This window comes from Ochlerotatus camptorhynchus, unplaced genomic scaffold, assembly GCF_037179485.1.
Source record: "Ochlerotatus camptorhynchus isolate MF236.1 unplaced genomic scaffold, CSIRO-AGI_Acam_v1.1 ptg000091l, whole genome shotgun sequence".
NCBI lineage: Eukaryota > Metazoa > Arthropoda > Insecta > Diptera > Culicidae > Ochlerotatus > Ochlerotatus camptorhynchus.
In genome coordinates, this window is record NW_027040581.1 from 2,368,571 (window position 1) to 2,422,633 (window position 54,063).

Genomic DNA, 54,063 nt, shown 5'->3' on the forward strand with positions numbered 1-54,063 from the left:
ATTTGTTTTTTTTTTTACACCTAATCTAATCTAATCTAATCTGTTAAAAGCGGTTAGACGGACCACTTTGCTAGGCCCTCGATCCCTGGTCTAGCCAACGGGGATCACTGAGGGTGGTTCTACAACATTCTCTTTTGCGGTGGCTTTAGCTCGAGCATGAAAGAGGGTCCTTCAGGGTCGGCTGTAGGTATATGCAGATTGTTCGATCAAGGAATTGAAAGCACTTCCTTTCTTGTTAATTAGTTTTTTATTTCGACTTGCTGTGTGTGTGTGTGTGTGTGTGTGTGTGTGTGTGTGTGTGTGTGTGTGTGTGTGTGTGTGTGTGTGTGTGTGTGTGTGTGTGTGTGTGTGTGTTTGTGTGCATGTGGGTAATGTCCCACGATGCGGCCGGATGCAAGCTCGAAATGCGGGAATGTCGCCTTTGCCGTAACGCTCGGGGTAATGCCTACGCTGAATCCAAGAGGGACGAATCGTACGCCGGATTGGCGGATCACACTCCTTCAGACGTCGGCGCTAGAAGTCCAATCGTACGCCGGAATGGCGGATAACTTGCTGGACAATTCAGGCGGTTAATAATGGGTCCTGATTCTTATTTCACTTCCAAATTTAATTAGGTAACGGTGATTTCAAATCAACTTCTCTCTTTATCTTCAACTTCATCTCTGCTTTTTATAGAGACTAGCAAACTTAACGCTTCGGAGCTCTCAGCCAGTACGAGAAAGCTTACTTCAAAAATGATTAGGTTAGATGACGCCTAATAATTTTTCTTGTCAATATTGCTGTTGACAGCATACCTGAGATATGATACAAACATCTAAACGGCCTGGCCTACTGCGTTGCCGCAAAGATAATTTTTTGAAATGATTCGCGTTTAAATAAAAACATACAAACAACAAAGCATTTGTTGAATCCTCAGGGGTGGAAGGATGCGTGGACATACCGTACCAAACGCTATATAAATGTAAGCCAATATATAATATGTCATGTAATAAATGGTATATAAAATGATAATAATGGAAAGGTCTCACCATATTAATCCAATGTATCCAAAACCGAACGATCATATCATATCATACACACTTAGAAAAATTGTTGTAAGTTTAGGTGCTCTGAGACTGACATATACGAGCGTCAATTTTGACATTCAATCATAATAGACGTGAAATCCAGCTCAATCAAACGAACTTTTGAACTATTCAGTCTCGGAGCACTTAATTTCACATTTCATTTTTGTTTACGTCTCATTCTTTATGTCAAAGATGGATTCCGTTACGTGTAAGATTAGGTATTTCTAAGTGTGCACACTTAGAAATTACAATTTTTACACGAGACGTAACTCAGCTTTGACGTAAATCATGGAACGTAAACAAACATGGCATGTGAAATTAATTGTCCTGACACTGAAACATATGAAACTCGACGAAAAGTGCGTTTAAATGAATTGATTTTCTCGTCCTTTTCAACTGATTCTTATGTCCAAAGGGCCGCTTGCATGTGTAACGCTTAGCTTTTACTCCAGAACTACGATTTGAGCGTTACATTGTATTAGTCCCTGCCGTTGAAATTTGGTTTAACCTATGTTAGCCTACAAACGACTTAAGCGCCACTCCGATTTGGAGGTCGTTTGAGGAATGTTTGGTTCAAGGATGCCTGACCTGAAACTCTGATTCTCAAGGCGAGCTATTGTTATTACCAAATCGAATTTTACGACGTACGGAAATCTTGCGTCCAGTTCAAATTCAATTCATGGACCTAGTCAAACACGACGTAAATTAAAAAGTTACCCTTAGTGCAAAGTAAAAACAAAACCTTTCATGGTAAAGAAAAGATTTAATACGACCGATGAAGAATTAAGTCCTACACACTTATTTTTTTTCGCCGAGATTCCAACAGCCGAAGTAGTTCTGCAATTTATTTTGCTGAGATTCAGTAAAACAATTGCCGAGACTCAGCTAACAAATATCATTTTGCTGAGATTTCAGCTAACAAACAGATATTTTGCAGATATATCAGCCAAAGTAAATACCGAGGTGATCGGCTGTTGGAGATTTTACCGAGCTAGATTAAGTGTGTAGCGAATTTCAGCTTAAAAGAGTTAGATCTATTTATCTTTTAGTTCATTATCTTTTCAGGGTGACCAATTCTTACCCTAACACCACACACTTAGATTTTTTTGCCGAGATTGGCCCCCCCGAACAGGCTCGGCATTTATTTTTACTGAGATCTCAGCAATCTTTTTGTTTGTTAGCCGAGATCTCGGCAAAATTCCCGTTTGTTAACTAAATCTCGGCAAATTTTTCACTGAGATCCAGCAAAACAGATTGCCGAGCTGCTCGGTGGTGCCCATCTCGGCAAAAAAAATCTAAGTGTGCAGGTGTGCACTAAACTGTGTGGTAACGTTACATTTTTTTTATTGCGACAGTCGAGTACCTGCATGCAGTGCTGTAAATTCTCAAAATCATTTGAACATTTTTGATGAAAATGAGAAAAGTAGCTATTCGCTATCAAAAGGGACCTCCTTCGTAAGGGTGACATCAGTTGCTTAAGCGCTGGTCTGACTGAGCAGTTATAACATGTTATAACGGTTGTCAAATAATTGCAACACATACACCACCATCAAGATATCGTTATAACATGTTATAACTCTGTAGTCTGAACGTACTATAAAGTACGTTCAGACTACAGAGTTATAACAACAATCAATACGAAACTAACGATTTTGAATTGGCTCACTACTTGACTAGCCTATTGGTCCCAAGCAAACGATTAACGTATCCCATTCTAGTCGAAATTCTAGTACTACACAATGTTTGTTTTGATTCGCTATGAAAGTTTGACAGATAAAATGAGGGGTTATTGGTTTTTCCTATGTTTCGAGGGGTGAATCGATTAGCTTGGGACCGAAGATAGTACCAGAGCTGAGCCAAAAAGTTGAGCACGTTTCTTCGGGACCTACTGGTCTTAAACGCTGTCCAGACTGGAGACTTATAACATGTTATAACGGTTGTCAAATAATTGCAACACAGAAACCACCATCAAGATAGCGCTATATCATGTTATAACTCTGTAGTCTGAACGTACTATTAGAGTTACCTCTATGGTTATAACATGTTATAGCGCTATCTTGATGGTGGTTTCTGTGTTGCAATTATTTGACAACCGTTATAATATGTTATAACCAACAATCAATACGAAACTAACGATTTAAAATTGGCTCACCACTTTAGTAGCCTATTGGTCCCAAGCAAACGATTAACGTACCCTATTCTAGTTGAAATTCTATTACTACACTATGTTTGTTTTGATTCGCTATGAAAGTTTGACAGATAACATCAGGGGTGTGTGGATTCATGCAGAACATGCAGGGGTGAGTGAAATAGCTTGGGACTGCTTGGGACCGTTGTTCTGGTACTGAGTGAGCCAAAAATAATAATGATTTTCTTCGGGACCTACTAGTCTTAGAGTTACCTCTATGTTATAACTCTCCAGTCTGGACTAGAAATACTCAGAGGGAGCGGAGAGAACGAAATACAATTCGGCAGCAGGGATTTCTACCTAAATAATCTTGCAACCCTTGCTAGAAGCTAGCATTTCACATGACTTTTACTTTTGATTCGATCTACGTGCAAAATAATAATTGAGTGCATGGTAATATTTTGCACATTTCTTGGTGCTATTAGTTAACCAACTAAGATCAATTAATCAATAAAGTTAGAATATTGGTTTGTATTCAAAAAACTAGTTGAATTTGAGAAGCACACGAAACATAAAGGTGATTGAATTTCTGTTCGATTGTAATACTCTCTAAATTAATCTAGTGAGCATAAGAAATCCTCGGAAAAATTCTAATGGGAATGCTCTTCTTCTTTCCTCTATTTAACGTCGGTCTCTGTTCCGCAATCTAGTGCCAATCATCGACGGACATCGATTGCCATCCATTGACGGCAATCGAATGTGCAGGAAGGCAGCTTCCACACCTGTGTAGGATACCGCACCCACATGGGCCGGGACCAACGACTTTACTTAGAGATTTTTATGCCTCAGAAAAATCGCACCGACCTCGGCTGGGATTGAACCCAGACCCATTGGGGTGTTAGAAAGCAGTCACGCTTACCACTACACCACCGGCGCCGGCTTTTGGGAATGCTCGATTGGCTCAGGTTTCGACAGTTCATTTGGCTCAAAACATTCCTTCCGCTTATCTCTCCCTCTGAGTATTTCTAGTCTGGACAGCGTTTAACCTACACACAAACGGAGCTCTGGTCGACATTCCGGCGAAAAAGCTAAGCCAATCCGACACCAACCTGACTTCTATCAAACCCCAACCCGATGTTGACCCGAAATTGACCCGACATTGACCCGACATAAACCCAAAATTGACCCGACAACAACACGACATTGGGTCGACATCGACCTTAAATTAGCCTTACATTGATCCAACATCGGGTCAACTTGTCTGTTCGGGACCATTTTGCTGGATTTCTTCCATACTCCACAGTCGTATATCAAATGATACTGAGTGACTCAATTGACAGTGACAATGAGCTTCGAATGAGAAAGGGGCTAGCCGGCGCCGGTGGTGTAGTGGTAAGCGTGACTGCTTTCTCACCCCAATGGGTCTGGGTTCAATCCCAGCCGAGGTCGGTGGGATTTTTCTGAGGCATAAAAATCTCTGGTCACGTCTTCCTGCGGAAGGGAAGTAAAGCCGTTGGTCCCGCCCCATGTATGTGTGTTGAATGGGTGCGATATCCTACGCACATTCGATTGCCGTCAATGGATGGCAATCGATGTCCGTCGGTGATTAGCACTAGATTGCGGAACAGAGACCGACGTTAAATTAAGGAAAAAAAAAGAAAGGGGCTCTTCAAATTATGGTCATATGAGAATTCGTTCACACAGAATTGATTGAATGGTTGTATTGGTTCATCTTCAATCGAATTATATGAAAATTTACAGCACTGCCTGCATGTAACGATGTTCCCGTTGTACCGCTTTCCGAGGCTTGAACCTTAAACGTGTTCGAAGCTCGGCAGCGTAACGCTTTAGCGAGGATGGACGGTGGGTGTCTCGACTAGCTTCGAATTTACTCTGCTTAACTGACTAATTTGAGCTATGAATTTTCCGGGGTGGAGTAGAGTTGTCTCCGGTCGAGCGTGGAATGTTCGTGTTTCAGCCACTACCGTGGGTTTCCTATTAACGTTAAAATATGTTGCCTTAACGTACTGACGCTTTTTTTTTACAATGTGCATTCTTATCTGTGCTTTTCACAAGGTTTAGTTTACGGTTTGCCCCTTTCGGCGAGTATTACTAAACTAACTTTAGCGTACTATAAAATTCAAATTAGAATTCAACAGGTTACAATTAACATTAAAAGTGCTAATTTCATGGCATTACATAGTTATTGTGTAGTTATGGCGATCTCATAATTCGAGTTCCAAAAGTTATCGATAAACTATCTACAAAATAATATTTGAACTAATGAACATTTACTCTTTCACAATTTCAATAGATTTTACTTATTCCACACTGCTTTGGCACAAATCTTTTATGGAAGTTTTCACTAGAACTCACTTCTTCTAATATTTTAAATTTTCCGAAAACACGTCTTAATGAACTGAAGATTCCACTAAAAGTGAGGCAAGCCATAGTTCTGTTCACAAAGAACCCTGATTTTTATCAGACGAAAAAATTTGATTATGCCCCTTGAGCTGGCCTTTTGAAATATATTGTGGATTATTAATAAAGAAGTATATCAAATTCCGTGATAATCAGATTGAAACAAATCGAGCAGTAAAGGAAATTAGAAAAACGGGTCAAGCAGAATATTGCTTATCCCGTCTGTAGGCTAATCAAAGGCGCAAACTAATTCAAACTATAAAGTCAATCAGGGTTCTAAATTTATCGTTACACATGTGTCGGTCTCAGGGCACCAAAATTTACATGTCTTTTTAGTAATGTGCATGCTAGGAGACGTGCCCATCAACTCAAGCAGCTGTACCATAGACCACCGTGGAATTAAATGGAAGATAACCTTTTTTGCTGTTTTATAAAAAAAAGAACCTATAACAAAACATAGCTCCAGGTCCATGGGAGCCCCCGTCCAGCGAGGATGTCCCAACGGCTAAAAGAATCGATGGTACTAAATCCTAAAATATAGTTTCGCCGTCTTCAAAAAGCGCAGTACAGCCATAGAGGTAACTCTAAGACCACTGGGTCCCGAAAAAAATCATTATTATTTTTGGCTCACTCAGTACCAGAACAACGGTCCCAAGCAGTCCCAAGCTATTTCACTCACCCCTGCATGTTCTGCATGAATCCACACACCCCTGATGTTATCTGTCAAACTTTCATAGCGAATCAAAACAAACATAGTGTAGTAATAGAATTTCAACTAGAATAGGGTACGTTAATCGTTTGCTTGGGACCAATAAGCTACTAAAGTGGTGAGCCAATTTAAAATCGTTAGTTTCGTATTGATTGTTGGTACAGCCAACTGAGTGAGCCAAAAATAATAATGATTTTCTTCGGGACCCAGTGGTCTTAGAGTTACCTCTATGGCTGTACTGCGCTTTTTGAAGACGGCGAAACTATATTTTAGGATTTAGTACCATCGATTCTTTTAGCCGTTGGGACATCCTCGCTGGACGGGGGCTCCCACGGACCTGGAGCTATGTTTTGTTATAGGTTCTTTTTTTATAAAACAGCAAAAAAGGTTATCTTCCATTTAATTCCACTTAATTAATTTTGGTATCCATGACAGATACGTATTTCGACTACAATGTGCAGTCTTCATCAGTGTCATTCCCACTAAAGAACTTATCAAAATCTAACCCCCTTAAGTACTCATCCCCTAGGTAAAAAAGTCAAGATCATAGGTATAAAAATGAAACTACAATGTGTTGAATCGGAACCTACCTAACTAATAAAAACCAAAGATTTAAGTAAGCTAAAGGAGAAAAATCTTTACAAATCTCTAATAAGGAAAATCCCCAAAGGCTTGGTAGCCATCATAATGAAGTAATGAAATTGGGTTGTTAGCGGAATGCTAAATAAAACAGCAAAAGGGTTTATCTTCCATTTAATTCCACTTAATTAATTTTGGTATCCATGACAGATACGTATTTCGACTACAATGTGCAGGCTTCCCACATTTTACTATATACGATATAGGTATGTAGTAGTTGGATGCTACAGAATTTGCATCGTCCATGGCTGATATAACGGATGTGCTTCTTCTGCTTGGTGATTTTAATCAGCCTGGGCTTAGCTGGTCACCCTCAGGCCAGGGTTATGCGTTTCCAGATCCGATTGCATCTTCAACTACTCCTGCCAGCCGCTTGCTTGTTGACGGCATGGCTTTTCATGGACTGAGCCAGATAAACCTTTTTCCCAATTTGCAGTCTCGTTTTCTTGACTTGGTTTTTGTTAGCGAAAGTGCACTTCTGGACTGTGTCGTCGTTGAAGCGCCTGATGTCATCGTTCCTCTTGACAATTTCCACCCTGCTTTGGATATATCTATCGCGAAGGGATCTCAAATTCGTTTTGATGAAACCATGACTGCCACTCGGCTCAATTTCCGCAAGACCGATTTCCGTTTGCTGAGACGTTCCTTGTCCCGGATCAACTGGAACGTGTTGAATGACCTTGATATCGATACAGCAGCCGCTCGCTATAATAGCCTTTTGCGCGACTGTTTTTGTGCTTCAGTACCGAAGTGCCAACCTCCAAGAAAACCGCCTTGGTCTAACGCTACTCTCCGCAACCTGAAACGAGTGCGATCTAGAGCTCTCCGTGCTCTCACTCATCGACGATGTACCCTTACCAAGCGAAATTTTTCAATTGCCAGCAATGATTATCGCCACTACAACAAGCTTCTTTACAAGAGGTATGTAATTCGTACTCAACATAATCTGCAATGCCACCCCAAGGGATTCTGGTCGTTTGTGAATACTAAGAGGAAGGAAACTGGACTGCCGTCAAAAATGTTTCTCGGCAATGACGTAGCATTGACAACTGAGGACAAATGCAGCCTATTTGCTAGGCACTTCTTAAGCGTCTTCTCGAATGACTCCCCATCCCCCAAGCAGAAATTGAGCGAGCCGTCCGTGATGTGCCAACCGACGTCGTAAACATGCATGTTTTTGCCGTAGATGTACAAATGGTTCTCTCTGTGATGAGTAAAACCAAATCATCATTTTCACCAGGTCCGAGTGTTATTCCATCTGCAGTCCTAAAAAAATGCTCCGATATCTTAGCTGCTCCGTTGTCCTTGCTCTTCAACCTGTCACTTCGTCAACAGAAATTTCCCGCACTATGGAAACGGTCTACTATGTTCCCTGTTTTCAAGAAAGGAGACAAACGCAATGTGGAAAACTACCGTGGGATTACCTCGCTTGGCGTTGAATCTAAGGTGTTTGAGTCGCTGATAAATGAGAGATTGTTTGCTTCCTGCAAGCATTATGTCAACATGGTTTCTTTCCTGGCCGCTCCGTGGAAACTAATCTCGTCAGCTTTACGTCGTTCTGAATGGAAAATGTATGCAAGAAACTTCAAGTGGATGCCATCTACATTGATCTTAAAGCTGCGTTTGATAGAGTTGTGCACGACGTTCTGTTAGCAAAGCTTGAAAAAAATTGGATGTTCTGTTTCCTTCTGCAGCTGGCTTAGATCGTACCTCGTGCAACGTGAAGTTACTGTATGCATTGGAAACTACTCATCGTACTGTTTCTCGAACAGATCAGGAGTTCCACAGGGTAGCACTTTGGGACCAATGCTCTTCTCTTTATTTGTGAACGATGTAACGTTTATTCTACTACGTGGAGGTAAATTGTTTTTTGCCGATGACTTGAAGATTTATCTAGTCGTTCGAGGCTATGCCAACTGTTTAGAACTACAAAACCTTCTTGAAATCTTTAATGATTGGTGTGAACGTAATTTTATGGTCCTGTGCGTCTCAAAGTGCTGCGTAATTAGTTTCCGTCGAACTAGGACTGCCATTTTGTTTGATTATAACGTTGCTGGAACTGCAGTTCAACGTGTCGATCACGTTAAAGACCTCGGTGTCATGTTGGATGAAAAGCTCACATACACTCGCCACTTCTCAACCACGATCGACAAAGCTAATCGACAGCTTGGATTCATGTTCAAAATTTCTATGGAATTTCGTGATCCTCTGTGTTTTAAAGCCCTTTACTGTTCATTGGTACGCTCACTACTGGAATTCGCGTGTGTTGTCTGGAATCCCTACCAAGCTGTATGGAGTGGACGATTCGAAGCTGTTCAACACAAATTCGTCAGATACGCACTGCGCTATCTTCCATGGAGTGACCCGCTGAATTTACCACCGTATGCTGGCCGCTGTCGTTTACTGGGTTTGGATACCCTTGCTAAGCGACGAAACATATCGCAGGTCGTCTTCGTTGCTAAAGTTTTACTCGCAGAATATGATGTTCCTGAGTTACTGGCCAAAATTAATCTGTATGCTCCTGCCCGCTCCACTCCGTCTGAGAACCTTGCTACATGAAGTAGTTACATGCAACCAACTATGCTGCAAACAGTTCCTTTGTCGCCATGATTCTTCAGTTCAACGAAGCCTCTGACCTATTTGACTTTGACATCAATGCCTCGATGTTTCGTCATCGTTTGCTGTTGGCCAATTTTTAATTTTTAATGAGTCACTACATTTAGATTTAAGTGTTTCATTGAGACTATCAAGTCAGATGGACTATAATAATAATAAATAAATATATAGGATATACGATATAGGCATATAGTAGTTTAAAAAAGCAGTATATGGAAATAGGCATTTATGATTGATTTGTAATCAGATAGATCTCACCAATAGTAGTCCCAAAAATCTTCTGCGTTTTTTTTACAAACAACCGAACACAGCGAACCGAATTTTTGCCTAACACCACATTCGCGTTCATCCTCCGCTAGAAGGGCAGCACTGAGAATTAAAAAAAAAAACAGACCCGGTAAAACTCTTCTTGGGAGGAAGGCAAAGCACCAAGAACAATCGAAACAAATTTTCTCGTTAATTACAATATAACTAAAACACTTCTTAATACGTGATTGATCTTAATGTACACTTATCCACACGCGATAGCAATTAAAAATGTGCGGAAAATAGACAGCGACAGCAAAAACAAAAACAAACGTTCGCGGGAAGAGCCTACTGCGTTCTTTTGTTTATTTCTCATTCATTCTGGGCTGGAATTCATATTGATGACTTTAATTGGCTAGAACGATATCATCGCTGAGATACAGCGATTACGTCCGGTTGGTCTAAATCCTCCATAGTCATATATAATTTCTCAAAAGTACGTTTCGCATTTTGAAAAATTGGGGAAGAATTGATCCCCTTTTGATGACACGCATTTTTGGAAGGAAGAGTGCACTCAGGGACGTTTCATATGAATTTTGTTAAATACTCTCGAGCTTCTGACATGATATGTATTGACTGATCCTCCATGGCACCCTCGCCGGCTGTTACACCCAACAAATAAACAATTGAAACGAACTCACCAGTTGGCTTAGCTGCTGTTGATTGGGTGGACGGACGGTATCTCACAAGCAGTAACTGTTGATAATCACAAAGCCCCGATAAGCGATGTGGTTGCGGATCGCTTTCCACCGGACAAGTTGGCGGCTGCCGGGATTCTTCGCCCCGGTTGTGCAGATGATGCACACTACGTTTAGATTTATGATTAACTATAACTAAACAATCAACGAGGAGAAATTAGAATTTTAGTATAAACGTAAAACCACGTTGCTTTAACTCACTTTACAAAACTATACTATCACGCGAACAAACTAAACAATTCTACTGTAATCTACGTTTTGGACGAAAGTGAAGCGAAAGCGTGACCCTCAGGAATGGTATACCGCAAACAACGTCCAACTCGTACCCAAGGACAAAAACCCTCCAAACTTGCTGGAGCTGCGCCTAATCGAAACATTTTCGGCAATTGTTGAGAGAAACCTCAAAGTTGGAAATGAGATTCAGTTCAAAGCAAATTGGCATTCAGCATCAAATAAGGTTGATACAACACCGGTACAAAATCTGATGGATGGTGTGAAACGTAAAGCCCGGCAGTTCGCATTTGAAAAGTCGGAAGCTTAATCAAATTTTTTTTGCCGTAGAACTACGTCTTTGTCGACTATACTTGGGTGCAAATCAAAAAATATGTGTGGTTAAGGAGTGTTAGGTTTTGAACGGTTGTAACTTTGTCATTTATAGATGAAATTTAAATCCAAATACGCCAATCGATAGGATATTACATTACAAACCTGCAGAAATAAATATTTTTCCAATTTTTCTGTAACTAAACTTCTGAAAATGTACAAATGATAATTTTATCACTGTTTTCATGAAATAAGCCTTTTTCCCAAACCCAGTCATCATAAACGAATACCACTTGGTTGCACATCATTTTGCTTGAAACCTGAAAAGATATAAAATAGCACTGCTTTCCTGCCTCTGCTCATTACCGCTTCGGACGGCGTGGCACTAGGTCCTGCAGCAAGGATCACGGCCTGTCCACCACAATGAGGAATGAGACTTGAAAAAACGTGCATGTAAAACCCCCTTAACAACCTCTCCCCCTCCCCCCTTAACATAACCCGAAAAAGACATGGACTTTGACGATCACTTTTTTGCTGGAAATAAATTTTAAACAAACCACAATTATTAGTAGAACAGAAGTTTTTCCCTTAATTTCTTCCCGCACCAAAACTTTCAAATTTGAGAAAAAAAAAATTGCTTGAAAGACATATTCGATGATTTCATGTTGGTGAATTACACATAACTGACTGTAAAACATATCTGGTACCTCTATACATGAATTTATATTAACATCCAAAGTTCATCCTTTTTTTCCATATTCTGCACAAAAGAAACGTTCTGACCCACCCCCTTTCATAGTAAAGGGTGATATGGTCAAAATTTGGTCAAGGGAAAACGCGTGTAAATCGGTGAAATCGTTTATTTAAAAAATCAAATTAAATTTCTTTTTCAAGTTCAATTAGTATAAAATTCAGGAAAAATATTCAGTTAGGCTTCCGCTTTTCCAAATCCGAATTGCCGGGCCTTACGCTTGACCCCTGCCATCAGATTTTGTACAGCCACCTTGTCCACCTTCTTCGCCGCAGAAAGCCAGTTTGCCTTGAACTGCTGCTCGCCCTTAGCAGTTTTTTTGGTCTTCTTTAGGTTCCGCTTGACAATAGCCCAGTATTTCTCAATTGGGCGGAGCTCTGGCGTGTTGGGAGGGTTCTTGTCCTTGGGAACCACCTGCACGTTGTTGGCGGCGTACCACTCCATGGCCTTTTTACCGTAATGGCAAGATGCCAAATCCGGCCAAAACAGTACGGAACAACCGTGTTTCTTCAGGAAAGGCAGCAGACGTTTATTCAAACACTCTTTCACGTAAATTTCTTGGTTGACAGTCCCGGAAGTTATGAAAATTCTGCTTTTCAAGCCACAGGTACAGATGGCTTGCCAAACCAGATATTTCTTTGCGAACTTTGACAGTTTCATGTGCTTGAAAACATCTGCTACCTTTCCCCTTCCTTTTGCCGTATAAAACTCCTGTCCCGGAAGCTGCTTGTAGTCGGCTTTGACGTAGGTTTCGTCGTCCATTACCACGTAGTCAAACTTCGTCAGCATCGTCGTGTACAGCCTCCGGGATCGCGCTTTGGCCGTCGTATTTTGTTTATCATCGCGATTTGGAGTCACTACCTTCTTGTAAGTCGATAGTCCGGCTCGTTTTTTGGCTCGATGCACGGTTGTAGACGATACACCCAGCTTATTTGCGGCATCTCGGAGAGAGAGGTTAGGGTTTCGCTTGAAACTACCGGCAACTCTCTTTGTCGTCTCAGTGGCTTCCGGTTTTCGATTTCCCCCCGATCCAGACTTCCTGGCTGTCGACAAACGTTCCCCAAACACTTTAATTACATTTGTAATGGTTTATTTGGCAACTTTTAGCGAGTTTGCCAACTTTGCGTGCGAGTAGCTCGGATTTTCGCGATGCGCGAGCAAAATTTTGATACGCATCTCTTCTTGCTTGGACGGCATTTTGACAACTGAAGAGTGAATTCCAAAATCAAAATAGGAGCAACATTCTACACACACACACCTTCAAAATGAGGGGTGTTCAGGTTTTTTAAATGCAAAATTGAAAGAAATACGTCAAGTTGATATTGACCAAATTTTGACCGTATCACCCTTTAAAATGGCGAGAAATCCTGTCAGTTTGTTTTGTGCAGAATATGTAAAAAAGGAGGGACTTCGGATGTTAACCTAAATGCATATATCATGCATCATAGATAGAGATAGATAGATAGATAGGTTCTACGTCCCACTGCGGTCGTGTCTAGGACACAACCCTTCAATATTTTTTTTATTTTAGTTAGTTATTTTGGGTCATTCGTGACTTGTTCGGGAGTGAGATTTGAACTCGTGACTTTGGCGTGAGAGGTATGGATGCTAACCTCTACACCGGGGTTGCCCCCGCCTAATCAAATAATTTTCCTGTGTTTTGTAGCCGTTGAACTTCAAAACGAACTAAAGTTTGATCATTTTTGTTTAATAACATAATCAGTGTGCACTTAATTATATTTGACCAGTTTTTGACCGTTCCACTCTTTATGTAGTATATGTGGAATAAACAGATATCAAAAAATCATGCAAGCATTCAATCGTTATGACAATTTTTAAAAGTGCCACTTATTCCGAATCACCCTGTATAGTTTGATTTAGTTTTGGAAGGGAAATATACTCTTCGAAATTAATCAAGAGAAGGCTTTTTTATCTTAAATGAATAAGTTCCGGAGTGAAGCTAATCTTGTTTTTTTCCTTGATTTGTTTTCTGTTATCTTGTTTTCCGTGCTGAGCACCAATGCTACCGACGCACAGTGGTTCAGATCTGTAAAAACCCGGTCAAAAGTGATTATCTCACGAACGATGCATTTTAGACATGTGGTGTCTTCAGGAAAGTCTCTGGATATGAAAAGCCCCTTCTTATGACATATACAGATCAATGATTAATCCCCCTAGAAGTGAGATCGAAAATTTATTTTTGTCAAAGTTTCATATTTTGGATCGGTGTCTTCGGCAAAGTTTTAGAAAATATCATAACAAGAAACTTTGCTGAGGACACTAGGTGTTCATTTCTTTACCCTATTGAAATATGGAACGTTTTTTATAGAAACCCCCTTAATTTAAGTTTTTGCTCTATAACAATGTTCATTCAACTGCTACAGGCTTAAAATGTTCTACAAAATTTTTCAAAACATCAAAACACACAAAATTTTGAACATTATAGGATACTAAATTGCATAATAGGTCAGTTATTATTGATTTTTCCGAAAAAATAATAATTTTTGGCCACTTAATTATGATTTACTACCATTCTCCACGAAATCTGCATAACGTTTTTGGTGCAACGAACATAGCATGCGTTGCTTTTTTGTGTACCCTTCGGTCTTTCAAAATCACATGGTTGTGAGTCCGCACGTGTTTTTCGAGAGATTAAAATTCCAGTATCCAAATCGTGTGCTTGAAGCCGAAATTTAGCAGGTTTGTTTATCCCTTCTTATCATTTGAATAGTGAATTAATTACGTTTTTCATAGAATGAAGCCATTTTCTTCAACGCGACGAAAGCTGCTAGAAATTATCCGTGAGAAATCAGCTTTTAGTAGAGATGAGCAGAAAAACCACGTCACTTCTTATGTGTTGAATTGCGTTTGTTCATTGAATGCAACAAATCCAACGGATCTCATCATGTTCGAAGCATAATTTCATCATTTTGTGGTATGTTTTGATTATTAATACTAACTACCAATAGCTTAAGACCCATTCAATATATCTGAAATAGACAAGCTTTATGAGCGATGGGACAAATGTCACAGAAAATTTTCTGCTTTTGAAGCTAAGTATAGTAAGTGGCTTGATGAGGATGTTTTGTTTTATATCGAGGATACTTCTGTGGAAATGAAGGAAAAGCAGGCGAATAAAGGTCGGCCATCTGTGGCTTTCGAAAATTCGTCAGCTCGCAGTAAGCGACGGAAAACAGAGACACTCAGAGAGCAGCATAGTGGTGCAGAGTTGCTGGATGCAGCTGCCATGCAGTTCAGAACCGTTGGGAATGAGTCTGCAGCAAAGCTGCTTCAATTTGTTGCAGAAAATCCTCAAAAAGCCAGTGATTTTCTTGATGCGTACAAGAATACAGAGATGCATTCATTGCCTGTCAAACTGACTCCTGAGGAAGGTGTTTCATTGATCATTGAAGCTGATCTAAGTAAAAATCAATAGAATTTGCTTAAGGTCTGGTGGAAAAGCGCACCATGCTGACATTTTCCCTGCATATAATGTGGTACTAGAGGCCAAGAAAAAAGCGTACCCCCCAGCAGAAGCTATCACAGTATCTGAAACAAGTGCAGAAGTTAAGCTCCAGGATTTGGTAGACTTGGACGCTAAAAGGATCGCGGAACACTTGGAAAGTGAAGGATTGTTGGAAAATTCAATTGAGATGAGATTGGAGTTGCTGCATAAGTGGGCACTCACAGTATAAACAGTCGATTTCCTCCGAGTGTTCAGATGATAGCTCTGTACTGTTGACAGCTATAGTGCCACTACAGTTGAGAACTATCAATGAATCCGGTCCTCCAATCACCATTTGGACAAATCCTGCGCCCTCGTCAACAAGGTTTTGCAAGCCTATCCGCATACAATTCATAAAAGAAAATAAAATAACCTTGAAGCGTGAAGAACAGTATGTATCTGACCAAATTGCGTCACTGCAGCCATCCATGGTACAACTGAAAAATGGAAATGAGTTGAAAATATATCATCGTCTTAGTATGACCATGATTGACGGAAAAGCTCGAACCATCCTGACGGATACGTCATCGATGGCTACCTGCTATGCCTGTGGAGCAACTCCATCCGCAATGGCTGTGGATCAAGTGTTATTGCGACCAGTAAACGCTTCAACATTTAAATACGGAATTGCAGTTCTTCATGCACGGATTCGCTTTCTGGAGCTAGAGTTGCATGTTTCCTACAAAATGGAGCTTAAAAAATAGAGCGTAAACCAGCAATTGTATAAAGAAAGGAAAGAGATGATCCAGAAACGATTAAAGGAAGAACTGGGATTGCTCGTCGATGTTGTCAAGCCAGGAAGCGGAACTACCAATGATGGCAATACGGCTCGCAAATTTTTTGATAATATTTCCATTGTGGCAGATATCACTGGGTTCGACAGAGAAGTTATGGAGCGATTCTCGGTGATTTTAACTACTCTAGCCTGTGGTCGCGAAATTGATACCGAGAAGTTCAAAATATTCGCACTGGAGACAGCCCGTTTATTTGAGAAAAAGTATCCTTGGTACTACATGCCATCATCAGTGCACTTTATACTAATTCATGGTGCTGATGTAATGAAGTCGATGGAGCTTCCGATGGGTCTTTACTCGGAAGAAGCTCGGAATAAAAATGTAAGGTCATTTCGAGAGCATCGGACGCGAAAGACCTCTCGCCAAGCCACAATGACGGATCTGTTGCAAAGATTAATTTTAACGGGTAAGAAAATTCTTTTAAAAACAGGAAAAATAAGAAATAACATATCTCTTGGTTTATTGCAGGCGATATACTTTTGTCAATGACCAGACCAATGAAATCCAAGTTATCCCAAACATTACCTGATGCTGTGCAAAATTTGTTGAAATTATAATGCATGAATGAAGACTGTTTGAAATTAGCCAAGTTTTTATATAATATTAATATCTGTTACTTAATATGTAAGTTTACCAAACCATGATTGTGCCAAGCTAACAATAAAGTATTAGCAATACTGAAAAAGAAGTTAGGCTTTGAAAAAATAAAGAAAGCTTAATTTTGTTTTGCGGCAGCAAATCGCCATCAAACTGCAAAAAACATATATTTTTCAATAAAAATAAAGAATTACTTCTATTTGAGAATACAGTACGGTGGAATATTTTGAAAATATGTGGCCCTACTTTGAAGCAGTAGAGGTTCAAAGAATATTATATGTACGAAAAACTCAATATTAAGGTGTTTTCCATAGAAAACATCGCATATTACGCATTATGCTACCTCTAACTCATGTTTCTGCATGTTTCTGCATGAAATGTCGAATGTTTTGATAAAAACACACCTAAACGATTATTTTGCAATTGATTTCATCGTGGGATTTCGTGGAGAATGGTAGTAAATCATAATTAAGTGGCCAAAAATTATTATTTTTTTCGGAAAAATCAATAATAACTGACCTATTATGCAATTTAGTATCCTATAATGTTCAAAATTTTGTGTGTTTTGATGTTTTGAAAAATTTTGTAGAACATTTCAAACCAGTAGCAGTTAAATGAACATTGTTATAGAGCAAAAACTTAAATTAAGGGGGTTTCTATAAAAAACGTTCCATATTTCAATAGGGTAAAGAAATGAACACCTAGTGTCCTCAGCAAAGTTTCTTGTTATGATATTTTCTAAAACTTTGCCGAAGACACCGATCCAAAATATGAAACTTTGACAAAAATAAATTTTCGATCTCACTTCTAGGGGGATTAATCATTGATCTATCAATGTCATAAGAAGGGGTTTTTCATATCCAGAAACTTTCCTCAAGACACCACATGTCTAAAATGCATCGTTCGTGAGATAATCACTTTTGACCGGGTTTTTACAGATCTGGACCACTGTGCGACGCTAGAGAGGCCACTCCCACACCTGGACCCTACCTACCCGAGCAAAGTAGAATAACAACTCGATATCATGTAGATAACAAGTCTTGTTATCCCAGATATCATTATGTTTTCAGTTGTTATCGCATAACTTATTTAGTTATCAGTCTTGATCAATTTTGTTATCTGTTGTTATCATGAAAAATTCACTATATATTTATTAACGATGCAAGGTTAGTTCAAAGCTTCAAATATTATTCGCATTGAAACAATAAAAAATAGTGCTTAATCTCTAATCATATTTCAGTTATCAGCGTAAGGCTATGATATCAAAATGATAACATGATTTGAAATTTACGGAATAAATTTGTATGGCATACAGAATTTGTTATCAAGATGTTATCAATGATAACAAAATAAGTTATTTTTGTGATATCCAACGAGCAATTTTTTGTTATCATTTTTGTTATGTTGGCTGTTAATTCAACCATAATGATAACATATTCAGTTATGAAACAGTGATAACCGGGTAATAGAACTTGTTATCAATTTGATATTTTACTTTGCTCTTATTCTACTTTGCTCGGGATTGAACCCAGGCCTGCTGGGGTGAGAGGTAATCACGCTTACGCTACTCTTACTCTTACTCTTGTTGAGATTCTATATTCACATATCGGTTCAATTTAAATGTTGGGGTGGCTCCTTTAGTAGGTAGTGTTTCACAGAGTTTTTTGTTGACGTAGGACTACGTCTGTGATTTCTATATGGGGGTACACTTTGTGAAAACCGAAATCGGAACATGTAACTAAATTACGAAAGATTTTGAACGTTAATAACTCAGTTGCCCCTGAACCAATTTCAATAATTTTATCACCAATCGATCAGAAATATTCCTACGCATAGAAAAATCCACGAATTCCTCATTTTATCTGTCAAACTTTCATAGCGAATCAAAACAAATATAGTGTAGTACTAGAATTTCGACTAGAATGGGGTACGTTAATCGATTTTCTTGGGACCAATAGGTTAGTCAAGTATTGAGCCAACGGCGCCGGTGGTGTAGTGGTAAGCGTGATACCCTCTCACCCCAGCAGGCCTGGGTTCAATCCCAGTCGGCGCCGCCGGGATGTTCTGAGGCATAACATCTCTGATCACGCCTTCCTTCGGATGGGAAGTAAAGCCGTTGGTCCCCGGTTCATGAGTTGATGGGTCGAAAGGTAGGGTCCAGGTGTGGGAGCTGCCTTTCTGGCACGTCGGTAGCATTGGTGCTCAGCACGGAAAACAAGATCGACGGAAAAAACAAACCAAAGGAAAAAAAAAAGTATTGAACCAATTTAAAATCGTTAGTTTTCACCAATTGGTAAAACGATATAGTGGTTCTCAGAATTTCGTCAAAATTGGTAGTTTTGTTCCTTATCGCAAAATATTAGACCCGCATTTAATGTTGTCATTAGGGGGACCATTTCCATGTTAGAGTGGTCTAAAAATCGATTTTTTTTTCAAAAATGACTTTTCAAAAATTCATAACTTTTGAACCACTCAACTGATTCCAAAGATCAAAGTATCAAATGAAAGGAAATTAAAAATACTTTTTATGTTAATAAAAATGGTGTTTAAAAATAGGATTTTTTTTTAATGAAAAACATTGATTGTTTTTTTTTGGTTTTCATGGTTTGAAGACAGAGAGCGCAATATGTCTTTATATTTTTCCTTGAAAATTGATTTGATTTTGTACACAACATTTAAAACAACCAGCACTGTGTTTTTTTTCCGTTTTTGAGTAATTTTTTTTTAAAGTTATAAAGTTTTGGGTTTTTGCTCAAATTAATATAGATCAAATCAAATAGGTATAGATGATGTGACTATTATATGTGCAACAATTTTAACGATTTCATTATTTTTATTTATGGTGTACTTTCGTAAACGAAAAATTGACTTGTGTGTATTCCCTCTAACCCTCACTGGACGGCAGTGTTATTATGGAAGAACTCTCTCTACAATGTCGCATTTATGGTCATTGTAGACAGCTTTAGTCCAGGAGCTAGAAAGTGATAGCTCTGTTGTAGATCCAGCAACCCATTTCAGAATGTCTGAAGAGTCAGGCGCATTCCGAGAATACTTTCACTTACAATAAGCCCCGCATGTATGCATCACCGTTACCAAATGGATATTGGTTTTACATACACGCTTCCAGGATCGAAAATATTCTTTTCAAACCAAGCATGTATTTAGTTTATGTTTTTTTTTTAATTGTAAAATGTATTTGAACTGGTCTTACCATGTTAATTTGATCCTCCAATCCATGGGTTCCTTAATTTTGATTTTCTCTAAGCTTTGCATCTCATTTCGTGATACACCTTTGTCGTAAAACTTCCTTTAACGAACACAAATTTTCTTGCATTGCCATGGTCATCTGGGAGGAGGTTTGCGTCTAGTGCTTTCCCCATGAACAGTTCGCGGTCACTAACTGCCACCCGTCCAGTCTTGGGCGTATCCAGCGAGGCATCTTTCATATTGCTTGCAATCTCCGACACCAGCGAGAGACCAGCAACCGAGCACTTTAGCAAGCGGAAAACTAGCTGATTCACGGCAACGTCGGCCACCGAATCACCACCAAAACTCGCGACGGACACATTATCAACACGTTCCCGGGCTAATTCATCAACCGGACCGATCTCGGTCTGATATTTTGGAGGTTAGATTCAAGGTCAATCGAGCCACAGGCAAAACACGATATATCACTAAATGATAACTTTATGAACACTTGAAACTAAATTTCAGCCCACAAATTAACAAATTAAAAGCCACGCAGCAAAACAAAAACACGTCAGCTTTCAAGCGCGGCCTACTGCGATCATCCTCGTGAACGAAAAATTGACTTGTTCCGAAATTCGCGACTTGAGGTTCACGAATTTCGGAAGGAATTTTTACCCGTGTAGGCTCAATTTAGGGACGTTCTAAAACGGAGCTTTTAGCTACCGATGTGCTTGCATTTTTTCTCAATTATCAAATTAAATTTTCAATTCAGATGTTTAGTCATGTCATCAATATGGTTTCATCAACATAATTTAATATCATTATGATAATATTTTGATGTCCGACTCGGAAAGTTTCCTTTTCTTTTCTTCTTCTTGCCTTTTGACGCATCCAAACTTAAAACTATGATTCAAACAAAAATCTAATACCCACTGTTAGTCTTGAACCAATGACCTTCGGATCCAGAGGCTGACTCAGATCCAATTCACCATCTCTTGTTAAAGACGCAGACTGCAGCCAAACAACTTCGTTTATTGTTAGAAAGAAACGAACAGATCCGTACAGTGACGGCTGCAGTAAAAACATGAATTATGCCATAAGAGCTTTGTGAATCACATTCGATAGGTTGCACATTTCAGATTACTTAACTTTTCCGGAATTTACTGGAAATTACTCATTGCAATTTTCATAGTAAACTTTTCAATTGTATATACCGTGCATTAGGGCATTCATGCTTAACAACTGGATGAATCGCATCAATTTCAGTTCGCTCGCCGTTTCCAAAATATAAAGCTTCATCATATCGATAAATTTAGCCACCGAAAACTTAGTCACACAATGTGCTGCGATAGAAACACAGCCTTCGGCACACGTCCGTGTCGGTATCTAATTTACAACCCACCTTCCGGAGACATGCTAATGATCAAACAAAACAACCTTGTTAGGAAAATAAGCCAAATTCACCACTCGACGGCACCACGCAAACAAACGCTCGCGCCTCGCTCGCGCAAATTCTTTAAGAAATTCCTTGTGCGGTGATCAAATTTTGCCCATTGATCGTCACCTGCTCCCAAGTTCCCATTCGGGCTAGCCTCAGTGACGACAAGCGACGCACCTTCCTCGTGTTATACCCTCGCACTGGTGCCGCTCGACGTCTTAAGAATTGGTGGCTCTCAACAGGTATCTACCTACCAACGATACCTGCCCCCATGCACGCCCTACTCGATCGCGTCCGATCACACTCGCACGTGATGGGTGAGCTTATAACGTCATAGTCGTCTTCACCGTCGTCGTCGTCGTTGTCGTTGTCGTGGTGGTCGTCGTCACTTTTGGGGGAGAAGGAGACGCTTGTCGATTTTGCTCTGCAGCAGCCCCAGCGCCAAAACATGAATCATTCCAAGTTGTTAATTCGACGAGCACTGACACTGGTTCACTGACTAAGCTCAAATCCCTCAATTCATAGTTATTCTCAATTGCACCGCGAAGCAGCGCAGACGAATGAGTGAGTGAAGGTCCCGGTTCAAATTCAAAAGACAGCGATCAGGATGTTGAGTGCATTTTTTGGACTTGTAGTGCTGATGCAGGTCGGCCGAAGGGCGGAAGGGTTCCTGCTGGTGGAGTACCTGATCGGAGGCTGGAAGACCAACGTCGGACAGTATCCTCACATGGCGGCCTTGGGTCGGTCCAGGGCAAACGAATCCGTCGAGTGGTTCTGCGGAGGGACGCTTATTGGGTCGGAATTCGTCCTGACGGCTGCCCACTGTGCAAATTCTCGAATGCAGTAAGTACCTATCTAGGCGAGAGGAGAGCATTTTTCGGATTTGAATACGATGACGCATCTATCGATCAATTGCAGCGAACCACCGACGGTCGTCCGGCTAGGCGAGTACGATCTGAGCATCGATTACGACAGTGACCATGAGGATGTGGAAATTTCCGAAATAGTGCATCACCCGGCCTATAACGGTGTTCAAGCGTACAATGACATCGCGCTGATCCGGCTCAACCGAACAGTCTCCTTCGGGCGATTCATCAAGCCGGCCTGCCTGTGGAAGCACCAAACGCTACCGCCCGGGAAGCTAACCGCCATCGGATGGGGCCAGTTAGGACACAGTAAGTAAGCTTTTAACATTCTTCTTTCTACTTGGGGTTTTTCCGCCCAGTTTTTTTGAATTCCAATCCACGGTGCTATCAGGACGCGCGGAGGCTTGAAATCTGAAACGTAGTACACAGTATCGAGCGAATGGAGGAATTCCCTGTCCCTCCTCATTCTTCGAGTTTGTTGTGCTTCTGAATGACGCGGCGGGATCGGGGAGGACAACTTTGCGAACCAGTTTAAGTCTGCTTTTGTCGCGGCGGCTGAGCATGTTTGATTTGCTCCGGTCGATCTCTGTGAGGGGAGATGTTTGAATATTAAAAGAACAATCAATTCCAAATGTCATATATCTAGTCGGATTCGGGGATGGAGTGGTGAATTTATTTGCGACGGGAATAGAATGATTTCAGTTTCTGCTGTGGAAGGAAGTTTCGTTGCATTCGTTCTTCCCGGGGTGTTATTTTTTTTTTTAATTCACTTGAACTTAGAGCAATATTGTGAAAATTTTTATCTTCTATAGAACTTCATGGAAAGGGTGATTCAGTTGTAGACTCTCTTAAAAATGTCCATTTTAGTGACCTCTCCACTAAGTGAATAATTGTACCCATCATCAACGATCCGGACTTTTTGCAGATGTCATTTTTGTCATCATCCTTTTGTTGAACTAGTTTGTCTCAAGAGGCCCTGATGCGATGGGTGGTCTACCGATCAGTTCTTGTAAGGCCAGTAAGGCCTTGATCAATCTCTAAAATTTGATTCGCGATAGAGGGGGTTTCGGTGAGGTCAACGGCTCCCCCAATGGTGGCACTAAGCAACTTGCCACAATGCCAAGGGCGTGCAGATGAGCAACAACAACCACAGTAGAACTGCAGATGTGAAGCTTATCTGGATCATAAACCATTTCCGAAGTATGACTGATTTAGAGTGGGGGGATATTTGATGCATTGGATATTGGTTTCACAACTATAAGATCGTGAACTTGATTGGCATGAACGTGTAAAATTGGGTGGCGGTAGGAGCAACACGATAGGCTTGGGTGATGTCTTCGATGTCATGTACTTCTAAGTATAGTCGCTATATTCATAGTCTGGCGGATAGACTCTCGGGAACCAATTGAGCTGTCAAATAGCGGAACCAATCGAGCAAATCATGACCAACAACAGAAACGAGCACATCAGCTATTGCGAACAAAACTTCAGAAGCCCTGTTTCTCGTGGTTCAAGGCTCGCCTACGCAAACTAATACCAACTTTGGATGAGGAAAGCTTCCCCTATCTGATGATGCCGGTAATTTGCGTTCGATTGGCCAGGAAAGAATAATCGACGTGGATTTTCGAGAAATAATCGAGAGAAGTCATAGTTTACAAAAGCTGTTACGCACTAATTCCAGCTCTCTCAAGAATTACAAAAGTCATTACTTCAGGGTTGCCAAACTCATTAGATATTGACATTTTGATTGGTACACTTTGGCCTACTTCGGCACATTCCCAGCTAAATATCGTGGCACAGATTTGGGTGTGTAGAGGTGAATACTAGACTGATGCAAAATTTGAAATTTTCGCTCCACAGTGCTCAAACGGTTTCAAATCAGGTCCTGATTGGCCTCCCAAAATTTAAACTCATTTGGTAGAAACTGACTTGGCACAAACTATTCGAAGCTTATATGGAAATTACTATGGGAAAACCAAACTTTTTGTTCATTGTCTTCTACCCATTTTCCATTTTGCTTTTTAGAAAATTTCTATTTTCTAAGCTACAAATTTGCGTTTTTAAGCCAAATTAAATCAAATTAAATTGTTATTAATTGTTTAAGAGATTGATAATCTTATGGCATGATCAAGCAGCTGTACTGTGGGCAACACTGTATTCTGCAGTGTGACATAGTAGCCATGATATTTGTCCTTTATTCTACGCGCCATAAACACCAATGTTGCCTGCTGAACAATTGATTGAGCATAATCGTAAGACATCAGTGACTTGAATCATTAATAATTTTTGTTCCTTACATTTGATCGAAAAGTGGTATTTAACAATGTTGTAGCTGAGAAAATTTTCAAAAAGCTATCATTTTCTAAAGTATAGTGAACTGGTGAATTTTGAGATAGATATGAACCGAAATTATGATTTCTCCATAGTAATTCCCTTATAAACTTCAAATGGTTTGTGCCAAGTCAGTTTCTCACTAAATGAGTTCAAATTTTGGGAGGCTAATCAGGGCCCAGTTTGAAACCGTTTGAGCACTGTGGAGCGAAAATTTCTAATTTTGCATCAGTCTAGTGAATACCCCTAGGGAATATCGGTATTTCAGTTTTGAATGTGTTGATGTCTTCGGCATTTTTAATATCTAAACAAAAAGTTTCATATCATGTTTATGCTGATGATATGATACTTTTTTGGGCAACTTAAAACTTTAAGAAAACAAATAGAATGAATAGAAGAGGTCCTAAATGAGAGCCTTGTGGGACTCCCGATGTGACATGAATAGGGGTTGATTCGTTTCCTTTGAATAATACTTTTTGATCGTGATTGGTCAGATATGATTCCAGCCATTTGAGGAGTTTGGACTGAAATCCCATCTTTTGCAATTTAAAAAGAAGCATGATTATTTCGACGGGATCAAATGCTTTGCTGAAGTCTGAGTACAAAACATCTACATGGTTTCCGTTATCCATTGCTGCCAGAGAATAATAAATGAATTAATGGATGTTCCGGATATTCTGGAGGACCATTCAATGGACCTCGGGATTATTTTACAATCACAACTCCGAATTCATATTTATAACACGTCTATGAAAGTTTTCGAAAAAAAACACGGAGTTCTAGGATCAGTTTCACAAATTGACCACTTTTACTGATGTATCGGATCGTTTGGAAGACCATCCACTGGTCTCTAGGGTCCATGCTCTGGTCATAACTCCAAATGCATGCTGATAAGACGCCAATTAGTGGTTTTGAAAAAACGCACCTCTAGGCTCAGTTTCAAGAACTGAACACTTATGAATGTTCCAGATCTTCCTGATCGACCAACTCCCATTTTATTGTGATCAGGGTTGCTTCCACTCACTTGCTATAAAAAAGTATTTTTCGGAATTATGCAATCATTAGATGTTATAATGATATGTTGTACTAGTAAGTAACAAGAAGAGGGTGTAAAGTATGTGTTTGACTCATAAAACCTGTCAATTTCGCTTTCAGAGCGTCACAATCAGCGATCTTATGATTCGTGAGCGTTCACTCAGAGTGAGCGCTCACGAGTCGTAAAATCACTGATTGTGACGCACTAAAAGCAATATTGACAGATTTTATGTTTCAAACATATACTTCATGACCTCTTCTTGTAGTTTACAAGTACTAATTAGCATTATACTATTTAATGATTCCATAATTCCGAAAAACATTCTTTATAGCAAGTGAGTGGAAGTAACCCTGATTGTGATGAGTCATCATGAGTAATTTCGAAAAATCGGAAGAGCTCTATGATCAGTTTCATGAATTTACCTCTTTTAGGGATGATTTGGATCCTCTGGAGGGCCCTTCCGTATTACTATTAATACAAGGGTCAATTTTCCTAACACAACTCCGAATTCATATTGATAAGACGTCAATCAGTTGTTTTGAAAAAAAAGTGGAGTTCTAGGATCAGTTTCAAGAATTCACCACTTTAACAAACGTTCCGGATCATCCGGTGAACCATTCCGTGGTTCTCAAGATAAACCGGTCACAACTCGGAGTTCATTCGAATATGGCGTCTTTAAATGAATTAAAAAAAAACACGGATATCTAGGATCAGTTTCATTTATTGACCACTTCTACGGATATTTCGGATGTTTTATTGGACCACCTCGTGGTTTACAGTGACCGAATTCCGGTCGTAACTTCATATTAATTTTGATAAGACGCTATGAGTAGTTTCGAAAAATACGAGGAGCTTTGGGATCAGTTTCATGCATTGACTACTTTTACGGATGTTCCGGATCTTCTAGTGGACCATTCCGTAGCCCCCAGTGTCCATATAACAACTCCGAATTCATTCTGATAAGGTATTTAGAGGCTGTTCATAAACTCGATTGTCTGCGTGGGGGAAGGGGGGTCTAAAACTTCTAAAAATCGGTGTACGTAGTTTATGAAAAGCCCCTTATCAGAGGTTACGAAAACACTTGTAGCACGCGGATCAGTTTAATGAACCACTTTTATGGATGTTCCGAATCTTCTAGATGACGACCCGGGTAACAGTTTGATGCTTAACAAGTGTTTTTTGAACGTTTTTAGTTCAGCCTTATACCCCGTTCACATTACAGCCTTATACCCCGTTCACATCACGTAATATAGGCTTCTTGCAATGAGCACTCGTATATAGGATTTCCAGTAAAAACTAGATGTATGAGTGCTCATTGCAAGACAGCGTATATCAAGTGATATACGCTGTAATGTAAACGGAGTATTAGTTTGAATAATTGTTGACCTTTTTTCAGCTTTTAAACATCTAAATCTGGTGATTTTAATCCGCTGAAAGCTTAATAGTAATATCAATTTTAAGCTTTTATATATTATAATTGTTCTAGGATTGCTTTACTTTGTTGCTGACAAATTGGACTTTGCATGTCGGTATTCAAACCGACAGTCACTGGTTTACAGGCTACAACCAACAATCAATACGAAACTAACGATTTTAAATTGGCTCACCACTTTAGTAGCCTATTGGTCCCAAGCAAACGATTAACGTACCCTATTCTAGTTGAAATTCTATTACTACACTATGTTTGTTTTGATTCGCTATGAAAGTTTGACAGATAACATCAGGGGTGTGTGGATTCATGCAGAACATGCAGGGGTGAGTGAAATAGCTTGGGACTGCTTGGGACCGTTGTTCTGGTACTGAGTGAGCCAAAAATAATAATGATTTTCTTCGGGACCCAGTGGTCTTAGAGTTACCTCTATGCTACAACCATACCTACTGGATCACTGAAGCATTTGTGTAGCAACCGGAAGAGTATTATGCAGAATTGTAAACAACAAATGGTGACAGTAAGAGATTTTTCTCATTTTCAAATGCAGTTAACACAATGTGGACACAAGTGCGCGATTTATTTCGATGATCATTTGAATGCTATTTTAGTGCCTTAATTAGGTTATATTTTTCGGAATGCAGTCCGAAAATGCAGTGGTGCAATATAAAGTGGTGAACAGTCAATACACAGGAATACAAATGTTAATACTTCCGACGTCGTCGTAGTCCACTTCTACCTGGAGCTATTCCCAAAAACAGGGCTGTCATCTGATCACTCAATGCACGCAATGTTACTGATTTTCTGAAATAAGGCCTGTACTCGAAAAAACTGCACCAGACAAAAGTGTTTGTCAAAAATTTATGTTAAGTTACGTTATTCAATTTCCTTTCCATCGCTGAAAGCCCGCACCTTTCCCTTAAGACCCTTCATTACATTTTGTGCAATGGTGGAGCCGACCTTTTTGGTCACTTTCATCTCGTTCTTAAACACCTTGGACGATTTTCGAACTTTGGCCTTCATTATGGCCCAAAATCTTTCCACCGGACGAATCTCTGGTGAATTTGGGGGGTTGGCGGTTTTTGGTACAAAAACAACGTTATTGTCTCTGTACCAATCCAACGTCGATCGCGCGTAATGGCATGATGCCAGGTCCGGCCAAAATAATGTCTCGCCTCCGTGGGACCGCAGGAAGGGCATTAGACGCTTCTGGCGGCACTCGGTGCGGTAAATTTCGCTGTTGATGGTACCCATTGTGCAGTACGGTTTACTCAGTTTACCGCATTGGCATATGGCCTGCCAGAGCAAGTATTTTTGGCGAATTTGTCCACTTTCTTCTTCCTTATGTCTTCCGGAACATCAAACCGTGATTTGGCAACGTAGAACTCCAGCCCCGGTATCTGCTTTGCGTCTGCCTTGATGTAGGTTTCGTCATCCATAATCACACACATCGATTTCGTTAACCACTCTCGATACAGCTTCCTTGCGCGGGATTTGGCTGCCGTGTTTTGTTGATCACGCCGGTTCGGTACCTTCCGGACCTTGAATACACAAAGCCCAACTCGTTTTATCGTTTGCTGAACGAACCAGGTGGAACACTTTGCCTTCAGAGCCGCGTCGCGAACGAAAGGTTCGGATTACGCTTGAAATAATCCAACACCTTCCGGGCCTTCACAGGGTCAGCTGTCTTCGATTTTCTTCCACTTCCAGCCCACCGCTCGGTCGTCTGGGACTCCTTAAACGATTTACCACCTGAGACACAGTTGAATGGGTGATTCCCAGTTGTCTTCCGATCCATCTCATGGTCGCAGTCGGATTTTCCATGACGGCGCGCAAAATTCTCCGGTTCTTGTTTCGATGACATCTTAATAACCACTGAACCGATTGTTATGAAACTTTGCACATGTAAACAATTCACTCCAAACTAGTTGTACCCAGATTTTCATCAATTTTTACCCACGGATAAAAATGGTGCATTTTTTTTCGAGCAAACACAAAGTTGGCTTGTTTTTCACCCTGCGCAAGTGTAAAGCAGCGGAGAAGAGAAGACAGACACTCACCCAGAAATAACGAAAGCTCAATGTGTAGCCATCGACGGCTCCGACGCAAAGAGTGCCACTCAGTGTAGGGTTGCAAATAGGAAACACAGCAAAAAGACAAAATTCTTCTTTGTTATTCCCTTCTTCATCTCCTACGCATGCAGTCGTGGTAAGCAAAGTCTGCAAAGAATTCAAAGAATGCATTAGCGCTCTTTGTTTTACATTCGGTCCCTGCACCGCACGGAGTGTACCGCTCATTGTGTGGATTGCTTTCTCATAGTTGGAAAAGAGTGTGCGAAGTAAATGGGAGAACCACACACTCTTTATGCAGTGTTGTGAGATACATGCACAAAGTTGCTTTTGACGGCAAGTCCAGGTTCTATACAGTGGAATGCCACACGGGAATTCGGAATTACGGAGAAATAACGCACACGCGAAATACTAGAAAAAACAAGTTTACTTTATTAAGCGATTAAAATAATACACGCGGTTGTTACGCTTTTCTATTGGAGATGAACTTTACTCGCAGCTGTCACGTACCGAACCAAGGTTGCGCGTATGGTAGGTGAACTCCATGAGGTGAGGACGGGAATCAACGATGTGTACAGAAGAGGTATGCAATGTCCCGTTCAACACTCCCCCTCAATGGATATCTCTTCAGTTCTCCTTTAGCCCGAGCAGTTCAGAAAACTCCCGGTGCTTCTGCGGTCCTAGCGGCTTGGTCATGATGTCTGCAAGCATCCGATCAGTCGGACAATACTCTAGTCGTATTTGCTGTTTCACACACAACTCCTGAACAAAACGCTCTCTTGTGTCTATGTGCTTGCTGCGTCTGCTTTTTCTCTCGGAACGCACGAATGCCAAACACCCTTGATTGTCCTCCATTACGAGGGTGGGTTGATTCTGGGTTTCACCGAAATCATTGAGGAGCTGTCTGAGCCATATCGTTTCTTGACATGTTTCACTGAGGGCTAGGTACTCAGCCTCCATCGACGAAAGAGTAACACTTGATTGGCGTCGGCTAGCCCATGTAACAACTCCGCCTCCAAACTTGAATACCATTCCGGACGTTGATCTTCTACTCTTGACGTCACCCGCTCAGTCGGCGTCCGAAAACCCGATTAGGTGCTGATCCTTCTCGCCTCCTAGCTGCAGCTGATGACATTTCGCTGCTTTCAGAAAACGAAGAACACGCTTCGCTGCGGTCCAGTCGCTCTCACGAGGTTCACTAAAGTTTCGTCCCAGAATCGCTGCGGTTGCTGCTATGTCTGGTCTTGCCACGACAGCCAGGTACAGAAGACCTCTAACGAGACCACGGTACTTCGTCGGATCCTCGAATGCTTCGCCAGTATCCACCATTTTCAAATATCCGGGATCCATCGGCGACTTTGCTGTCTTGCACTGCTCCATCCCAAACTCATTAATTAACTTGTCGATGTAATTCCGCAGACTTAGCTTGAACACTCCATCAACACGTTTGACTTCTACACCGAGAAAGTGCCTTGCTTCCCCGAGACAGGTTAGCTCGAATTCCATTCACAATCCTCGGCAAATCTTCGCTATTTTCGTTTCATCCGTTGATCCAACAAGAAGGTCATCTACGTACACCATCAGGAACACTTTCGCCTTACCGCCTTCCTTCACATACAAACACGGGTCGGCTGCAGCTGCTCTGAACCCGTTCTTTACCAAGACTTCATCCAACCGTTTATTCCAGCAACGAGCTGACTGGCGTAATCCATAAATGCTTCGTTGAAGCTTACATACTAGTTGTTCCTTGCCAAGTACCTCGAAACCAGGTGGCTGACGCATGAATACGTCTTCTTCAAGAGATCCATACAGGTAGGCTGTCTTAATATCCAAATGGCGTACAAACATATCGTGCTTTGACGCCACCGTGAGAAAGCTTCGAAACGTTGCCTGACGTGTGACTGGAGCAAACACATCATCCACGTCAACACCCGTTCTCTGCGTGTAGCCTTGAGCAACCAGCCGGGCTTTACACTTCACGATCTGGTTGTCTTCGTTGCACTTCACCTTGTAGATCCACTTCGAACCGATTACCTTTTGATGTTTCGGCCGTGGAACTAGATTCCAAGTCACGTTTTTCTGATGAGCTTCGAGTTCTTCCTTCATCGCCTCGCACCACACAGGATTCTTCAAAGCTTCTTGATGGTTGACTGGGCCTTCCACTGCACAGGCTGCAATTCCAACGGCGAACTCGAGATCAAAATCTTCCAAGTACCGCGGTCGTTTACCTTGATTAGACCGCTTCGATTGACGAAGATCCGAACTCGGTGCACCTTCATCCTCATCTTCACTGTTGTCTTCAGATGCCGATGTGTAACTGTCATTAGTCTCTTCACTATCTGGCTCTTCCTTCTCTTCTTTGAACGGAATCAGCTGTATGTCTTCATCCGGAGTCTTCTTCGATTCAGCAACTGGAAATTCCACCGACGACGATCCTTTTCCAAGCTCAATGAACCGAGCGTCGCGGCTAACGGTGATCAAATCCGTTTCGAGATCCACAAATCGATACCCTTTTTGCTCAATCGCGTAGCCGATGAACGTAAGCTTTCTTGCCTTGCTGTCCATCTTCTTTCGCTTGGTATCCGACACGTGTACAAACGCTACACTGCCGAACACACGGAGATGACTGAGATCAGGTTTTCTCCCCCACCAAAGCTCATAGGGAGTCTTCCGGATGGATCTGGAGGGAAGCCTATTTTGAAGGTAGGTTGCTGTGAGAATTGCCTCACCCCAGAAGCGCTTCTCCAATCCTGCATCGACTAACATGCACGTGGCCATTTCCCCTAGCGAACGATTCTTTCGTTCAGCAAGTCCGTTTTGCTGAGGCGGTGGTGAACTGCTGTTGAATTCCTTCATCTTTATAGAACCCACGCAGCTCCTTATTGATGAACTCTCCCCCTCCATCCGATCGCACCACGCGCGGTTTTCGACCAAACAGGTTTTCGACCCATCTGACGTAGTCCTTAATATTTTGTGCTGCCTCTGACTTGTTCCGTAGGAGGTACGTTACGGTAAAACGACTGTAATCATCCGTGATGGTCATCACGTATCGGTTTCCACTAGGAGTGATACAGTCCATCGGTCCACACAAGTCCGTATGAACGATGTCCAGTACTTGCAATGCTTTCCGATCAACAACCGGAGGAAATGGAAGCCTGGCCGACTTGCCTTCCATGCAGCACTCACACACCAATCGCAACCCGCAGTCACTCACCTTCATGCCCGTAGCTAACTCTTCTTTGACGGTTCTCTCGGCAGCAGCCCACTCGCGGTGGCCCAGCCGTCTATGCCACTGATGTTGGCAATCCACTTTATGCTGACCTTCCGATGCAGCCATCGATGCCTCTGCAACGCGCAGGTAGTATAGCCCACCATGACGACCTCCCGTTGCGACAACGGTACCATCTGTATCAACAACATTGCACCCGTCAGTATCAAAAACCACTTTAAACCTCTTTTGGGTCAACTTAGACCGGGTACGAATTTCACGTCATTTACATCTATCTTGGTCACCTTACCTGCTCCGTCGATGCCGTACACGATGCCAGATCCTTCGCCTTGAATTTGTGTTTGCTTACCGTCTGCCAGTGTGATAAAACCACAAGCAAACTCGTTTAACGACTTGAAGAACGACTTGTCGTTTGTCATGTGGGCGCTCGCACCACTGTCGATCACCCAGCTGCTGTGGTTTTCTTCTGCAACCGTAAACGCAACACTCCTCGCATCGCTGTGAGCAGCTTTTGCCTTCACGTTACCTTCCGCCTTCGAGGAACTCCCATCCTTTTTCTGCTGCGACACCAGGAACTTCCGGCAGTTTCGCTTGAGGTGGCCAACATTCTTGCAGTAGTGGCAGGTACGAGTTTCGTTGCTCGATCTACCCTCCGCGGATCGCATCGCCTTCTCTACCTTCACTGGAACACCTTTCCTTTCGATATGCCGATTGAACTCATCAACCAGCTTTGACTTCACAACGTCCAGTGAAATGTCGTCATCCGATCGGCTGTCTAATGCTGTCACTAGACCATCGTACGAGGGAGGAAGGCTCCTAAGCAGCATGCATACCTTGGTGTCCTTGTCCAAGTTCATCCCAGCTGCATCCAGGCGATCGAAAAGATCATCGAAAACGCGCAAGTGCTTTTCGACATCGCAATTCTCCGCAAGATTCATGGAACACAGCCTCTTAAGCAATGACACACGAACAGAACGTGTCGTTTTCTGATGGTAATTCTTCAGCGCATTGTAGGTATCCCAAGCGAGAGCACAGTCCTTCACCAGCGACAGCTGGCTATCATCCAACAGCAGGATCAACGTCGTTTTCGCTTTTCTGTCGTCTGCTTGCCAAACAACCGTCCTGTTCGCTACTATCGGAGGATCATCACTAATCACGTGCCACAGGTTCTCACGGGACAGCAACATTTCGACCCGGATCCTCCAAGTTTGCCAATTCGTCCCATTAAGCAGGGGAATGGAAAACTTTGCATCAGCAATCGCACTGGTAAACACTTTTCCTCTTCTTTTTCGTGCTACTTTCGTGCTACCGAATCTTTTCGCACCAGAGTCTTTGACCCTTAGGGCAGGTAACTGGGCCCATAACCTGACGGCAAGTCCAGGTTCTATACAGTGGAATGCCACACGGGAATTCGGAATTACGGAGAAATAACGCACACGCGAAATACTAGAAAAAAACAAGTTTACTTTATTAAGCGATTAAAAGAATACACGCGGTTGTTACGCTTTTCTATTGGAGATGAACTTTACTCGCAGCTGTCACGTACCGAACCAAGGTTGCGCGTATGGTAGGTGAACTCCATGAGGTGAGGACGGGAATCAACGATGTGTACAGAAGAGGTATGCATTCTCCCGTTCAACAGCTTTGCTAACGCTCTGAGGTGCTTTCCATCCCTGCCCAAAAAGCTCCTCTTCCTTGTTTCTTCTGCTACTTGGCTACTTGAGTTTAGAAAGGTAGGCAGTGAAATTAGAAGAACTAAAATGCCGGAAATGCAACATTGCAGATTTCTTTCCTTCTATCAGGCTGTCAAAATATTTGTAGAGCAGTGCTGATTTGTGGAGTAGTGTTAAGCGAGGGGGGCGACTCTATCTAAGATGCAGGAATTGTTTTGCTTTGCTGTTATGAGATGCACTCGCGCTTAATAGATAGAAACACCACGATTAATTATGATTTTGAAGATTTCCTGCAAAAAGGTGGAGAGCGATCCGAGTAGATGGGCTTAGATGCAAGAGATGAAAAAAGATTTTTCGTAGATTGATTCGCTAGTGTGAGATTTTTCAACCATTTAAAATCGAGATTTAGATGTGTTGTACCCCTCGGTGTTAAGCTTAAATGAGTCTTGTTCAATCTTTAGATCAGCTTACTTATTGAGGCTCAATTATGGGGGTACAATTAGATTCATGCACTACGAATTAACTATAAATTCAGCCTGCTGTTAATAAGCTTTGTACAACTTAAATCAACCAATAATCAGTCTTACTGTTCAGCTTAAATTGTTACTTGGAGAGAACCATCCCGTAGTCCACAGCGTCCATATTCCGATCACAACCTCGGATCCATTCTGGTAATCCGCTTATGAGTTTCAAGAATTGATTTTTTTCACGGATGTTTCGGTGAACCATCCCGTGATACCCAGGGTTCATAATCTGGTCACAATTCCAAATTAATTCCTTTTACGGATGTTCCGGATCTTTCAGTCGACCATTATGTGGTCCCCAGGGTTCAGATTCCGATCACAACCCCGAATTCATTCTGGTAAAACGTTAATGAGTAATTCTGAAAAAAAAAACACGGAGCTCTAGTATCAGTTTCATGAATTGACCACCTTTAGAGATGTTCCGAGTCTTCCGGAGGACCAGACTTGGGACCTTCCGGGTGCTATTTTTTCAAAAGGAGGTCATCTATCTTGTTAATAGCTTTTCTAAAGGCACCAGGAAGTTATCTCTTCAAATTACCCTACAATAAGTGTTTGTCCCCAAGTAGATCTAATATCATATGCTATGCGTATTCGTTAAAAGCATTCTGAACCAGGGCCCCACAAAGTCACATTCAATCGAAAATCGTCAAGCGACGATGAAGCTGTCAACCATCACTTTCAATTGAAAGTCATTATGTCTTCTCTTCGTGCAGATCCCCCGTCAACATCAACAGAATCACTTTCGATCAGTTTTAATGCTGTTTGTTTTGGCTTGAGTCGTGTTCATTTCTTCTTTTATTGTCAAATGAACTTACTTTTGCATTGAAGCAAAGCCATTCGATCCAAATCCGTGCAGTTGTTATGACTTTTGTTGCTCGTTTACTCGGTTCATTTAAGCGTATGCGCATAGATCTGTGCACGTGGATGTCAAATTTATCATTGTCGGGTGGTTTGTTTACCCATCAATATGGGTATTTTTTTAATCGGGGTGACGTCTAGAGATCGAAAATTGATATGCGACGCTATTTTGAAATCCAGTATGGCGGCTTCCAGTTTAAGAAAAGTGGGAAATACTGTCCAATACTTATCAATAAATGTATTTTTGGAATCGGGATGATGTCTAGAGGATGAAAATCAATATCCGACGCCATTTTGAAATCGAAGATGGCGGCTTCCGATACACGAAAAAGTGGAAATACAGTCAAATACACATCAATATTGGTTTTTTTTTTGTATTCGGTATGAAGTCTACAGATCGAAAATTGATATGCGACGAAATTTCGAAATCCATGATGGCGGCTTCCGATTTCAGATTAAGTAAATACTGTCAAATACCCATCAGTATAGATATTTTTGGAATCGGGATGACATCTAGAGGCCAGAAATCGATATCCGACGCCATTTTGAAATCCAATATGACGGCTTCCTATTGAAGAAAAAAAAAATTGTGGGTATTTTTGGAATCGGGGTGACGTCTGGAGATTGGAAATCAATATTCGATGCCATTTTGAAATCCATGATGGTGGCTTCCGGTTTGTGAAAAAGTTGTAAATTCTATCAAATACCCATACAAACGGTTTTTTTTTAATGTGAGTGACGTCTAGAAGCCGGAAATCGATATCCGATGCCATTTTGTAATCCAAAACGGCAGCTTCCGATTTGTGGAAAAGTGTCAAATATCCTAAAATATGGTTATTTTCAGAATGGAGATGAGACGTCGATGCCGAAAATTGATGTCACGCCGTCTAAGATGGCGGTTTTGATTCAGAAAAACTGTAAAATACTGTCCAATACCGTTCAATATGGATTTTTTGGAATATTCAAATTCAAGATGGTGGCTTCCGATTTCAGAAGAAGTGTCAAATAGCTTACAATGGCATCGAATATCGATTTTCAGCACCTACGCGTCGTCTCCAGTCGAATGAGCCCCGAATTGAAGTGAAAGTGGCAAAAAACGAAGGAAGCAGTTTTTGAGTCATTCATTGCGTCAATTGAAACAAGTCTTTGCTTCAAATGAAATGAACTGAAGCACTTGACGAACGAAACAAATGATAGTCCAGTCATGTTTGAAAAGAGAAATGTGTATGTGACTCGATAACAAGAAACACGATGACTGACACAAAAATGATATTGCTCGAAATGAAGCGATTCTCGGAGAGTTCATTTTCTTTTCTTTTTTTCGAAAATGCAGAACCCTGTTCTGAACAATGAAACGGTGTGAAATCTGTTAAATTTGTTAAACTTCTATCGCCTGCGCCAGTTTTGACTTCAATATATTGACGTTAAGCAACTCAAACTATGTTAATTGTTAGCTTCACGCATGAAGTAATACAAAAACAAATTTAAATTTTTGCAAGGCATCTGCAGTTGTGGAAAAACACAAAGTTTGACTCACTGGAGCGACTATGACTGGACAACTGTGCAGGGAGGAATGTCGCCAGAAGAGAATTTTGGCATTCATTAAGCTACACGAAGGTCCCGTAAAGTTCTGGCCTGACTTAGCCAGCTGCCATGTAAGTGTCAGCCACCTCAGTCAGGAGCACTTTCGAGACTCCCTGACTCCAATGGCCTCAGGGTCGGCACGCTTACCGATTGCAATTACGCGGGCAGGGAATGATCGCACGTGACACACAGAAAAAAATTCCACAAGCACTTCACTACTCAAGAATAGACATTTATTGCACTTTCCTGAACTTTTATTCTCCCTCTTTACTACCTTATTCTCCCACTTTCTTACAATCTATCTGACCTGGTTTCTTCGTCGGGGCCCCTCGCAATACCTCCTTTATGTGTCTTCGATTGTCGACCGCTTGTCCTCGGTCGACGTCCGCTTCCTCTCCACTTTCTCGTCGTGTATCTCGTTCGCGCGCTTGCTGTACGGGGTGGCGATGACGAGCACCAGGTTACACTTCCTGGGCCTATGAGTTGGTGACGAACTCGGCCGGCAGGCAATGACGGTGTAACCTTCCGGTACGTCTACCGGAACTTCACTGCGTACAGGTGATCTGTACTAAATACAGCGGGGTCCTGCTGTCCTTGACTCTCTCCTCACACTTTTTCACTGTTTCCACTCTTACTTGCGTCAATTTAGCTGGCTTGCTTTCTTGATAAACCGTTTTCGCTGGTGGTCTTACGATCAGTGATTATTAATTTCAGAGTTGAGTGAGTCATTGGGTCACTGCTCCAGGCTGTCGGCCAGTGACCCGGGCCATTCGTCGTTCATCGCCAGTTTGTCGTGCCCGTTATCGTCCATTCAAAATGGCCATCTCTATCGCCACCCCCCATGGCCTCCCAACAGGCAGTTGTTTGTCCATCTGGTGGCGGGTTTTTGCAATTCTCGGTGGGGTGGATTGTTGCGTTCTACAGTAAGCTGTCCTACCTCTGCCTACTAGGGAGTTTTACAACGGAGAAAACTGCACAACACTCACGAACATTACCTGCCATTATTTTTTTTACACTTTAACGGAACTAAACAAAAAACCACGATAATCTAAAAAATACTCGAAACAAAGACACTAGCACTTGCAGCCATTACAGCAGGGATGTCATTGTAGAATAATGTCGATTTTATTGAAAAAGTATCAATCTACTAAATTGTCCAGATTTTCGTCTCATCGGAATATTATGGGCAATTATCAAGCGAAAATTTAAGAAATGTGGCAAAACTCTCAAATCACCATCTGATTTGGAGAAGTGGTGGGAAAAGCTGGCAGATAAGGTTGACAGTACTACCTGCCGGTTTTAAGTTGGCTCACTACTTGACTAGCCTATTGGTCCCAAGCAAATCGATTAACGTACCCCATTCTAGTCTATGAAAGTTTGACAGATAAAATGAGTGGTTCGTGGACTTTCCTACGTTTCGAGAGGTGCATCGATTATCTTGGACCGAAGATAGTACCAGAGCTGAGCCAAAAAGTTGAGCACGTTTCTTCGGGACCTTCTGGTCTTAGAGTTACCTCTAAGGGTAACCTAGAAAACCTGCAAAATGATACCCTTATCGTTTTTTCCTCTTGGAGAAATGACCCATTTTGTGCGATCAAATTCTAACTGGAACAGACTTTAGGTGGTCAAGATTACGAGATATTCCATGTTGGAACCAATTAAGCCGTATCTTATATGCTACGTGGACTCCATTTAGTGCTTTTGGGGGAATTTCTGTTTTTTGTTAAAATTCAAGCGTAACTATTCAAATAGACGTATTTGCTTTCATAATCACTTCAATCAACGATTTGTCTTAACACAAACAAACACCATCATCAGGTAGGGGAATCTTTCCCCTACTTGCTGGTGTTGTTGGTTTCTGTGAGTGAGCTAGCAGTTGCCACAAATCGTCGATTGAATTGACTGTTTACAAAATCAGATACGTCGATTTGAATAGTTTCGTTTGAATTCATCTACCATTGCTTCAAAGCTCAAATTACAACACCGCATTAACGCTCTCATCTCCAATTCTTCCAGACGGCGAACAACCCTCGGAGCTGCACCAGGTGGATATTCCCACCATCCCGCACAGCGACTGCAACCGGATGATGGCATTTCCGCGCACCCGGCGGCTCAAGTACGGGGTCCTTCCGTCGCAGCTGTGCGCCGGCGAAATGACGGGCGGCAAGGACACCTGCGAGGGCGATTCCGGCGGTCCGCTGCATGTGCCCTCGGAGGATCCCAGCGGGTGCACCTTCGACGTGGTGGGCATCACCTCGATCGGAGGAATCTGCGGCACGGCTCGGAAGCCCGGTCTCTACACCCGGGTGTCGTACTACCGCGAGTGGATCGAATCTGTTATGGGGAGAGAACAATAAAGACTGCCAAACTTTTTTTTTTTTATATATGCACTGCTATTTATTTCTTGAACTGGATGTGTTTTCTTTCGTGGGTCGGTAGGATAAGCAAACGAATGTCTTGTTTTTTTTTAATAGAATTTACATTACATATATTTCTTGTTTTCAGCTTTTTTGTTTTACTTTTTTTTTACACATAATGAGTTAAAATATACATCAGTTTTCTTTAATCTGCAGCAATCAGAAATCGTTTCCGTTTGTCCATTAGCCACTTGCTTTGAGTGCGGTTTGACAGTTTTCTCACTCAATCGCCATCTTGCTTTTCTGATTATACACCTCGGTTTTTTTGCTATCTACAGTACAGTGGTAATTGCATTCCAGGTTTCAACTTGTTTCTCTGCTTTGCCTTGTTTGCTTTTGATTTGACTTTCCGTCAGGATTCATCTTAAATGTCTTTTTTTTTTAATGGTATTTTAAAAATAGTACTGGCACTGGAGTACATTCTTCGCTCTGCACTTGTATGATTTTTTTGTTTGTTTATGTTTGTGTTTCAATTTTTTCAACTTGAGTTTCGTGGTGCAAACGGTCAACATGTCAATTTTTATTACTGATTACTTGTTTTTTTTTGTCAATTGGAAATCACAGAATTTTCATTTTTAACAATAGAGTTTTTACAGAATTTTCATTTCTGTCTGCTGTTCAGCGTTCGTATCGAGGGATCGGCGTGTTTTTTTTTGTGTGTGTGCGAGAAGCTTTGCATGCAACCGATGAACAAGCAGAATCAAAATATTCGACATTCATTTTTAGGTAGGACGAGGCTTGCATGGGGGAGCGAGAAGTAGGCGCTGCTTTTTTTTCGTAATTTGATTTTTGTTTTGTTTGTGCTGGCAACAATAAAAAGCCACGTTGCGAGTTTCGATGTGTGATTATGAACTTTGTTTCGGTTTGTTTTTGTTTCGATTCCGATGGAACGAATTTTAAAAGAAAGCTGTAATAATTAATCCATACCGGAAACAATAATGGAAACCGCAGGCGAAGATGTGAGTAAGCAGTGATTGATTTGAATACTACCTCGGGGACTGAGAATTTCTTAATTGACGAACCTTGATTTATTGAATGGTACATGATCGTTCAAAACTTGGCCGAAATTTAGTGATGGAGTTTTTTGAAGATGAGTAATAAACGTATTTCACTTACAGGGCTTGCAGAACCATTAGCGCGGTTGGATAAGTTACCAATCCAACATTTTACGCTACCGTTCTTTAACATTTGAGGCTTTGTTCCATTTGGTGAATTTTCTCTTAAATTTGACACGAAAATAAATTAAAATGTTCGAAAATCCCTCTGTTATTGATCGTCCGATTTTCGAGAAGGTGTTTGTCAAAGTTGATTCCTGGTCTGCCAGAAATAAGTCTAGTACAAAAGCAGGTTTATTTGAAAATTTTCCATCTGTCAAATTTAATTGGAACACAGCCTGAATGACCTCTATTTGTTTGACATTAGACGTTTAAGGTGATTCCAAGGTAGAGTCCACAAATGGCCGCCACGTAGGCTATACGTGCTCTTCCACTTCGAATTTTCATTAACACAAATCTCGGCAATTAATGCCCCATTTCATATGAAATTGTTACTTCATGTATGCTGTAGTACAGCAAACGTGGAGTAACAGTTGCATTGTAGAAGCTGTTATTTGAGCACTTCAAGTTTCGAAGTGGAAGCGAGAATAAGGATCTCACAGCGAAACACCTGAACCATCATAGTAATCTAATAGCGAATTCGTTTATTATTATTCAGTTTCAACCTGGATCGGGTATCAAGATTGGGTCTGACAAATGTCAGTTTGATCGTTTGTTTTTAAAGTCTAGTTCAGGTTGAGGTTTACACTGACAAAAAGTTCAATTTCGCACTTGGTTGGAACTGGTTCCAGCCCAATATAAACGAATTCGCTATAAGAGGAAGAGGAGACAATAGGGGGACTTTTATGAACCAGCGTCTGATTGCACGGATAGAAATCTCCTTAAACCTTTTGGCAAATTTATATTGCTGATTATTCATAAAACGTATAAGCCTCTTAGATAGCAATCTGTTGACTAGTGTAACTTAAGAATTTGCTCAGCCGTGTTTTTACCCTATATTTGCTACTCTTAAATAAACGTGCATCATTCAGTCCTATCAAACGAACAAAAACAAACGCGTGTTTTTCTTTTCGCTCTGCAAATTCCCATAGGTTATGGGCCCCAGCAAGCGGAAAAATTTATTGCGCAGTTACGTTTTTGTTATAAGTTTTTCGCGAGTTTCGAATTCGAGTTTTGTCCGCGAGTTCCAAGTTTTGGAATGTCGACAGGCGGAGGAAACGGCGGTGGCAACGGTGGAGGCACATCCGGGAGCCAGGTAGAAGGAAGAACAGGTGCAGTAGGAGGCAGTATTTCGCTGCCAGCAGTGGACAGGTTGCGTGGCTCGACGTGGGCGTTTGTCACCAAGATGCTGATGATCCGGGAAGGCACATGGGACGCAGTTACACGGCAAGAGCAGGATCCGGAGGACGCAGTTTCATTGCGAGGATTGGCGACGATATGCCTCAGCATAGAACCAATTAATTACAGCCTGGTGCAGAGTGCCAAAACGGCGAAGCAAGCATGGAAGAACCTACAGGATGCTTTTCGGGATGACGGAATGACGCGACGAATAGGATTGCTGCGGAAGTTGACAGGTTTTCGATTGACGGAGTGCTCGTCGGTGGAGGAATATGTGAATGAGCTCATGACGACCAGCCACAAGTTGACGGAGGTTGGTTTTGCGGTCGATGATACTTGGCTGGCGTGTCTGCTGTTGATGGGCTTGCCAGAGTCATACGAGCCGATGATTATGGGCTTGGAAGCATCGGGAACGCGTATTACAGCGGATGCAGTGAAAGCGAAAATCCTCCAGGACGTGAAAATCGGCGGCAGCAAGGAAGAGGCTTTCTACAGCAAGAAAAAGGCGGCTGGTAGCAAGAAGAAGACTGACAAATCGAAAATCCAGTGCTACAGGTGCAAGCAATTTGGTCACTTTGCTTCGGAGTGTCAGCAGAAAGGACCGAATGAACCGAAGGACAAGAAGGAGAAATCCGGTAAAAGGAACGCAGCGATGACCACCTTTGAGAACCCGAGGAAAAGTGAATCGGACTGGTTCTTTGATTCAGGAGCTACATCGCACATGTGCAGTAGTAAGGCGTTTTTGCTGAACGTGCAGGAAACGTCACAGCGCGTGAGTGTAGCCAACGACGCTGAACTGTCCGTAGTTGCTACCGGGAGTGTGGAGCTAGAGGCAGACATTGGAGAAGAGTCCTGCGACTTGACGATGTCCGATGTATTGTGCGTTCCGGATATAGCGATCAACCTTCTTTCGGTCAGCAGGATGTGCAGTAAGGGCTACAGCGTTCAGTTCACGAAGGAAACGTGCGAGGTGCGGTCCAATAGCGGCAAGTTGGTTGCCGTTGGTCAGGAGACAAGTGGTCTGTACAAGCTGTGTTTGACCAACAAGCAAATGTCGTGCGCTGCGAAGTCGAAGGATGACATCATACTGTGGCATCGGAGAATGGGGCATCTAAACGAGCAGAGTTTGATGAAGCTCCGAAGGTTGGCCGATGGGATTGATTTCGGTAACGCCAAGATTCCTGCTTGTGTCACCTGCTTGGAAGGGAAACACTTTCGACAGCCGTTCAACAACGAGGGCACTCGTGCGACCGAGGTGCTGGAGCTGGTCCACTCGGACCTGTGCGGTCCGATGGAGGAGGAATCAATCGGCGGAAGTAAATATTTCCTGTCGTTCATCGACGATGCGAGTCGCAAGTTGGTCGTGTATTTTCTCCAGTCGAAAACAGAGGTACTCGAATGCTTCAAAGAGTACAAAGCATTGATGGAGAATCAGACCGGAAAAAGGATCAAAGGACTTCGAACCGATAATGGCACCGAATATGTGAACACCGGCATGAAACGGTTCCTGCGCAGCTGCGGTATTCGTCACGAAATGACAGTACCGTATAATCCGGAGCATAATGGGCTAGCGGAGCGCATGAACAGGACCGTTGTGGAGAAAGCTCGTTGCTGATGGGCATGGCAGCGCAGTTAGACTTGCAGATTCATCAGATGGATGCAGTCACTGCCTTTTTGCAAGGGGAACTGTCCGATGAAGAGATATTCATGGAGCAACCTGAGGGGTTTGTTCAGAAGGATCCAAGAAAGGTTTGTCGATTAAAAAAGGCTCTGTACGGCCTTAAACAAGCCAGCCGTGTCTGGAACGTGAAGTTGGACACGGATCTGAAGAGAATTGGCTTCAGACGATCCAGTTATGACCCTTGCGTGTATTTGATGTCGGATGGGAAGCGAATCATCATAGTTGCAGTTTACGTGGACGATTTGCTATTGTTCTCGAATGCTCCGGAGTGGATCGATGCAGTTAAAGGTCAACTGTCAGCAAGGTTCCGCATGAAGGATTTGGGCGAGGCCCGCCAAGTGCTTGGAATGCGGATCACCAGGAACGGTGGCACTATCGTGCTGGATCAACAGCGATACATCGAGGAGCTGCTTCAGAAATACAACATGGTGGACTGTAATCCGACATCGACACCGGCCGAAGTGAGCCAGAGGCTCGTAAAAGCAATGAGTCCGAAAACCGAACAGGAGAAAGCAAGGATGCAGAATGTTCCGTACCGTGAGCTAGTGGGTGGACTACTGTTCTTGTCTCAATGCACTCGTCCCGACATAGCGTATGCCGTGAATTCAGTTAGCAGTTTTTGCAGTAATCCGGGTGAAGCCCATTGGACAGCGGCCAAGCGCATTCTACGGTACCTTCAGGGTACCAAATCGTTCAGATTGGTCTTCCAGAAGATGGCGAACCCAGTGCTCGAGGGGTTTAGCGATGCGGACTGGGGAAACGATCCTGACTCGAGGCGCTCGGTCACAGGATATTTGTTCCAGTTTGGAGGCGGATCGGTGTCTTGGAGCAGCCGGAAACAGCCGACTGTTGCGCTTTCTACGACGGAAGCCGAATACATGGCCTTGTCGGCGGCATCACAATAGGCTCTATGGTGGCGTGGCTTCTGTGCGGAGTTGTTGGGCAAGAAGGAACCGATTGTCATTCACTGCGACAACCGTAGTGCGATGTGCCTAGCGGAGAAAAAGATCGGGTACTCGCCGAGAAGTAAGCACATCGACGTGCGACATCATTTTGTCAGAGAGCAGCTGGAGAACCACACTATGCAGTTGAAGTACATCCGTTCTGGTGACCAGAAGGCAGCCGCGCTGACAAAGGCGGTCCCTGGACAATTCAAAGCAGTGTTCGGAATCTCTCAAATTCTTAGTTAAGGGGGAGTGTTGACTAGTGTAACTTAAGAATTTGCTCAGCCGTGTTTTTACCCTATATTTGCTACTCTTAAATAAACGTGCATCATTCAGTCCTATCAAACGAACCAAAACAAACGCGTGTTTTTCTTTTCGCTCTGCAAATTCCCATACAATCGCTATAAAACTTTCTCTTTAATGACCATAAAATAAAAATAAATCAAGTGTAACTATTCAAATCGACGTATCTGATTTTGTAAACACTCAACACTAACAACACCAGCTACTAGGGGAATGATTCCCTTGCCTGATGATGGTGTTTGTTTGCGTGGGTAAGTTAGCAGTTAAGACAAATCGTCGATTGAAGTGATTGTTTACAAAAGCAGAAACGTCGATCTGAATAGTTACGCTTGAAATAGTAAGTATCATTGCAATGCAACTATATTTGATCCTGGGAGAGTGCACAGACCCAGAAGTGGAACTAGCCTAAGTTTCAACTCCTGGTCTTGAGGTACTGGCAAGGGTTCCAAGATCTCTTTTGTCTCGCAGGTACCAGCGTTTAAGCGAAGACAACTGTTCTATATTACTTTGATGTGTCCCTCGTTTGAAGAACAATCTACTACTACTTTTATGTTATACACTCTCGACACACACACACACACACTTACCTATCATTCTCTCGTACGCGATTGTTAAATTAAATCTTGCGCGATACGGTTCGCTACGTGTTATAAGTTTAAATAAAAGTTATTTCTTGATAAAATTCTTATTTTATTTCGAAGAATAGAACATGGTGTCAGAAGCTGACATGTGCTTCTGAAAGTTTTTCCGGCGTCATCGTTGAAATCGCGGAAAATCGTGCGGAAAGTAGTAAATGAAAAAAGATTCGGTTCGTGTCGGGTCGTGCGTCGTAGTAGCGGCCATTTTGAAAAGTGTTTTTGCTGGTCGGAAGTATTCATCGAAATGGACACCGATCAGTTCAGAGAATTCATGCAACGTCAAACCCAGTTGTTACGCGATCTGGTGCAATCCATGAATACAGGAAGAGGAAACGAAGAAGCTCAGCAGCCATGTGCATCCGGAGTACCTGTCCCACTACCTTCACCCTTAACGCTGGAAGGAGACATGGCCGAGAGTTTCGACTTCTTCGAGAACAGCTGGTTGGAGTACGCCAGTACCATTGGCATACAACAGTGGCCAGCTACGGATAATTCAAAGAAAGTCAGTTTTCCATTGTCCGTAATCGGTGAGCCAGCTTGGAAAAAGTGAACAAAAAGTGAACCCGGAGGAGACCTTGAAAGCTATCAAGGCAATCGTCGTGCCGAAACGGAACGTGAATGTCGACCGTTAAGACTTCTTTGGTGCCGTGCAAATGTCAGGAGAATCTACGGATGATTTTTGCTCTCGGTTGATGAAATGCTAGCCAGACTCGCAAAGCTGGGCGACCTGGCCGCGGAACTGACTACATTCAAGCTGGTCACATCAAATAAGTGGCCACATCTACGTTCGAAGCTATTAACCATGTCTGACGTTACCTTGGAGAAGGCTACCGATCTGTGCAGGGCTGAAGAAGTCGCATCAGCAAGAGCAGTGGAACTTGGAGTACCAGTGAAGCAATCGGAAGTGAACAAAATTCGAAAAGTGAAAGGAGAATTCAAAGCTGGATCGTCCAGATGCAAGTTTTGCGGTGACCGACATGAGTTAGTGAAAAGTGCATGTCCAGCTTTCGGCAAGCGGTGTCATCGATGCCACGGCAAGAACCACTTTGAGAAAGTGTGTAAAGCTACTGGAAAATCCAAGAGTCGGAAGTTCAAGCAAGTGAAGGAAGTGCAAGAAGGAAGTTATTCAGAAGGATCAGAATCTAGCTCCGACAGTGATGCGTCGTCACAAGTAGGTGATGTGGAATACGAAATCGGAAAACGTGTACGACAATTCGAGCAGTGGAGGCAGTGTCTTGGCAGAAACACTTCATTCGAGCAGATAAAATGACGTTTACTACCACTCGAACTTTGAAATAAAACATAATTTTGAGATTTTTTCTTCTAGAACCTCGAGAAAAGTAGCCAACATTTGTGCGTTTCATAAAAAAATAGAAATTAGTTGGTCCAGTTTTGTGAAATCGCTGGTAGAAAGTCACGCCAAAACTGCTTGACAAAGTGGTCAATTTTCATCATGCGTTCAATTGAACCGCCCGCAGCATTGTTTTTCTTGTCACACTTTTCATACCGTCACTACGCGTGACGATCAAGTGTGCTATGCGCGCTGCAAACATGTTAGGATCAATCTGATCACTTATAGTACGTTCAGACTACAGAGTTATAACATGTTATAGCGCTATCTTGATGGTGGTTTCTGTGTTGTAATTATTTGACAACCGTTATAACATGTTATAACTCTCCAGTCTGTACAGCGTTTTACAGTTGAGTGTGTGCCTTACCTTACTTTATACACATCTTGAACCATTTTGCTTACTTATAATTTAGAGTATAATAAACACTTCCTATCTATACGTCAAACGTAGTGAACGTGTTTTTCTTTCGCTCCGCTCGTATTCCCCTGGGACGTCCGGTCGAGTGAACGGATTGTTGTTTCGGTCGAGTGAGAGTGTTTTTTCAACGATGGAAGTGGACAGAAAAGTGTACCTTTTCGACGGAAGCAATTTTGCAAATTGGAGCTTCCGGATGGAGGTCCATTTGGAGGAGTTGGGGCTCCTTTCGTGCATCGAACAGGCAGCAGAAGATGTGCCGGAATATCGTGTTCTTGCCGCGGACAGTGCTGAGGTTAAGTTGCAGAAAGAGTTGAGGCTGGCCGAAAGAAGAGTGAGTGATGTGAAGTGCAAATCGGTCCTGATCCGGAATATAGCGGATTCGCAGCTTGAGTACGTCAAGCAGAAGCTATCGCCGGTGGAAATCTGGAAGGCCCTGCAAAATGCATTCGCTCGGAAGGGAATTTCGGGCCAGTTTTTCCTGCTCAAGAAACTGGCGGCAATGAAATACGAAGATGGTGGCTCTTTGGAAGAGCATCTGCTGGTGTTTAAAAAAAAAACAGTGCGCGATTTGCAATCGGCGGGTATAAATTTGGACGAGCGTTTGGTTGTTTTCTGCCTGCTCCAATCGATGCCGCGGTCTTACGGTCAGCTAGTGACGGTTCTCGAGACTCCTTCGGACGATCAGTGTACGCTGGATTTTGTACGTGCTCGGTTGTTGAATGAAAGCATGAAGCGTGCAAACAGTGACGATGTGGAGGTGGAAAGTGAGTCCACCGCTTTCGCCGGGAAATTGTTCGGTCAAAGTGGCAATCGGGAGAAGAGCAAGTTGGAATGTTTTTCGTGCGGGAAACTCGGGCACAAACGGGTGGAGTGTCCGAGCCTGCAAAGAACAAAAAGAATATGCGTAAAGAAAAAGCTCACGTCAGCGAAGCAGAAGTGGCTTTCGTTTGCAGCCTCATGGATTCTGGACTCGGGGGCGTCCGACCACATGGTGGGCACGACGGAATGGTTGCGTGATGTGAAGAAACTGGACAAGCCAGTGATTATAATAGTTGCGTCCGGACAAGTGCTTGAGAGTAAGCACTCTGGGACAGTTGATATGGTATCAAACGTTGGCAAGAAGCAACAGAAGTGCGTTGTGTATGATGTTCTGTACGTCCCGGGACTGCGATACAACTTGTTCTCGATAAGGCGCGTGGGTCTGTTGGGAATGGAGGTTGTATTCGGGAAGAACAGTGCGGTGATAAAGCGAAATGGCGAAGTTGTTTGCGCTGCCAAACGGAAGGACTGTCTGTATGAACTGGACGTGAACGTGAGGAAAGTGAATGGGCAGAAAGCCCTGTTGAGTGAAAAGACTATGAGTGATGAAGAACTGTGGCACAAACGATATGGCCCCATAGGAAGAAGTGGACTGATGAAGTTGGTGAATGGAAATATGGTGAAAGGCTTAGTGATGAAGAAAAGTGGAACGCCGGAGAGCAAGCTGTGTGGGCCGTGCTTCAAAGGAAAGCAGACACGGCAGCCCTTCATCGAGATGTCTTTGCCCAGGAGTGCACGTCCGCTGGAGCTGATTCACTGCGACGTGTGTGGAGGTATGAAGCCCGCTGCTTGGAACGGTAAGCGTTATTATGTTTCTTTCACTGATGACTATACCCATTTTTCGGCGGTGTACATTTTGCACACCAAAGATGAAGTTCACGATGCTTTCGTAACGTTTGCGGCCATGGCAGAGTCGCATTTTGACAGCAGCGTATCCCACCTCAGGTGCGACAATGGCGCCGAATATGTAGGAGAAAAATTTCGTGATTTCTGCCGGCTGAAGGGTATACAGCTTGAGTACACCGTTCCATATACCCCGCAGCAAAACGGCGTAAGCGAGCGGCTCAACCGAACGATTATGGACAAGGCAAGGGCGATGATAGAAGATGCAGGAATGAATAAGAATATGTGGTGCGAGGCGGTTTTGACAGCCGTGTACATCATCAACTGGAGCCCGACAGCAGCATTGCCAAGCGGAAAGACTCCGTACGAGATGTGGTACGGCCACAAACCCGATGTTTCCAAGTTCCGGGTTTTCGGTAGCAAAGCCTACAGTTTTCTACCGAAGGAAAAGCGGCACAAGCTGGAGTCACGCAGTAAGGATTGCTTCTTCGTCGGATATGGCATACACGGTTATCGTCTGTGGGACGGGCGAAAGATATTTATTTCCCGTGACGTTGCTGTTGATGAATCTACGAAGCTGTTGAGTGAAGGAGGGGATAATCCGGTTAAAGAACCGGGTTCCGTGTTGAGTTAGCCGGACCAATGCGGTTGTCGACAGTGGATCCTGAGGTTCCTGCGTATCCTGGACCTATACCGGATGGTGTGAATCCGGAGGTTGCTGAGCAGAATGAAGACGAGGGCCTCGAGGAGGGCCTAGTCGAGCTGTTTGAAGTCAGTGAAGATGAGGAATTCGGTGACTGTGAAGACGACAGTGGGCTGGAAGAGAGAGATCCCCTGGAAATTCGCCGAAGTGAGCGAAAACGCAATCCGCCAATAAGACTGAAGGACTATTCTTGCATCGCTTTCGCTCTCAATGCGGAGAGTTATGTTGACAACCTGCCAACCACAATTGAGGAATTGCGAAAGCGGTTGATTGGCCCGAGTGGAAAGTAGCCGTCGACGAGGAACTCAAATCCTTGGCCGACAACGAGACCTGGCATCTAGTAGATCTCCCAAAAGGTCGCAAGCCAGTGGACTGTAAGTGGGTGTTTCGCCTGAAAACCAACCCAGATGGTTCTGTTCATAAAAGGAAGGCTAGGTTGGTGGCCAAGGGATTCACCCAGCGCTATGGCTATGATTATCACGAAACGTATGCACCTGTGATCAAGATGTCGACGGTGCGGATGATGCTGGCCTTGGCAAACCATCACGACTTCGTAGTTCATCAGATGGATGTTAAGGCAGCATTCCTCAACGGGGTCCTCACCGAGGATATATACATGTGCCAGCCCGAAGGATTTGAGGAGGGGGAGAAAGTGTGCAAGCTCAGCAAATCAATCTATGGGCTGAAGCAGTCTTCCAAGACCTGGAATGATAGATTCGACAAGTTCATGAAGAAGATTGGATTCCGGCGCTGTGTGGAAGATAGCTGTTTGTATGTCCCCGTATACCTTATCTTGTACGTGGATGACGCTCTCATCATGTCAAAGAATTTGCAAGAAGTTGTGGCTGTTAAGCAGTTGCTACTACGAGAGTTTCGCATGGAGGATCTGGGTGAAGCTCAGATGTTTTTGGGTATCCGGATCGAGCGAGATGTCAAGAATGGAGTCATGAAGCTGAGTCAGCCCGGCTATACCGAGGCGATCCTTCAGCGATTCGGTATGGAAGCCTGTAAGCCGGCATCAACACCCATGGAAACCAACTTGCAGCTGCAGAGGTCATCACAGGAGGAAACACTTGAGAAACCATACCGCGAGTTAATAGGTTGCCTTACATACCTAATGGTAACCACGCGTCCTGACATCAGTGCCGCTGTTTCGTACTTCAGCCAGTTTCAGTGCAATCCATCCCAGGAACAGTGGTCCCATGCCAAACGAATTTTAAGATTCCTGAGAGGAACGGCGTAATACGGCTTGGTGTACAAGAGAGAGGAATCTGCAAAACAGATAACTGGTTTTGCCGACGCGAAATGGGCAACCGACCCCAATGACCGCCATTCTGTCTTGGGGTACGTTTTCCAGACGTATGGAGCTACAACATCTTGGAGTTCTTGCAAGCAACGAACTATTGCTCTGTCGTCTACCGAGTCGGAGTGCAGCGCATTGGCCGACTGCATTTGTGAATCGCTGTGGATCTCGAAGTTGTTCAAGGAGTTGGATATATTGGACAAGGAGAACATCGTTATATTCGAAGACAACCAGTCTGCTATCGCGATAGCTGAATCAGAGGCGCCTTCCAAGAAACTGAAGCATACGGACGTTAAGTTGCAGTTTATCAAGGAGTGTGTCCTGAAGCGGAAAGTGGAAATAATGTATTTGCCAAGCAGTGAACAACCGGCAGATATGTTGACGAAAGGTCTGGTTCCTGCAACCTTCAACAAGCATTGTTCTACTTTGGGGATTCAGAAGTGATAAGTTTGAGGATCAATCTGATCACTTACAGTTGAGTGTGTGCCTTACCTTACTTTATACACATCTTGAACCATTTTGCTTACTTATAATTTAGAGTATAATAAACACTTCCTATCTATACGTCAAACGTAGTGAATGTGTTTTTCTTTCGCTCCGCTCGAATCTTCTCAAAACAGACGTCAACAGCAACGTACGGTGGGGTTGAATTCGTGTTTTACGCAACCGTTAATTAACGACGCAGCATGATAAGTTTAGTATGAAATTACGACAAAACTGAACAAGATAGAAAATTGGTGTCAAAGAGAGAATTGTAGATCGCATTGAGAAGACAATTGAAGTTAGACAAAACAATACACTTTATTACGTATTTTTTTGAAATAATAAGGGAAAACCCGTAGAAAAACACAAGTTTTAGACTCGTTTATCCCTAAAATGTGTCTAAATGCAGCTTACTTTAAGTAAAAATGACGCTGTTAAGCAGGAAATTTACCAAGCTGTCCAATAGAGGTAAGAGTTTTGTGTTAAATGACATAGTTTTTGAGTTAGAGCCAATTTATGGCAAGCATAGATTAAAAAAACAGAAAAAGTTCAATAACTCAGTAATTTTTGCGATTTAATCATATGCGTAGAACAATTTTTACTTCAAATATGATCTTCTATCGCTCCTTAAATTATTTGCACTAAGGAACCGAACACCCTGTAGAACGTGATATAGCTGCTATATCCCGAATCGCTCTATATCCAAGAAAAGATTTGGCTGTCAAATATGAACAATCGTCGCCTACCTCGCCTAACTGGTTCCAAACGTAAATAAGCCATAAGAAACCTACGGGGTTTGTTTACGTTTGGAACCAATTTCATACAAGAATGATCAGTAGGCTGATTTGACAGCACGTTCCCCAGTCTATATCACGTGATGATAGTGCGTAATAAGAACAGGGTATTAACTCCATTCCATGTGCTAACTGACGTCTGAGCAATTTTTGCTTTGCACGGCGTGCAGATTAACGGGGTTCAAACTAAAGTGATTACAGATTAAAAACGGTCAGACTACCGGGGTTTCACGGTATATTTTTATTTGTTATAATGAAAGATCCCGGTTCCGACAGGTGGATTAGGATTACAAAATATGTTGAGCCAGGTATCTAAATTTAAGTTGTAAACTGTTCTCCAAGGAGTTGATGTTAACAATTAGGCCTTAATTTTTAATGAAAGCTGGCTAGGGTGAATACATTGAAATGAGTTATTTTTCTATGAACAATATTTAAAAATAATAATAGAAAAGTGACCGATCTTAACAAAGGTACCAATAAAAGCATAATGCAGGGAATGAATAGGGCAAACTAAAGGATTGTTTCGGAACTGTTACTGACCTCACTGCCTACTCATATCTTCCCGAAGTGTTCCCGAATTGGAAAGCAACCGAACAATAGCGAACGAATGAATGCGGAAAGAAAGAAAAAATAACACACAATAAGCCAACAAGCGAAAGTATTTATCCATTGCATTTGTAAGGTATTTATTTTTCATCAACAGAAAAGAGCCTTTTTCACTTTCAGTGAAAATTTGAACAACTTTATCTAAGATATATGTATAATAGCATTTCTGTTTTCGACTTCCCTCGTTTCATCTTTGTCTTCTTTCTGCGGTTAAAAAGTCCCCCATTGTTTTTTACTACGCCCCTGATGATGCACCTTAATCCCGCACACAGGAGGGTGTGTGTGTGTGTGTGCGTGTGTGGGCGTGCCATCGATTCATCGATGCATGAATAAATGAAGGATCATGGTTTGGGGTTGCATTTTTCCCTCTAACTTCTGTTTCCCGGAGAAAATGTTTAGCCTTAAAAATTAAACCGGTTTTGCGGCCGTTCATTCCTCTTTGCTTCATATTCGCTCTCATCGCTCAGCAGCAGCTGTGGGCAAATATACACATTTAAAAACTAACAGTTAAAACATTGAATTAATCTCATTTTGTGACTTGGTTTTGCTTCTGTTTTTTTTTTCGGTTTAAATCAGCATTGCGCAGTTGAATGGATTTCAGAATTTTGCGTCGCACGCGCTTGCTTTGTTTTGGTTTGCTTTGCTCTCGGTTTGACATAAGTATACTTTATATAAATTTAATGCGTGTGTCTGGCTTGAGTGTTTTCTTATTTTTTTTTCTCGGCTCTGGTTTTGCTTTGCTGTGTATAATAATTTATATTTGTTTAATTTACTCACAATCACTTAAGATTAACAATCAAGAAAATACGATTCTTCACCACTTGGCTGTTGTTTTTTTTTGTATTAAACAGTAGTAGTCGTAAGCTCAAAGTGTGGGTGTTTGTGTGTGTGTGTTTGTGTATGAATTTGAGTAATTATTATGGTTAAAACTTATCATAACTTCTAACGATTGTAAACGTTCTGATGGTTACTTAATTACGTAAAAAGATGGGAGGGAAGCGAGGGAAATTAGTTGTTAGACGAAAAGAGTTTTGTGCTTTAAGGTCCGGGTGGAAGTGGGACGCCTTTTCTGTTTCCGATTGCATTTGTTGTTGCTGTTGTTGTTGTTGTTGTTGTTTACATTTGTGTCTTTGACCTTAGCCTAAACAGAAAAACTTAACGTTTGAAAAATCAAAAAAATCAAGTTTTCACAAAACTTGCAACAATATTCAGCTAGGATTTGGCATTATTTTTTTTAATTTTTTTTTAAATATTAAATTGATTGATTGAAAACCAGTTTCAACAAGATTTGAATAAATATATGGTAGGGAAAACAAATACGTCTTAAGGGTAATTCAGGCGAGAGAAAACAAATCGTTGAACCGTCT

The 54,063-nt window shown here is 42.2% G+C and overlaps 1 protein-coding gene across 1 annotated transcript; it reads left to right on the forward strand.

Moving 5' to 3' along the window:
* Positions 1-21,822: 21,822 nt before the first annotated feature.
* On the forward strand, positions 21,823-39,434 carry LOC135698581 (serine protease snake-like). The gene is made up of 3 exons (XM_065218627.1): positions 21,823-22,244; positions 22,320-22,576; positions 39,017-39,434. Exons 1-3 carry the CDS (start codon positions 22,009-22,011, stop codon positions 39,355-39,357), a joined length of 834 nt encoding a protein of 277 aa, XP_065074699.1. The 5' UTR covers positions 21,823-22,008; the 3' UTR covers positions 39,358-39,434.
* Positions 39,435-54,063: the final 14,629 nt, after the last annotated feature.

What these genes read in the sequence shown, in the direction of transcription:
- LOC135698581 (XM_065218627.1), top strand. Translation starts at nt 22,009, where the DNA reads ATGTTGAGTGCATTTTTTGGACTTGTAGTGCTGATGCAGGTCGGCCGA. An exon ending in TGTGCAAATTCTCGAATGCA is followed by an intron (nt 22,245 to 22,319) that starts GTAAGTACCTAT and finishes GATCAATTGCAG; the next exon opens with CGAACCACCGACGGTCGTCC. An exon ending in ATGGGGCCAGTTAGGACACA is followed by an intron (nt 22,577 to 39,016) that starts GTAAGTAAGCTT and finishes CAATTCTTCCAG; the next exon opens with ACGGCGAACAACCCTCGGAG.